This window comes from Carex rostrata, chromosome 6, assembly GCF_964058835.1.
Source record: "Carex rostrata chromosome 6, lpCarRost1.2, whole genome shotgun sequence".
Lineage (NCBI taxonomy): Eukaryota > Viridiplantae > Streptophyta > Magnoliopsida > Poales > Cyperaceae > Carex > Carex rostrata.
In genome coordinates this window covers 5,865,731-5,930,884 of record NC_135923.1, presented here as the reverse complement: position 1 = coordinate 5,930,884, position 65,154 = coordinate 5,865,731, and the positions used below count along the sequence as shown (strand labels likewise).

The window sequence follows — 65,154 nt, the reverse complement described above, 5'->3', positions numbered from 1 at the left end:
ACTGTAAAATTTGGTCTCCAAGTAGATTATAATATAGATTAAACATCTAATGGTTTAGATTTGTCATTTGAACATCAAAAAATAGAAAAAACAGTGGCAGCACCGCCGGCAGAAATGCTGCCGGCAGCAAATTAGCCACAGCCTTATATGTATATGTATATGTATATGTATATGTATATGTATATGTATATGTATATGTATATGTATATGTATATGTATATGTATATGTATATGTATATGTATATGTATATGTATATGTATATGTATATGTATATGTATATGTATATGTATATGTATATGTATATGTATATGTATATGTATATGTATATGTATATGTATATGTATATGTATATGTATATGTATATGTATATGTATATGTATATGTATATGTATATGTATATGTATATGTATATGTATATGTATATGTATATGTATATGTATATGTATATGTATATGTAATTTTAAATTTCAGATTTGATTTACAAATTGTTTTTGTGTAAATTTGATAAATCTAAATACGAATTTTATTTTATATGTATATGTATATATATGTATATGTGTATGTATATGTATATGTATATTTACTGTGCAAAACTCCCACTGAAAATTATACATTTAATATATAATTTTAACAAATAAAAAAAAATTATAAAACAGATTTTAAAAAAAAATCCATACAACTCATAATTAAAATTTCAGTGGCGCTAATATATATAATATATATAGTGTATATAGATTATATAGAATATTAATAAATAAAATATTCGGACAGAATATATATAGAATGAGGAGGGTTCAAATGCCTCCATGTTTTTGTGCCTCCATCATGCCTCCATCTGTCTCCATCATTTTCAAAGTTCAAACAGTCGATCCGAACCGCTCAACCTAACCTCCATACTAAAATATGTTTGGAGACCAAATTTTATATTTTTAGGAATTTTTTTACTATTTTTTTAGATAGTTACAAAAATACTGTTTTTAGATGGTTCAGATTCACTGATTTTGTACCTATCTAAAAAAATAGTAAAAAAATTCCTAAAAATATAAAATTTGGTCTCCAAACATATTTTAGTATGGAGGTTAGGTTGAGCGATTCGGATCGACTGTTTGAACTTTGAAAATGATGGAGAGAGATGGAGGCACAAAAACATGGAGGCATTTGAACCCTCCTCATATAGAATATATATAGTGTACATTCAAAAAAAAATTATTCACTATACAATAAACATTGAAACTATATAGACTAGAAAATTTATACAAGTCGTATATATAATATACAAGAATCAAGATGGTAACAAAAAAAGTTATTCTAGTATAGTGGTTAGGGTACTTGGCTCTCACCCAAGAGACATGGGTTCAAGCCGTAGTGGGAGCAAAAAAATTTCTCTTTTTTCGGGGTTCATGAGGAAGAAATGGACCAAGTTCATTTAACTTGAATCGGTGCGATAGACCTCTCCATTTCCTACAGCGTGTCCATTGCCGCTGTTTGAACTATAAATGGATTATGTACAATTCAGAAGTATAAAAATTGTTTATATGTCGATTAAGTACGGAATATAAGTATTGACCTTATTATTAAACTATATATGTAAAATTTCAAAATGAAATATAGACCGCTGCTATATGGTAATAAATTGTTATAAGTAAACTGTTTATTTTCAAGAAACATGAAGATTGGGGGTCAAAACTGACTAGTCATTAGTTTTGATTTCTGATCTTAAATAATGCAAGGCATATTCTTTTCTCTTTGACTAAACTTGATAATTATGATATTGGTTGTATGATGCTTAAAGAGAATTTTTATTTATGAAACTTGATTTAAGTTTATCTGGAATAATGTACAAGTAGAGGATGCTAAATGAAAGTTTTACTAATCAAGTAAGCATATAAGAGTAGCGCAGCGGAAGCGTAGTGAATTTATACACTTAATTAAATTGGTTAAACAATGCATCTTAATTTTTGGTCTAACTATTTTAGATGAAGGAAGATACTATTTTCTATTACGATTTTTAATTTCGAGGACGAAATCTATTTTAAGGGGGGAAGAATGTTACATTTTGAAATTTGAAAACTTGATTAAATTGATAAATCGATCAATTGACTTAAATAAGTAGTTTAATTAACTTAACGATCGTTCAGAAATTTTCTGACCGACTAAAACGAAACTAAAATTTCGTAATATAAATAATGTATGAAATTATGCATAACAAAATTTAGAGATTAGAAATAAAATAAAATATAGCACTAGGAATAAAATTATAATTATTCGGTAAATTAGAAACTTAGAAAATCCATTACAATTCTTTTTAAGTTTTAGGAAATAAGAAATTGAAATAAATTGAATTCGTGTAAATAAATAAGTAATTGAATCCCAAATAAGAGTATAATTATATGAAATTATTCGTACGAGATAAACTATATAAAAGTTACCAATTTCGTTTATTTGAGAATTTTAAGGATTTGATTTGATATCTATATATATAGACATAGATACTATCCGATATCGATTTATTCGAATTCAAAAAAATTGAATATATATAATTATATAAAAGAGAGATCAAATTATCCGAATCTTAAATTGAGAGATAAATACACAATTTATATGTACAAATATAGTTACAAAAATATTATGAACTTTCGATTTGAATTTATGAAAGAAACGGAATTTAAACCAATTAAAATGACCTTATTGAAATTCTGGATTTGTTTGGACTTTTGGATTTAATCTATCACGGATCTTAAAAGCTATAATGTAAATTTTGGAATTATCACAAACACTCATCTCAGCTAGCACGAATCTTGAAGCACCCCATTAAACCTCTCCCCACTCTCCTTCCTCTCTTTCCCTCTCTGTTGGCGAACCCCCACAACAGACCCCCCCCCCCACCGCCTTTCCTCTCTTCTACGCCAAGGAAAAGCCAAGGGCTCCGCCCCCTCCCCCCCTCTCCCGTCGCCACCCCCACTCTCTCCTCTTTCTCTCACCGTGAGCCCCACCAGCACCGCCCCCCCCTCTCTCTCTTTTCCCGCCTCTCTTCCCCACCCGTCAAAACCCTAACCAACGCCCTTGCTCACTGACCCGCGGCCCCACCAGAAAACCCTTCCTTTCTTCTCTCTCTAAACCATGGACCTCCTCTCTTGATTGATCCCTCTCTGTTTTTGACCTTTTGCCGCTGATTTGGTAAGGATCCGAAAACCTAGAATTTGGAGGTTTTCGTTGTTGCTTGCGGGTGCTAATCGGGTGTCTCTTGGTGCTAATGTGGTGTTTGGAGACGCTAAATCTGTGGTAGTTGATTCAATTGTGGTGGCCACAAGGCACGGCGAAACCCTCGGAACATGCCACTTTCTTTCGACATTTTCTCTTGCGGTTAATTTCTAAAATTCGTGAATTGTGTGTATTGATGAATCGATTAATGTCGTAGAACTTGAATTGGCAATTATCGAGTTTGGTTGTTGATTTTCCCGACTCGATCGAATTGCTTGAATTATTTTCTTTGAGACCCCTCTGTCGTAGGTTGTGGCAAATTTTAATAATATTGAGGGGGTATTGATTAAAGTAAGTAAATGTGACTAGGATCGAATTGCAAATGTTTAAAGAAAAATGGATATGGGACTTGGGTCAAATGAAATTATAATTAGAACATGCCAAAACTCTTGACTATAGAAACGAGATATAATAATTTATTTAAAGTGAATATTAACCTTTTATTTATGAGCTGATAATCTGTAAAAATAGATATTTAGTTTAAAAATCTGATTTGAGTTTTAGTTGTAATACTAATTTTAATTAAACGAAGGTTGTAAATAAAATGTGCCTGTTCTGATCTGACCTGGTGCTGATTTTGTGTGTGTACCAGCCCTTGACTTGACAGGGACCAAAAATGTAAATAAATTAAATTGAGGGATGTTTTGTGCAAAATACAAGCCTTGGGAATTTTTATAAAAATAAGGCCTATGTGAGATTGGATAAATGTTAAGTAATAAAGAGGAATAAAAAGGGTTGAATTGCAAAGTAGACACCAATGTGTGAAATTAGATTAATTGAGGACCAATATGAAAAAGATGTGAATTTATATGAATGATAGCCGTGACTTTGCGATTGGGATATACTTGAATCGAATTGAAATGAATAGGACATGATGTGTATATGTAAATTTGGAATTGGACTTGAATTAAAATGATTATAAATGAGCCGAAAGGTATAAAAGAATTGACGAATTGAAAGACGGCTTTTGAAATTTAAGTTTTGAGAATGTAACCGAACTAAACCAAGTAATCGTATAATATAGGTGTAGGCTCAGTCGAGCCAGATTTCGCGAGGCAATTCGAGACGCCTGATCTTTAAATTAAGCGGTACGCTCGTCATAATAAGGTGCGGTGTCACACCCCGCGGCCACGGGTCGTAACAGTCCCCCGCCGTAAGCATACAACGCCGTGTATGCTTACAAGGCTACTCACATTTCAAACCAAACAACAAGCAATTCAAACAAGTTTCTAATATATATATCAGAGTACACAGTCTGGTCAGCATATAATACAACAAAAGTATCTCATCCGGATACCAACCACGAGGCCTACCCTAAATCTATACAACAAAAGATATCTAGGGTCATATACTGGTAAGCTACTAAGGCCTACTACTCTCGTGCCTCTCCGGAATCAGTCACACCAATACCTGTAAAATAACGGGGAAGGTGGGGGTGAGAATAAATTCTCAGTGCGAATTTGCCACATTTGAATTATTGGACTTGCAATCAAACTCTATATTCAATAATGAAACCCAAACAACAACAATGCAAACAGTTATATAAGAAAACATAAATAACAGAATGCCACTACTTGACAACAGTTAATCAACCTGAAACACAGTTTACGGAATTTCCAAGATGAATCTCAAACACAACATATATTTTGGCTTAACTCGATTCCTAACTCAGTTCAGTAGGGCTTGTAGCAATTACAGATGTTCTTTCGAGCTGAACCTTTATCAAACCCACATCTGTAGGGTTACTGACACCTACAGATGGCCAACCGCTGGACCCTTTATCTGACACCCATCTGCAACCGCTTGGCTTAACAGTTTATTAAGGTCTGGTTCAAATCATGTAAAGAAAATCCACTTTAGAATCGTTTCCAATATTCATCATATTCAATCGACCGTTCAAATGCATTAACACGTAGGAAAATGCTACCGAGCCATAGACGTTACACAAGTCAACCACGATTTCCAATCACACATCTCATAACATAATCACCCTCCCTCGTCCCAACCGGTACTGGGAATATCGAGGGCCGTTCACCTAAGGCCATTTAGGATCCTGGGAATCCAAGTCAGCATACAGCCCGACTTGGCAAATTAATTGGATCCAAGTGCTTAACTTCGTAAATCCATTCACACACATATCAATTCCACTCGTGGTGACTTTAAATCAAAATCAGATCACAATAGATCGACATAACCTATAACCATACCAGTATGCAAATCATTCAATTCAGATCAATTCGAGTTTAATTTGATTGGGCTATGCAAATGCTCTACGCAATTCAGTGATGCAATCAATGATATTCAACATGACAAACGAAAACACAGTTTAATTCCTGAAAATAAAGTATCAAACAAGTCCAAGAATCCCGCACCTTAGTATGACGAGCGTACCGCTTAATTTAAGGATCGGACGTCTCGTATTGTCTCGTAAGTTCTTGCTCGACCGAGCCTACACCTATATTATACGTATACTTGGTTTAATTTGGATTCAGTGGTCCATACGTTTACTTAGGGTTTGTACAGTCCTAAATCAATTCTTATGTTTTGGTATCGATTCTTTTCGGTTCTTTCTTTCTTACCAAAATCTCACATAACGGTACACAATTCCATCTAGGCCCTCTAGCCTTATACTATTTCACTTTGGTAACCATCAATCACCGTTTCACTACTTTGGTTCTCGGATCAATTCGATTCACCGTTTGGTTAACCCTAATTTGGTCAAAACCTCAAATCAGCCGTTAAATGTTCTAAAAATTCACGATCAGGAGGCAACCCTACCGATTACAAGTCTAATTGGTCGGGTTAAACAAATCAAATCACGATTATGCCAACTTTCAATTTTGGCACGAAACCCTAGAAATCAGATTTCACAAATCGGAAGAAATCGGAAAAAAGATTGACAAACAAACTAGTAAGAAGTGTAGAGGAACTAGTCCTCGAGAAATTCGAACACAAATCTCGGGTTTAAAACGAGAATCTGAGAAATCGAGAAAATTCGAGGTTTCGAAAGCAAAAAGGAGAGAAAGAAATACCAAATAGAAGGGTTCGGAGAGATCCTCGGCTGCTTTCTCGGTTCCAGACTCGATTTCTCGCAACAATCGGGAGTCTGAAAGAAACGGAAACTCACGGGCTCTTTTCCTTCTCTCTTGGACGAAAATAACTTAAAAATGGGGAAATGATGGAAGAGAGAGAGAGAGAAGCTTTGATTTGAGTTTTAGGGCAAAAATTACCCTGAATGCGGATGCCCCCATCCGCACTGCGGGTGGCTTGATCCGCACTCGATACTTAGAAAGTTTTCAGACCAATTTCAAGAAAAATCCGAGCCTAGTGCGGATGGACCCTTACCCGCACTGCGGATGGACCCTTACCCGCACTGCGGATGGACCCCATCCGCACTCACTACTTAGCCGATTTTTGGACCAACACAGAATTTTAATGAGTGCGGATGCACCCCACCCGCACTGCGGATGGACCCTTACCCGCACTGCGGATGGACTCTTACCCGCACTGCGGATGGACCCCATCCGCACTGAGCCTATAAAGTTCCGAAATCTCAAAATTTCGACGCGATTTCAATTCACAATTAACTTACTTATTTAGGGAAACCTTAATTAAGGTTTAAACTTCCATTTTATTAACACAATTAACTTGATTCTTTCTTTTAAATCATTTTAATTTAATTGTAAAAATTCCGTAACGTAACATTTCTCCCCCCCTTAGAATAAAGTTCAGTCCTCTGAACTAAATTGCGTACCTGATTCGTTTAATAATTCCGGGTACTTCTCACGAATGGTTTCCTCATGTTCCCATGTTGCTTCCTTAGTCGAATGGCGTCCCCATTTGACCAGGACAAGCTTAATCGTCTTGCTCCGTAGTTGCTGTTCTTTTCGGTCCAATATCTGCATTGGCTCTTCTTGATAGGACAAGTCACCTTGGACATGCAGGTCCGAGTGATTAATGCAATGAGATGGATCTCGTACGTATCGGCGCAATTGTGACACATGAAACACCGGATGAACCCGGTCCAATGCTGGTGGCAATGCAAGCTCATATGCCACCGGTCCCATTCGCCTCAAAATCTGAAACGGTCCAATGTATCTAGGACTCAACTTGCCTGATACGCCAAATCGGTGTACACCCCTGACGGGTGAAACTCGAAGCCACACGTGATCCCCTTCTTGAAACTCCAACGGTCTTCTATGCACATCTGCATATTTCTTTTGTCGCTCTTGGGCCGACTTAAGCCGACTCAAAACGACTTTCGTCTTTTCGGCAATCTCTTCCAGCATCTGAGGCCCGGTAGGTGAATACGTACCTGCGGGTCCCCACCACAGCGGTGTGCGACACTGCTGTCCCGTAAGTGCCTCTTGTGGTGACATTCCAATGCTCGAATGGTAGCTATTGTTGTACGCAAACTCTACCAAGTACAAATGGTTGATCCAAGATTCTCGGAAACTCAAAGCACAGGATCGAAGCATGTCCTCCAATGTTTGTATGGTTCGTTCGGATTGACCGTCGGTTTGCGGATGATGGGCTGTACTGAATCTCAGTTTCGTGCCCATGGCTTCTTGAAAGCTTCCCCAAAAGTGAGATGTAAATCGAGTGTCTCGGTCGGAGACAATGTGTCGCGAACATCCGTGGTATTTAAACTGGTATTGCAGGAACAAATCGGCTAGCTCTCTTCCGGATGTCTCGATCCGGAGTGGAATGAAGTGTGCAATCTTCGTCAACCGATCCACTATCACCCATATGGCATCATATCGTCCAACGGTTCTCGGAAATCCAGTCACGAAGTCCATAGTGATAGACTCGAATTTCCGCATGGGTATCTCCAAAGGTCTTAGTAAGCCCGCCCTCTTCCGTCTATCTGCCTTAACTTGCTGACAGACCTGACATTTCTCCACATAGTTTTGCACGTTCCTTTTCATCTTTGGCCACCAGAAATATCGCTTTAGATCTTGATACATCTTGACTTCACCAGGGTGAATGGTATACCCCGAGTCATGTGCTTCTGACAAAATCAGATTCTTCAGTTCTGAGACATTCGGACGCATATGCGGTCATGGAACCGCAGGATACCATCTTCGTGGAGTTGAAATGGCGAGTCTGCATTTGACTCGAAATGTTGTCGGAATTTCTGGCACTTTGGGTCCTCTTGTTGTGCTGCTCGAATCTGTTCGTGTAACTCTGGTCGAACCTCGACCGCGGCCAAGATAATCGAGGCAACTGTAGCTGTACCTGCACTATTGCTATCTCCAATCAATCGAGATGAGGTTTCCAATGCAAACTCATGGGATGCACCCACGTGCAGATTCATTCTTCTCATTTCTTCGAGAAGGTGTGTCTCGCTGGTGATAATCGATGCCAGATTGATCTGACTCTTCCTGCTTAGCGCATCTGCTACCACGTTTGCCTTTCCGACATGATACTGGATATCCAGATCGTAGTCCTTCATCAGCTCCAACCATCTCCTCTGCCTCAAATTCAACTCCCTTTGAGTGAAGATATACTTCAAGCTTTGGTGATCCGTGAAGATACGGCACTTCACTCCATACAGGTAATGCCGCCAAATCTTTAAAGCGAAGATCACTGCAGCTAGCTCCAGATCATGGGTCGGATAATTCTGTTCGTGTGATCGTAACTGCCGAGAAGCATATGCTATAACATGGTCCTTCTGCATCAATACACATCCCAAACCAGATCCGGATGCGTCGGTGTAGACGGTATACTCCTCGTCGGTGATGGGCATGGCAAGAACCGGTGCAGTTACCAACCGACTCTTCAACTCCTCAAAACTTTGATCTTGAGTGGCACCCCACTCGAACTTCACACCTTTATGCAAAAGCTTCGTAAGGGGAGCAGCTAACTGTGAGAATCCAAGTACGAACCTTCTATAATATCCGGCTAGCCCCAGAAAACTGCGAATCTCCGTAACTGTTTCTGGCCTCTTCCAATCGGTCACCGCCCGAATCTTTTCTGAATCCACGGCCAACCCTTCACCTGATATCACGTGCCCAAGGAAGGCCACTTTCTCAAGCCAGAACTCACACTTCGAAAACTTTGCGAATAGTTGATGATCCCTCAATCTCTGTAACACTATCCGCAGATGTACCTCATGCTCCTCACGTGACCTTGAATATATCAGGATGTCATCGATGAACACCACCACAGTTGAATCCAATAGGTCGTGAAACACTCGCTGCATCATGTCCATAAATGCAGCCGGAGCGTTCGTTAGCCCGAACGGCATCACCATATATTCGTAATGCCCATAGCTCGTTCGGAAGGCTGTCTTTTCCACATCAGTCGGACGTATTCTCAGCTGGTGGTACCCCGTTCTCAAGTCTATCTTGGAGTAGATCGAAGATCCTTGCAGCTGATCAAACAAGTCATCGATTCGGGGTAACGGGTATCTATTCTTGACGGTCACCTTGTTCAATTCACGGTAGTCGATACATAACCGCAAGGTACCATCCTTCTTCTTCACAAACAGCACCGGAGCACCCCATGGAGATGTGCTCGGTCTAATAAACCCGCTTTCCAGCATCTCTTCTAATTGGGCCTTGAGTTCCTTCAATTCTGCAGGAGCCATACGATACGGACTCTTTGAAATTGGTGTCGTACCTGGTACCACTTCTATGCCAAACTCCACTTCTCGTTCCGGTGGTAATCCGACTATTTCTTCTGGAAACACATCCACGAACTCCGACACCACTGGAATCGTATTCATCTCAGGAACTTCCGTATCAGTGTACACTATTGCTGCCAGATATGCAGTGCACCCTGAATCGATCAGGTGCCTAACTTCCACAGCCGAGATGCACGGTATCAACCCTCCAACCTTCCTACAGTTCAGCATGCACGACATACCACCTTTTGCGGTCACAAAACAAATCCTGCGGTGCGGACAGTCGATCGTTGCGGCATGTCTTGTTAACCAATCCATCCCCAATAGAACGTCGTAACCCGTGATCTCCATAACCAACAGGTCTATCTCGAGATCCCTTCCATCAACTCTGACTTTTCGGTTTCGGCATATGGTTATTTTTCGGTCAGTCGAACCGAAAGGGGTTTGGACACTCAGGACTTGGTTATTGGTTTCAGTTGACCAGTTATACTTTTCTACCCAAGCCTTCGATACAATGGAATGGCTACACCCAGTATCTATCAAACAATAGGCACTCTCATCCGAGATAGAAAGTATACCTGTCATCACATCAGCTCGAGAATCAGATGGTTGCGAGCCTTCACCTTCCTCCAGAGCCCTCGTTGCGTCATATGCAACATCTGCTATGCCGAGTGCGTGGGCAGCCACTCGACCTCCAATCCTGCCTCCGCTGGTCTGTGACGCACCTCGACCACGGAATGGTGGTCTACCAGATCCACGTCCCATGGGCCCTCTGCCACCGCCGTTCCTCTGGAACCCTAGTGCCGCATTCGGGCACTCTCTTGCCCAATGCTCCATGCTGCCGCAGGTGTAACACGCTTGGTTGCGGCGTCTGCAATCGATCTCAGAGTGTGCTTGGTTGCATGAACGGCACCACACAGAAACGAAGCCCGGCCGAAGTACCGGTGCTGCTATCTGCCTCGGAGGGGGTCTAGGTGCCATAAACTGTCTCGGAGGTGGTCTAGCTGTCGACGGTCCTCCCCTTGACCTAAACCGTCGATTTTGGTCCTCCCTCTGCTTGACATTCCTCTCTGTCATCTCCGACCTCCTTCTCTTGCTGTGCAACTCCACTTGCTCAGCGTGATCCATCATGGCCTGCAACTCAGTAGCCATAGGGGTATCCACAATCATCGATATCCCTCCATCCAGTCCATCCAGGTACTGCCTATGGTATCTCACCACATCAGTCTGCACATCAATCGCGTACCTGGACAAGGCAAGGAACTCATTGTTATACTCCGCCACTGCTCGCCCACTCTGCTTTAAGTCTAGGAACTTCCTCCGCAGCGCCTCTCGCTGGATGTTACTCAAAAACCGTCGAGTGAACTGCAGTTCAAACCACTCCCACGGAATCTTGGCCTCCTCCCCGACATAACTACGCCGGGCTCCATCCCACCAGAACCTCGCACCCTCCTCTAACTGCTGCTCTGCCAGCTCCACCATATCTTGTTCTGGTGCTCTACATAGAACTAGCTTCGCACTCACGCTCGCGAGCCATTCTTCAGCAGCGGCATACTCACTAGTGCCATTAAACCGAGGTGGATTAAGGCGCATAAAGGAGTCGTATAACCTCCTAAAATCTTCCGGACCTCCTCGGGGAGCCTCCGGTGCCACCTCACGTCTTTCTGCTTGGCGACCTCTCTCGTAAGCCGCGATCAACCTATCGTCTAGATCTCGGTCCCGGTTCTGCGCACCTCCAGGTCCAAGATCAACTCTCTGGACCTCAGGCCCTGCAGATCCGGCCTCGCTCGCATTAATGATCGGTTCGTTCAGTGGGTTCCTGGTTCTAGGTCGTCCCCTACCTCGACGTCCTTCCATAATTCTTAAATAAGAAGAAAATAGTCATTAGATTTGCATATACTTATCTCATAGAACGAACAAGTCGTTAGCCGTGACGACCCGAAGTATAACGTACCCCACTCACGTATCCTATCAGTCTGGTTAGGGTTTAAACCTTGAGCTCTGATACCACCGAAGAGAGCTGTCACACCCCGCGGCCACGGGTCGTAACAGTCCCCCGCCGTAAGCATACAACGCCGTGTATGCTTACAAGGCTACTCACATTTCAAACCAAACAACAAGCAATTCAAACAAGTTTCTAATATATATATCAGAGTACACAGTCTGGTCAGCATATAATACAACAAAAGTATCTCATCCGGATACCAACCACGAGGCCTACCCTAAATCTATACAACAAAAGATATCTAGGGTCATATACTGGTAAGCTACTAAGGCCTACTACTCTCGTGCCTCTCCGGAATCAGTCACACCAATACCTGTAAAATAACGGGGAAGGTGGGGGTGAGAATAAATTCTCAGTGCGAATTTGCCACATTTGAATTATTGGACTTGCAATCAAACTCTATATTCAATAATGAAACCCAAACAACAACAATGCAAACAGTTATATAAGAAAACATAAATAACAGAATGCCACTACTTGACAACAGTTAATCAACCTGAAACACAGTTTACGGAATTTCCAAGATGAATCTCAAACACAACATATATTTTGGCTTAACTCGATTCCTAACTCAGTTCAGTAGGGCTTGTAGCAATTACAGATGTTCTTTCGAGCTGAACCTTTATCAAACCCACATCTGTAGGGTTACTGACACCTACAGATGGCCAACCGCTGGACCCTTTATCTGACACCCATCTGCAACCGCTTGGCTTAACAGTTTATTAAGGTCTGGTTCAAATCATGTAAAGAAAATCCACTTTAGAATCGTTTCCAATATTCGTCATATTCAATCGACCGTTCAAATGCATTAACACGTAGGAAAATGCTACCGAGCCATAGACGTTACACAAGTCAACCACGATTTCCAATCACACATCTCATAACATAATCACCCTCCCTCGTCCCAACCGGTACTGGGAATATCGAGGGCCGTTCACCTAAGGCCATTTAGGATCCTGGGAATCCAAGTCAGCATACAGCCCGACTTGGCAAATTAATTGGATCCAAGTGCTTAACTTCGTAAATCCATTCACACACATATCAATTCCACTCGTGGTGACTTTAAATCAAAATCAGATCACAATAGATCGACATAACCTATAACCATACCAGTATGCAAATCATTCAATTCAGATCAATTCGAGTTTAATTTGATTGGGCTATGCAAATGCTCTACGCAATTCAGTGATGCAATCAATGATATTCAACATGACAAACGAAAACACAGTTTAATTCCTGAAAATAAAGTATCAAACAAGTCCAAGAATCCCGCACCTTAGTATGACGAGCGTACCGCTTAATTTAAGGATCGGACGTCTCGTATTGTCTCGCAAGTTCTTGCTCGACCGAGCCTACACCTATATTATACGTATACTTGGTTTAATTTGGATTCAGTGGTCCATACGTTTACTTAGGGTTTGTACAGTCCTAAATCAATTCTTATGTTTTGGTATCGATTCTTTTCGGTTCTTTCTTTCTTACCAAAATCTCACATAACGGTACACAATTCCATCTAGGCCCTCTAGCCTTATACTATTTCACTTTGGTAACCATCAATCACCGTTTCACTACTTTGGTTCTCGGATCAATTCGATTCACCGTTTGGTTAACCCTAATTTGGTCAAAACCTCAAATCAGCCGTTAAATGTTCTAAAAATTCACGATCAGGAGGCAACCCTACCGATTACAAGTCTAATTGGTCGGGTTAAACAAATCAAATCACGATTATGCCAACTTTCAATTTTGGCACGAAACCCTAGAAATCAGATTTCACAAATCGGAAGAAATCGGGAAAAAGATTGACAAACAAACTAGTAAGAAGTGTAGAGGAACTAGTCCTCGAGAAATTCGAACACAAATCTCGGGTTTAAAACGAGAATCTGAGAAATCGTGAAAATTCGAGGTTTCGAAAGCAAAAATGAGAGAAAGAAATACCAAATAGAAGGGTTCGGAGAGATCCTCGGCTGCTTTCTCGGTTCCAGACTCGATTTCTCGCAACAATCGGGAGTCTGAAAGAAACGGAAACTCACGGGCTCTTTTCCTTCTCTCTTGGACGAAAATAACTTAAAAATGGGGAAATGATGGAAGAGAGAGAGAGAGAAGCTTTGATTTGAGTTTTAGGGCAAAAATTACCCTGAATGCGGATGCCCCCATCCGCACTGCGGGTGGCTTGATCCGCACTCGATACTTAGAAAGTTTTCAGACCAATTTCAAGAAAAATCCGAGCCTAGTGCGGATGAACCCCATCCGCACTGCGGATGGACCCTTACCCGCACTGCGGATGGACCCTTACCCGCACTGCGGATGGACCCCATCCGCACTCACTACTTAGCCGATTTTTGGACCAACACAGAATTTTAATGAGTGCGGATGCACCCCACCCGCACTGCGGATGGACCCTTACCCCACTGCGGATGGACTCTTACCCGCACTGCGGATGGACCCCATCCGCACTGAGCCTATAAAGTTCCGAAATCTCGAAATTTCGACGCGATTTCAATTCACAATTAACTTACTTATTTAGGAAAACCTTAATTAAGGTTTAAACTTCCATTTTATTAACACAATTAACTTGATTCTTTCTTTTAAATCATTTTAATTTAATTGTAAAAATTCCGTAACGTAACATGCGGGATTCTTGGACTTGTTTGATACTTTATTTTCAGGAATTAAACTGTTATTCGTTTGTCATGTTGAATCTCATTGATTGCATCATTGAATTGTGTAAAGCATTTGCATAGCCCAATCAAATTAAACTCGAATTGATGTGACTTGAGTGATTTGCATGCTGGTATGGTTGTAGGTTGTGTCGATCTATTATGATCTGATTTGATTGAAAGTCACCACGATTTGATTTGATATGTATGTGAATGTATGTGAATGGATTTACGAAGTTAAGCACTTGGATCCAATGAATTTGCCAAGTCGGGCTGTATGCTGACTTGGATTCCCAGGATCCTAAATGGCCTTAGGTGAACGGCCCTCGATATTCCCAGTACCGGTTGGGACGAGGGAGGGTGATTATGTGATGATATGAGATATGTTATGAGATGTGATTTGAGGTCGTGGGTGACTTGTGTAACGTCTATGGCTCGGTGGCATTTTCCTACGTGTTAATGCATTTGGAAAGGTCAATTGAATATTACGACTATTGGAATGATTCCAAAGTGGATTTTCTTTATATGATTCGAACCAGACCTTAATGAACTATTAAGCCAAGCGATTGCAGATGGGTGTCAGATAAAGGGGTCCAGCGGTTGGCCATCTGTAGGTGTCAGTAACCCTACAGATGTGGGTTTGATAAGGTTCAGCTCGAAAGAACATCTGTAATTGCTACAAGCCCTAATGAACTGAGTTATGAATCGAGTTAAGCCAAAATATATGTTGTGTTTGAAATTCATCTTGGAAATTCCGTAAACTGTGTTGCAGGTTGAATTAACTGTTGTCGTGCATTGGCATTCTGTTATTTATGATTATATGTATCTGTTTGCATTGTTTATTGTTTGGGTTTCATTTTTGAATATAGAGTTTGATTGCAAGTCCAATAGTCTGAACTGTGGCAAATTCGCACTGAGAATTTATTCTCACCCCCACCCTCTCGATTATTTTCAGGTTTCTTTATCGGATGCAGCAAACGAGGATATTGGTAATGCATATAAAAGATCCACTGCCTCGCGTGTATATGTGACGCTTGATTTATACACGCGGCAGGCTGTCAGACCCGCGGGATTTGGGGTGTGACAACCAAACCGCCCCCCCCACGGGCGGTCTCCTTTTTTTTCTTTTTTCTTTTTTTTTTTTTTTTTTTAAAGAGATCTGAGTATTTTTATTTAAATAATTTTGTGAAGAAAAAGTTTTATTGTTTAGAGTGTAAAATTGTATATATGTATATGTGCATATGTATATGTGTATATGTGGATGTGTATATGTGGATATGTATATGTGTATGTGTATATGTGTATGTGTGTGTATATGTGTATATGTATATGACGGCATTTCAATGTTGTTTTGGTTGTCATCAAGAACTTATAAAAAATGTACTAATGTGGATAATTTCTAAACGTTGATTTTTTTTATTTATATCCAAAAAAATATATAAATTTAAAAAACTAACCAAGCCTCTTGATTATTTCCAAAACTATCCAAACTGGAAAAAAAATTTCCGGTTTCCATACCAATTTCCGAAAAAAAAATTTCCGGAAATTGGTTCCTAAATCCGGAATAAATAAAAAAATCGGTGGATAGTTTCTAGACGTTGATTTTTTAACTTATTGATTCACATAAAAACAAAATTAAAATGTATATCAATATTTTAGAAAAAAAATATGCATACTTTTTTTTGCAAGTAAATTCCATCGGAAGCAATATATCAATAACAACTATAATATATTATAATATTATTATAATAATAATTTACTATATTAAGAATATTAATTATTAATAATAAGATACTAATTATATAATATTAATATATTAATAACAACTGTAATATATTGTAATATTATTATAATAATTATTTAATATATTAACAATATAACATATTAATAATAATTATGAATAAGAAAATATTAATTATACAATATTAATATGTTATAATATTATTATAATTATTATTTAATATATTAACAATATAGGGTATTAATTATATAATTATATATTAATAATAATTATTAATAATAAGATACTAATTATATAATATTAATATATTAATAATAACTATAAAATATTATAATATTATTATAATAATTATTTAATATATTAATAATATAACATATTAATTATATAGTTATATATCGTTAATAAGATACTAATTACACAATATTAATATATTAACAACATAATATAATAATATAATAATTATTAATAAAAGGATATTAATTATATAATATTATTACAACCAAAACAACAATGAAATGCCGTCATATATTAAAATGTATCCACATTATTTTTAAAATTAACTTTTTATTTTGAGATATTAATAAAAATGGTCGTCATATACATATACACATACACATATACACATATACATACACATACACATATACACATATACATATGCACATATACACATACATATACACATATACACATATACATACACATACACATATACATATATACATATACACATATACACATACACATATACATATATACATATCCACATATACACATACACATATACACATATACATATATACATATGCACATATACATATATACAATTTTTTTTGGCATATACACTCTAAACAATAAAACTTTTTCTTCACAAAATTATTTAAATCAAAATACTCAGATCTCTTAAAAAAAAAAAAAAAAAAAAAAAAGGAGACCGTCCGTGGGGGGGGCGGTTTGGTCTCCGAGGAGACCGCCCGTGTGCCGGGCGGTTTGATCATTTTTGAAAAAAAATAGGATGCGGGATTATTTTTAAAATTCACTTTTTATTTTGGGTTATTAATAAAAATGGCCGCAAAAAATAAAAAAACATTTGAACCCTCCTCATATATTTATATCCGTAAAAAAAAATCATATTCGTATTTGCCAAATATTTGAATCCGTATTCATATTCGATAAATATCAATCTGAATATGAATAAATAATATTCCATCCGTTTATATTCTAAATTAACGATAGTAGGTCCCCACAAATTAAGGAAAATAATAATTGGGAAGAAATTGTCCTCTGTTTTAGATGGCAACACACGTGAACAGAAGGTCTGGTGAATGATATTATTAGGTGTGAAAAACGGGTGAGACTCGTTCGGAGTCGGGTTGCAATTTGACCTTACTTACTGCTTAAGAAGTCATTAAATAAATTTTAATTTAAGTTATCTCTCATCATTTTGCTTCCAGGAGATAATTACAGTTTGACAAATTGACAGGCTCCAGTCTGTCAAAGCATGAGACGTGCAGGGTTTATCTCATCTCATTAATTTGTCTCTTGACTCTTGTCTTTTCCATTTTATTATCCATAAAAAATGTTACTTGATCTTTTGATTTTAAGAGTAAAAAATGAATGAAATTTTATACTAACATCTACGCAATCCAGATATGTGTGTTCGGGTTGAAAACAGAGCGGACAGTGTAAAATCATATCCATACTTCTTTTTGTATTTTTTGGATACGCGAACGGAGCGGATATCATACATATATCATACAAATACGGATACGGATCTGAATTAGATTGAATATTTATTAAAATAATATTAAAAATATTAAAGTTCATAATATTTATCTAATTATAATTATAATAGTGAATAATATAAATTTTTCATAGTATATATTAAAATAGAGTCCGGCTAAATTGCTGCTGGCAACAGTTCTGCCCAAGTGCTGTCAGGGCTATATTTAGCCGTGTGATGTCCAAACAACAAATCCAAACCGTTAGATGTTTAATCTATATTATAATCTACTTGGAGACCAAATTTTACATTTTTTGGAATTTTTTTACTATTTATTAGGCTGATTTGAAAACCGCTGATTTCAATGCTGCAGAAATTTACTGAAATCAGCAGTTTTCAAACCAGCTTAATAAATAGTAAAAAAATTCCAAAAAATGTAAAATTTGGTCTCCAAGTAGATTATAATATAGATTAAACATCTAACGGTTTGGATTTTTTGTTTGGATATCACACGGCTAAATATAGCCCCGGCAGCACCTCTGCCGAAATTTCAGTAAAATTTCTGCAGCAATTTAGCCGTTAGATTTCAATGCCAGCAGCAATTTAGCCGGACTCATTAAAATATATAATATTTATCTACTATTATTTACACGGATATTCGAATATCGGATATTGACATCTAAATTTTCAAATATAGATCAAATACGGATCGGATATTATCCATACCGTTTTCACCCCTGGTGGGATATATGTAGATATTTTTAAGCTGACGTGTGATATGATGTTAATTTCAGTGTCATCAATATCACCATCTCGATCTTACTTGAAAACATCCATATCGTTTGTTTTTTTTTTTTAATTTTAATATCATGGACCACAATATTAGTGCATAGACGTCAAATGATATAGATTTTTATTCATTTAATTAGTTTGATACTAAAAACATAAACCAATTTGGTATAGGCATGAAAATTTGTAAACTAAGACAATAGAAACCAAAATTACAAAACATAATGAATGGTAATTTTTACCAAAAGAACATCCGCATTAATGAAATTAATATAAATTAACTTAGAACATCTTCATACAACTTAATTGATAGTCTCTAATTAATTAGAATTTGTCTTAAAAAATAAAACTGAAAATTCATTGAGCAATTAACAACCAGAAATGAGAATTCACAAAGAAAATGATCATTCGCTCTCTCCACATGTGTCGCTATCTGAGCAGATTTATCCTGAATCATTTTCTTTTTATATTTATCAGATACGAGATTCAGATACATACGGATACGATTATGGCTCTAGCAGACTTCGTTCCAGATCCAATGCTGCTAACCAATCAAAATGTAACAGATTCGGGGTTCTTCAAATATATTCCAAGAATTTAAAAATCGTGATTCAATATAATACGGGTATAATGTTGGATCTTAATCCAACGTTGAGCATATATGTGATATAATTATGAATTGTTTACTGTCATATATATAATTGTCACAATTAAAGTGATCTAATATGGATTTAAGATATTAGACAATCAATGTATTCAATAGGATGTAGTCCATAAATGTGTAGAACAATTTGGGCAAATATCAAATCATTGATGGACTGATTCTGAACTTTGCAATTAAGAAAATTGTCTTTTTTGAGCCCAGTGCGGGTGGTCCACCCGCACTGGATCTGAGTGCACCCGCACTCAGAACTTAGCCAAATTCTGGGAGCCTTTTGGGAGCCCAGTGCGGGTGAGTCCACCCGCACTCAGGACTTAGCCAATTTTTGGAGGCTTCTAGGAGCCCAGTGCGGGTGAGCCCGCCCGCACTCAGTACTTAGCCAATTTTTAGGAACTTCAGAACAACGCAGGAAAAAAGTCCGAGCGTACTGCGGACGCAGTGAGCTCCAGTGCGGGTGGGGTACACCTGCATTGAGGACTTAGTCAATTTTCTGAAAGTTCTGTTTTGAGTCCAGTGCGGGTGGCTCACCCGCACTGAACCAGAGTGCGGACGCACTGCTATTTTCGGGGCTAAGTAAGGCGGTTATCAAGACGCTCCTTTCGACCCAGTGCGGGTGGGTCACCCGCATTGGACCTGAGTGCGGACGCACTCGTGTTGCCAGAAGTGTAAAACTATATATAGATGGGTCCCCAAGGCACAAGATAACCAACTCAACTGAGAATTCTTAAAATAGGTTATTCTTAGACAGAATTTTGAGAGCATTCTTCCTTCTTCCACCATCAAAGAATTGAGAGGAGAAATCCATTAGAAATTTAGAAAGGATTTCTCAAGGGCGATCTTGTTGCTTTGGAAGACCTAATCTAAGATCCAACCAAAAGGGCGTGAAAGGAAAAGTTTGCAAGAGTCTTGTCTCGCGCTCACGGAGACGGTTGCTTCTCCAACTTAGGGTTTGATATTCCATGGCAAACGACATGGAATCAGGTATTGTATTCCGCACTAAAGATTATGTTTTTGGGTCTCTTTGGCATAGGATGGTCTTAGGTTAAGGTGGGGATTGTTTCTTCTTTCCCGGGGTGTAAGTGTTTGACCCCTAGATGAGATGTAATTGTTTGATCTCTAGATAAGGCGTAATTGTTTGGCCTTTATGATTCCCAACATATAAATCAAAAGTAATTATTTTATTCTCATTAATGATGGATATATAAATCATCTAATATCCGATAAACTACTAAAAACTATGGAAATAGTATAGAAATTAAGAGTAGGGTTAAAATGCACAATTGGTTTTGTGCCCCAATCATACCTCACGTCTCTATCTCTGTTTACAAAGTTCAAACAGTCAATCCGAACTGTTAATCTTGTTCTACATATTAAAATGTGCTTATAGACCAAATTTTATATTGTAACACCGTGAAAAAAAAAAAAAAAAAAAAAAAAAAAAAAAAAAATTTCCTAAAACGTTATGTAACGTTTTTCGCTGTAAAACTTGATGAAAAACGACGATTTTATGAAGGCTGGATTCAATTAAAACGTCATAACATTTTCAGAAAACGTTATAACGTTTTATACATTAAATTATGCGTTTTATACACTATTTCCTGCGTTTTTCACTAGCTGAATCGTTATAACGATTTAACAAAACGTCATAACGTTTTATCCGATAAAGTGAGGGTTTATTTAGCAAAAATTCCTGTTCTCTCTCCTTCTTTCTCTTCCTCCTTTCCCCTTTTTCTCTTTGGCCGCCCCAACAGAGAGACACGAGAGAGAGATAGAGAGTGAGAGAGAGAGTCTGATTTCCCGCGGAATTGACCGAAACTTGAGAAAATCGTAGAGGAGCTCAAATCTCGCCCCTTCCTCCACTTGGTTTGGTAATCCCTCTTCTCGTTTGCTCTATTTTCTCGTCCCTTGATTTCTAGGGTTTCGGTGAAACCCGACCAAATTGAACCAAACTCGAGAATCAATGTCTTTGTTGCTTCTTGAGCGTTATTTGATTGATTTCATGTCTCAATTCCAACTAAAACCCGAATGGTGAGATTATCCCAAATTGATTAGGGTTTTGAACCAACTTTCGAATGAATTGAATTGTAAATGACCGTGATTACGAGTTTGAGTGAATTGAGACTTCCGTATTGCTATCTATTCGATATAAACCCCAATTGAGAAGAAATGTGACTTAAACCCTAAAAAAAAGGGTGAATTGCAAGGGTAAGATGGTAAAACGTCCGAATTTGTTGAATTGACCGTTTACGAGTATTAGAATGCGATTGGGTATAGGAATTATGAAATATATTGAAATTGACTTGCTATGCCATGTAATTTAGGCCTAGACCCGATTGACCGAGGATTAGCGGATTAGACGAGGTCGTCGAGTTTAGCGATACCGGATCCTACCCAAGTGCCCTACTTGATCAGGTGCGGGGGTTCACGGGATCTGTTTTGGATTCTATTACTTAGAATTAAATAACGGTACATGTATATATATATATATATGTGCTTATATATATATATACCGATTGAATTGTTAATTGACTTATTGTGCATGACCTCATGTTGGATCTCTATTGTTAGCATTATTTGCAGCATTGCATGAAAATAAGTAATGATATAATTGAATTGATATGATATTGTTGATCTAGCATGTTGGTATTGTTATTCGATTGATTGTTCTATCGTCTTGATAATTGAATGGAACCCCAGTACTGAAATGTGAAGAGGGCAGAGGATAAGTTAATTGTGAATGAAATGAGTGAATTGTAGGGACAATGTCTAGCTAGCTACTAGACTTTGTCTCAGGGCCCATATGCGCATACGGTGAATAACCCTAATTGTGGAGGGTATCGGTAACCAAGGAGAAAGGCAGAGCTAGGTTAACTGATACCAAAAAGGTAGAGTATAGCAGGAGGATTGAAACTGTGGATAATTGATTGTTATTGGTCTCTCTTTGGAAGAGTGACAACCCGTTGCATGATCGAGAGATATGCAATCCTAAATTGGAAATTGACGAATTGATATGGATGTTTGACTATAAACCAGACCAGAGAAATGTTAAGCCAAATGAGATGGATAGTCGATATCTATCAATTGTAACCGGACTTAGCAATTGTATCTGTTATACCAAACCATTCTATGAATTCTTCGATTTCATTTTATTGTGATATGAGTTAGATTTCAATTGCTTCTATATATGTTGCATATGCATTTCTTTTATCGAATTGTTGAATTGAAACTCGTTGCGGGTTTATTTAGTTCCGGTAATGGATTTCTTACAAATCCAGTAGCCCTGACTAAATTCCGCACTGAGAAAACGGTTGACAAGTTTTCTCACCCCCTATCCCCTCGGGGAACTTTATTCTTTCGTATGTGTTTGCAGGTAAACGCGAATAGAAGGGATTCGAGTGCTCGACCAGTGAGGTTTAAGCCGCATAGCGATAGGGTATGCCTCACATTGAGTCCATTTTGATGTCGATAGGGTTTTGGTATGGTATTTGTGTATAACCTTGTTATCGGACCGTGTCGAGTGATTTTGTAAACCTAATTGTATATTAAACGTTTACTGTGATTTAATATGAATTTTCTTTTATGTTTTAAACTGTGTATAAAATGTTAATGGGAATGGTTTATATTGATTTGGAAATATGGGGATCGATCGAGTTGAAATCGGGGAAGAGAAATGGTATAAAATGGGAATTGATTTGGGATTGTTTAATCTTTCGATTATATAGTTATTGCACGAATTTATACATATACTATTGAGTATAGTTTGATAATCTATAAATGTATTTGTATAAACATGATTTTAAATCGGATTAAATGATAAGTGGTGATGTTGTAAACCGATATTATGTTAGGTTTACACCGTAATTGCCTTGTGAATGTATAGTCATTTATATATTCACGGCGTAACTGCACGACCCCTAGTTCCGGGGTGTGACATATATTTTTTGAAATTTTTTTACTATTTTTTTAGATAGGCATATTGTAAAGCAGCATGTATACTTGCAAACAAAAGATTTAATTTTTACATGAAAATATACTTGCAAACAAAAGATTTAATTTGTCCATTTGCATTATAGTTACTTGGAGAATCAGTAGATAAGTTCTCAAATGACGGTTTAGTATAAATGTAATATGTTAAACAATAGTGATTCAATTTCTTTCCAATTTCAAATTCTATTATTTCTGCGTGATAATTTTACTGCAATTTCAGACATGTATGATAATTTTATAAATAGAAAGATTTCATTTAATGAAATTGCTTTGAAAATCATGTTCATATAAACTAATGCATGAGTGCAGTGTTTTTTTAAAAAAATGTAGAATTAGTTATCTCCATCAAAGTTTTTATCTCCATTCAAAATTGTGAAAGTTGTTTTTATCTCCATTCAAAATTGTAGAATTAGTTATTTCTCCATCAAAGTTTTCATATCACCATCCAAACCATATTATTTTGTAAGTATTCCTCATTTTAAACTTAAGCAATTTAAAGTTCAGATTAATATTAAATAAAAGAGAGATTGACTGACTTGCTCTTCTCTTTAAATGATAAAAACGAAAAAACAGAAGAAATCCGATCTGCTCAACATGTTTGCTCTATCTTTTTTATAAACAAATAAAATAGAACACAAAGGATGGACCTAATAGAAATAACGGATGCATGAGATTAATTTTTCTTCTCTTTTTTTTTCCCCTCTAATAATTACAAAGGGAAGAAATTGCAACTTTACAAGGAACATGGGGGTAGCATAAAGTGAATACAAGGAAAGAAAAGAAAAAAGTTTTTAAGAAAATTTTGTTTAAAATTTTGAGGAAAAAAACAATTTGTTTCAAAATTTTCAAAGAAAGGGCAAAATGTAAAATTTCTCTCGCTCAAGCAAGTTATTAGCACGCTTACAAAATCGATAAAGTGAACAAAGCAAAAAAAAAAAAAAAAATCATGAACGCACAAGAAAGTGAACATTCATATCGTAATCATGGACAGAGCAAAAGAAAGTGATTATAAATAAGTAAATAACAATCAAATTTTTCATATTCTAATTCACAATAATATGCAAAATGTTCAATAATCTTTTCCTTTCTAAATAACGATATGAATGTTCCAGTTGAAGTCTTTGTCGAACAGATAAAAACACAACTTTCAAACTTCTATTTCTAATAATGTAAGATGTAAATACTTTTCTTTTTACAAAAAAAAAATATATATATCTACAAAAATTTGAGGTGCAAGGAGTGTAGGTAAAATATACAGTTTTCTTGTGGAAAAATAAGGGCCAAGCCCTCATTTGATTAAGATAAATTATAGTATTATACAGTTCGCAATGTAAATTTTAAAGGAGAAAGTAAATTTCAATTACAGGACAACTTGAGTATCTTTGTACAAGGAAGATTGAAACACAATCTTTGATTTTCATATCTATATATATTTAATCCAACTATACTACTACAGTAGACCGATAAAAAAAACCCCTCTTTATATAAAAAATGAAAGTTGCTAGATTACTCAAGTTTAAATTTAAACCATAGGATTATGTTAAGATGCGGATTGATGATGTGTTGGTACTAGCCTGAGCCTCACATGGTACCCCGCTCCAACGAGTCCCACAAGAAAGGACCTTTAATGTACCTCACAACCGGAAGTGTCTTCAGTATTATGCCAACACACACACAAACAGCCGCTATGCTCACCAGAGTCAAGATCGCCGGTCTATGCACCAAGAACCCACTCATGGCGGGCCTATGGGCCACCTGTTTCTGTTGCATGTGGCAGTTGCAATGTGGGTAGCCCTTTTCTATGTCAAGGTGTCCTCCCAAGTAGATGCTTATGTCGCCAGCATCTGCTTGAGCTTTCTTGGAAATCAAGTCGATTTTGTTCTGGACCAGTTGTGTGTATGATGTGTGGGCCCTTTCTCGCGCCCACTCTGCTGGGGTTTGATTTCGTGCGTCGCCACCCCGCGATGTCATCCATGATTTCAACCCGATCTGGTATCAGTACAACATTAAAAACACTTCAGAATAATAAAAAGAGAACATTCAGAATAATATCAAACAAAGCCAAGTTATTATATTGCTTTTTGGTGCATACTTGGGAATTCCTGGTTTCTTGTTTTTTAATAGCAACAATTTGCTCAACTACTAGTACAGTTCAAGAGGATACACACAGTATTAAATAGTTCAAGAGGATGTTAAAATAAAAAAAATAGTTTGGACTATGACAGATGTACCTTGCCAGGATCGTCAGTCAGAGCATCCAAAACACTCTCTGCACCATCCATAGTGGCCACCAGATGGAGAGGCGTAATGAACAGCACATTATCTGTACAGGGCCCCACCATGTCAGGCGTGAACAGATATCTCTCTTGGCAATCTCTACTGCGTGCCTTGTACCTCAACAGAAACGCAACCAAAGGCTTAGATTTCATTCTGACGGCCTCGAATAAGAGGCTCTCCTGCAATACAAACTCCTCTGCGGAACAGCCTTCCAAATGGATGTCTCCATCGAATAAGATGTCCAGAAGCTTCTTCAATACAGAGCACCATTCACGGCCCATGGCGAAAGACATGAGAAGTCTATACCGCAACACGGAGAAGACTGTAGGATAGGTAGCCACATCAGATCGGCGGTGTGCTCGTCTAAGGAGCCAGCCCATCTCTTGCAAGAACTCCATTGCTACAATTTGTTGGCCAGAAATGAGATCTATCTCAGATTCAAGTTCACGAATCTCAACGCACATCGCTTCATCTGCGACTATGAATGGAAAGAACAAGCCTCTATGGTCATACTCCTCAATCTGGAAAAGAAAATAAAAAAACAATTTGAAAATTAAGAGTACTAACTTGATCATCATATTTGTTAATCATACAATAGGAATAGATTTGAAATTCAACAACCATTCAGCAATAAATTATCCTTCAGAGTTCAACAAAAACTTAATAGGATGCATTGTACAGCTCAGCACAGAACTGAAGTGATTAGCTTTCACGATATTTTTTGTCTTATTCTTTGAAGAGGACCAAAAGAGCAATGAACTCCTGAATGAATTGTTAGACCAACCCGAATTGTGCCAGAATGGCTATAACAATACATAATTAAAATAGTATTACAGTATTTGTTTCAAGAAGGTTTGATAACCTCTCATAACCAGTTCAGTCTTTCACTAAGAACGATTTGCACTGTACCGGGTTCGTGCTGAAAGAGGAAAGAAGATCAAAGAAATTCTAAAAACAATTCTAGAAGCAAATAGAAAAATACATGCACGAGCATGCATAGACTTATTATTAGGAAAATGACCATTACCTCTATGAATCCTCTTCCATTGGAGGCAGGTATCGTGCACGAGAAGCTGACGCACTGTGCCTCGGGTATGCCTGGTACAGCGTTACCAGTCTTCTCTGTAAAATCTTGTAATGCACCTTGCACCAAGTACTCCCCATCATATGCAACAAAGAACCTAAGATGCATCATAATTCTTCATTATTTTTTAAATAAAAAAAACCAAGAACAGCCTTGGCAATTGCCCTTTTGTGTCATACACATACACTATTTGGCTAAACAATTATCTGTAGTATTTACAATTCTTCTAATAGCTGAATGCTAAGGCCTTACTCAGGCCAAATTCTAGCCACCACTCCCCCATCCCAAACAGTGTGTGTGCACGCACAAATGTGAGAGAGAGTGAGGACGACAAAGCTAAGAGAAGCATATAATACCTTGCACTGGATTGAGATAGGCCATAACCTTTCAAATAGAAGGTTACATTAGATGTTGAAGAGACTGCTATTGGTGAGATGTTCAAAATTTCAAATTGATATGGATGTTCTGAGATTAGAGGGCCTTCTAAAACTAATCTACCTGAAAATACAAAAATAATATTAATTAGTATCAGATTTACAAGGTCTACCAGACCAGCTGGTGTGCACACTGTCAGCAATAATAATACTAATTTTAGTTAGTTTTTCCATTCAATTTAATTTATCGGCTATTAAACTTCATGTATTAAGGTCTCATTTCAATCATGGAGCTCTAAACAGACAAATGTACAGATTGAATAATAATTAATACAAGAATCTAACAAGATAGATGACTCATCATAAGATGATAGTTTTCAAAATTTCATGAACTAAAGATGCAGCAAATTGATGCTTTGGATGGAACGGATCTTAATGAAACTGACCATTGTATATAAACACCATTTGATCTTGCAATGTCACATACACCCATCCAGTGCACCAAAAGTCGTGATCGGTGATGAGAATCAGCCTCTCAATCCAATATGCCAGATTATGTGAAAGCTTTACAGAGAAAATGGAAACTTATTCCTTTTTTTTGTTTCTTCTTATTGAAAAATTAAGCACCACTAGTGGTCCTTTTGTACAATTTTTTTAGTGCAAACTGAGGATAAATATGGAGGAAACAAGCCACAGCTTTGCTACCATGATGCAAAAGAGGTAGTACAGATACATTTCAAGCACCAAATTTACGCTTTTTTGCTGTTCATGCTGTAACTCATGTTGGAGTAGAGAATATTTTCTTATACCGGTCAGGCTTACTACCAGACTGCCAATCGGTACTTACTAGCCAAAATTCAATCCAAAGTTGCAGTCTTAAAATAGCTCTATTTAGAGCGATAATCAGCTACCCCGATCCCAATATTCAAAAATGATAAACAGTAAATAACTTTGGAATAAAGTACCTCATGCCATGCTGAATCAGCTAAAGAAAGATAAAGGGTTAAAATGATGCATCCCGGCTTCATGTAGCTTTCCATTTCAATTGGGCAATGTGACAGCCATGTCAAAATCTGCATTGAGTTGTATAATTCAGTTGAGGAAGTAATAATTAATGGTTGTAGCAATAGCAAAGCAAAGCCAAAAATATTTCACCAAATTATCATTAAGAAAATTAAAACAACAGTATATAAAAGGCAAGCACTAAGCAGCCTAGTAAATTTATAACAACCTCGGGGTGTAAATTGGGAGGGGAGTCCGCAGGATTCTTTCCAAAGAGTTTGAACACCACTTTACCAGTTTGGCCCTGAAAATGAACAAATACTTCTGATACACAAACATAATAAATATTTCAGACAATAAAGAAAAAAAAAAGCAGGCACCCACGGAGATAGAAGAAGTCAAGAAGAGCAACAACACGATGAGAAGATTAAACATTTCTAGCTCATGACTCATATTACGTACCTGAGCATTACCACTAGAAGCATGAGAAGGTACCGACGAAGAGTCTGAGTCGTTGCTACTAGGTTGTGACAAATTGTGGAAGGTGTTTCCGAAATCTCCCATGTCAGTTTCGTGTTCATAATCAGGTTCAGGCTCATTTTCATTTTCATCTTGATAAATGGGATCATTCAGGTCGAAGTCCCTAATCCGGCCATCTGTCGTATCGACAGAGGAAGGAAGAGCAGCAGTATTCAAATCCAAAGGCGGTATGGAGGAGGAACCAGGGTTACTTTCAGGAGGTGCCGATCTTTGCAAGAGCTCAGAGATATCCACAGATAGAGATGAGGTGGCAAGGCTTGCGAGGAAGCGATGAAGGAACTCTTGGTCCCTTGCAGGGTCGGGTCTAGCCACTACGCAACCCATTAAAACAAAATAAATGGGCTTCACTAATTAAAATATAATGTAAATGCAGCTTAATGCCTAGAACCAAGTGTATGTCATTTTTGTTATGTGTTCAGAAACCTTGACTGGACATATAAGCAGATGATAATAACAAGACAGTAAAACTAAAACTAAAATCAAAGTAAAGACTATTGAGATAGCGACCGCAAGCTACCAATATCGAAGCACACAAAACATTGTGATGAAGTATGTTCTTTCTGTTATATGATAAGCAATCCAACTTTGACCAAATTTTAAGCAAGTCGTGTGATGTAGAATCAAGCATCAATTATACTGAACTTACCAATTAGACCTGAATTAATTAACACTAAATTCCACAAATGAACACCACTGGACCAACTCTTCAGCCTCAATTATGTACCAGAAGAGACTATTCTCTTTACTGGAAGAGTGATTAGGGTGTTGTTGGATGCCATGTGGGAGAAAACCAGGGCAATCTCAAACTATTCCTTACCGGGTAGAACGGTTAACTGGGCACATAGCTGATAGGTGGGGCAAGCTATGCTAACAAAGACTGAGTAAGAGAAGGAACAGAAGCTCACACTCAAAGGTGGAGATGATATGCAGTAGAGCTGCAATAATACCCCTGGCCTGATCAGGGCCAAAGCCGGTCAAGGAGAAGGGGCCTGTTGCAGCGGCAGCGTTGTGGCGGTTGCTCATTCTGCGGCGGTTGTTGTGGCGGTGGAGGCGCCTCCTGCAGCTGCGCTTGTCCTGGTCGAATTCGTGCAGAGCATGGAATTTGCTGCACTGCTGGCAGAAGCGGTGGAGGGTGTTGGAGCCACTAGTGCCGGACCCACGTAGGATGACGGAGGGTGCTCGGGCATGAGCGGGGCACACATGGTGCCGGCGGTGGTACTCCTTCAGCTGGGTCCCCCCACTGCCGTCCTCTGAGCACCCCTCCACCTGGCACATCCACCTTGCACGTTTTCCGTCTCCACCTCCGCCCTTGCTAGAATTTTTCTCTGCCCATGGTATGCTTGACCTCTTCCCGGATGGAGGAGGAGGATAAAGTTCGGAGGGTTGGGATCTAGATTCCCGGCCCATCTGATCATGATTCGCATTCTGATTTTGACCCAAAAAATCCAAAGCCCTCTTGTGCGATTGTGATGCAGAGGGAGAGGGAGAGGGATGCTCGTTCAAATCATAAACAACATGAAGCGGACTCACGCTCTCCATCTCCGCCTCTTCTAAGACTTCAAATTAAAACTAAGCTAACAATTTTGTTTCTTAATTTTGCATGAACATTGATTTGATCGATTGAATGAACAAACGAACAAACGAATGAATGATGAGTTTTTTTTTTTTTGCTTTCAATGAATGAATGATGAGTTTTTTTTAATCTTAACTGGGGAAGGAGGACCTAGGGGAGACTCACTCGGACTCTGTGACTGTTTTTTATTTCTTTCTCAATATAAACGGTCAAGCCGCCACGGTGACAATTTTGAATTCTCTCCTCTTTAGGCCATCATCTGGGCCCCACTCTCAATCCATCAATCAAAAAAAAAAAAAATTGCGAATTGGTTTGAGCAGTTCAGCTGGGCTGGGCCCGACATTGACTTACCTAACTATGAATGCATGCATTGCTTTTTTGCTATGTTACCCTGACACTCCTACAAACTCATCGTACCCGTGTCCGACACCGACACGCCTCCGATACGAGCCCGATACGTATCAGTCAGGTGAGCTGGCGTGTCCCAACCATCTTGATACGGTCTCCGATACGGGTTGACTCGCTGGGATACGCCTCTGACACGAATGGATACGTCTGGGATACGCTTGGTTCACGGTGAACCGCGCATACAACCCTCACAGCGCATGGTCCACCATGCACCGCGCCAAACCAAAATTTTTTTTGTGGTTGAGGCGAATCGAACCCAGGATCCATCACAGCATACCAACAGCACATTACCACTACGCCACTTTGTGTTTGTGTTAAATTACAGTACATATTATATTTAATGTATAGTAAGCTGTATTTTAATATGTAATTTATATAAAAAGAATTAATAATATAATTAAAATAATAAATATATATATATATATATAATAGGCGTGTCGTATCTTTGGTTTTTGAAAATTGCCGTATCGCCGTACCCGTGTCGTGTCCGACACGATACCCGTACCCGTATCCATACAACATAGCTTTTTTGAGATAGACGGGAGACGGGGAGAGACACTCTTCTTTGCTACTAGATTAAAAAAAGAGTAGGGTTAAAATGCCCCAATTGTTTTTTGTTCCAACCATGTCCCATCTCTATATCTTCGTTTATAAAGTTCAAATAGTCAATCCGAACCGTTCATCTTGTTCTACATATTAAAATGTGCCGAACCGTTCATCTTGTTCTACATATTAAAATGTGCTTAGAGACCAAATTTTATAATTTTTGGAAATTTTTTACTATTTTTTTAGATAGGTACAAAATCACCGTTTTTGGATGGTCCAGATGTAGTGATTTTGTACCTATCTAAAAAAACAGTAAAAAAATTCCAAAAAATATAAAATTTGGTCTCTAAGCACATTTTAATATGTAGAATAAGATGAACGGTTCGGATCGACTATTTGAACTTTGTAAACGAAGATATAGAGATGGAGCATGATTGGGGCAAAAAACAATGGAGCATTTTAACCCTACTCTTAAAAAAATATTGCTATAATAATAGTGTTATGTTTTTATTATAATGTTATTGTAATAGTTTATTGAGTAATATGTTATGAGTTTGATATGTATAAATAAATATCATTTCCTCCCGTATCCTCCCTCCATTTTACTTTTCTCTTTACTTGCTTAATTGATTATAATATTTTATCAAAAATTGGATGAACAGAAGCAAGCTCTCAGGTCGGGACGATGAATGTGTGATTAGATTCATAACTGGAACCGGAACCTGAGAAATAGAGACTAACTAATCACGAGTCACGACATGATCGGATACATTATGACACGGTACGTGTGTCGGTTTCGTGCTGTAATTCGCGTGTTCCGTGTTGTGATAATTCACGTGACGTGATTATTTTTTTAAAACTTAGCACGGTACGGCACACGAAAAATCTAGACACATGGCACGTGATCACACGAGTCACATTTAATTAAAACTATTAAATCTTGATCAAACAATAAATCTTGAATAAACTATGTTAAATTATAAAAAAAAAAAGTTCAATGTAATTAAATTAATGTAACAAATATGACCAGTTACATTTGACACTTCACGTATTGTCACATCATAACTATCCTTTCAAATTTGAGCAATCACAAAGGCCTTTCAACTAAAATCCGGAGCCTATCTAAAAGTCCTTGATAAGATTATTGTATTTAGTAGTGAACCGTGTCTAAACTAATTGCCCACAACGGGTCGAAGTTATGCGTTATGCATCCATTGGCTGCCTCAGATATTGTTGTGAGACCCATTTGCTGCACGTGTTGCCAATTAAGCATCTTTGTTTAGCGACAAAGACACATAATTTTTCAAAGATGGCAAAAACACATAATTTTTATGTGAAAGATTATGAATTTGAATCCGGATGAAAAAAATCATTTATTATGTTACAAAAGTATTAAATAATTGAATAGTTTGACCTCTAACATTTACTTAAAAAAAGTTATCCAGTCTCATAATCCATCGCAAATAATTTTTTTTTGTTAATTTTCTATTGTTAGATCTGATGTCATGCGGTGCATGCCCTCCGTCTTAAAGATATCCCATCTTGCTTTTGGCACAAATAAAAATCCGGTACTACATAAATTGCAGAGTGAATGAATAGAAAAACAAACAAAATTACTATTTATAGCCACTGTCAAACCACACTGCCACGACGCTTAGAGCATCTACATTCCTAAAACTCAAAAGGATTTTTAAATAACTGTTAACTACTTTTTAGAAATTATGGTCTTTAAAGTTTTTAACTCTCACATCCCTAAAACTCATTTTAGAGTTTCTAACTTTCTATTAAACCACGTCAGCAGCAAATTAAAAAGGAAAAACAATTTGAGTCAATCATTTGGTTAACATAGAGTTTATAAACAATTTCTTAATAAGAAACTTTCATGCATAGTTTCTAAATAAGAAACTCTCCCACATTCCTGAAACTGGATTAGAAACTGTCACGTTAAATTAGAAACTCTAAGGAGGCGTTTGGTTCAGGGATGTAATCCAATCCATGTCATAAAACTAGTGCTTGTATACCGATGATATGAATTAACTGTCCATCCATTTGACTACGCAGCCTATTAAATATTAATTATAGGCATTAGAGGTGCTATCGGATCGGGTCGGATCCAGACACTATTATATTTGGACATGTACCCTAAACCTGTACCTCTAATAGGCATGGAAATTCAGGACAGTGGGAATCCGAATTGGAGTGGAGTACTGAGCAAAACTAAACCTGAAGCTGAAGGGGCTCTCACGGCCCGGCCCATAGATCTTAATTAATGTTTAATATCATCAGTAAATATTCAATAGGGGCAATTTACGGTAGAGGGCCGAAAAAGCCCTTCAACAGGTACAAGTGGCGGCTAAATTTGCAAATATATGGCCCCTAAAATGGGAACCGCGAGCTGCCTGCCCAGTACGTTATCCTCTGAGAAATCTCATATTTTGCGTGACTAACGTGTCCGCGTGTGCTTAACCGGTGCCTAGTAAAGTAGTAACCGAGAAAAGGACGGGTGATTTTGTACCTGGCCCCTCCGGTGTTTAATCCGAAGTCCGAACAAAGACTCTCGGTTGACCCGCTTCATGTTTTACGCACCTTTTCTTCTCATCTGATCGTACGAACCGTTGTTGTGTGAGCTTTGATATTGGATAGGATAATATACACAAGTGAATAAGTGATGACTATATTTATTGATGGGGAGGGATTAATTTAAATGATTTTTGAATTTTTTTTAAATTAAAATTAAAACTATAGTGAATGATTCACCAATGACCCTAATTTTCTGTCGTTGAAATTTCAAATCACTTATATATGATGTAATCCTAAATAGCGCGATATAGCGACGTAATAGCGGCGCTATAGCGTTTTCGGACCTTAAACGTTAAGTTATGAAATAAAAGTGCGTTATTTCAGTTATGACCGCTATAGCAGTAATAGCGGTCCGCTATTTGTGCTACGCACTATAGCGCACACTGCTACATGGACTTTTATATAAAGACACAACTAAAAAATAATTTTAAAGATCAATTTGTTTAATATCCATATTGATTTTGTTTTTAATTAGAAAAAGATAGATAGTTTATTTCATGGTGCTTAGTTTTTTTTTCAATAGAAAAAAATATATAGTTTATACCATGCTTGGGTTATTTTGAATGGAGAAGATAGATAGTTTATGATATTATTAGAGATATTTTGAATGACAATTTGGACTTTTTACTGGTTTTATATGAATATTTTAATTCCTTAATCAATTTTGCATTACTTATTGCTCCATTAGATTTTAGATAATGTCGATAATTAGTAGAAATATAAAATATAATTTTTTAAACAAAAAACGTTATGTATAATAACTTTTGCTACATATACGTTATTCGCGATAGCTTTTTTTTAGCATTTCCGTTATGACGTGATAATCGCTATTTAATACCTTGGATGTTACACGTATCAAATCTAATCATTTATTGTAGACATGATACGTGGATAATATAGATCTTGATTTTAATATTTTATTTCAAATTTAAACTTCATTTGTTAAGGCTGTCAAAATTGTCAAGTGCTCTCCCACTTTATTTATTTCGTGACTGTCAAATTAGAAAATTAAATTACTAATAAGTTTTCAATAATTTAGATAGGTCATAATTCCAGTTCAATATAATTAAAATTTATTTAGTTATATATTAAGATGTTGATAAAATGAACTTCAATTTTTTTAAAACGGTTTATAGACAACCAACATGATCTTAATTTATATACTGATGGAGTGATATTTATTTTCAAACTTTTTTATCAACCTTTTAAAAGGAAAAAAAATAAATTGCTAAATATCCGTTATGTTATATAATAAAGTGTCAATTATGTAGTATCTTAGACTCTTAGTGCATTTAATAAACGCAAATTATAAGTTGGCGATCAACAAACTAATTATTAGTATTTATCATAAAATTTTATTTTTGTACAATGAACAATCTATCTCGATCTCGGAGCAAGCCGCGTCATCGCCAATAGACTACTAGATTACAGATTACTAGATCTCAAATCAATCTTTAATTTAATTTTTTTTTTTAATTCAACAGCACGTACTGCAAAGGTCGGAAATTCCTCGTTCCATCCGGTTCAATCAAATGCAGTTTTTTTTTTTTTTTTTTTTTTTTTTTTTGTCTCAAAGGACCCGTAGGTCAAATTCCATTAAACAGAGTGCGGTTACACATAACTGATAAATCTGATACATTCAACACACAGCTATCCAAAACAACCAGAATTCTAAAACCGATTAAACAAAGGGAATGTGTATCCAGTCACATCCCAGCCTTGAGACCTTCCTAATTTAGACAAACCGTCAGCTAGGGGTGTAAACGGTTGGATACGGATCGGATAGTGGTCTTACCGTATCCGTATCCGTTATAATTTTTCGGATACGGATACGGATACGGATCGGATATTAAATGTTACGGATACGGATCGGATATCGGACGGATACAGATATTTTTCATAATTAGCTTGTTAGTTACAAAACATCTATTATATTATTAAAATATTAGTCACTAATTATGTCATAGTGTTATATTGTTCATCAAAATATATATCTATATGCAATTTAATAAATTATTTGTACAATATGCAATTTAATAAAACAATTTAAAAACATATATCACATTTGTTGTGGTTTAAAGTATAAACGGTCGGATACGGATAGTAAAATGTCTTATCGTATCCGTATCCGTTATAATTTTTCGGATACGGATGCGGATACGGATAGTCTCGGATACGGATACGAATTGGATAATTTAAGTACTTTTCCGGATTCGGATTCGGACGAAATCGGATATTATCCGATCCGTTTACACCCCTACCGGCAGCAGTTTGGTTGAGCTCTCTTGCAATATAAACACATGAGAATGCATGCTCTTCTCGCAGCACCTCCCAGATACTCATAATTTCCTCAAAAGCTCTCCAGTCAGAGTTTATTGGGGGAGAGGCAGTGGAGACATCTTGTACCAGTTGCTTACAGTCAGAGAAGAAGCAACAATTCACAATGCCTCTCTCCCTTACCAGTTCAATTGCACTCTTTAACGCCATGGCTTCAGACTGAATTGGGCAGCATCCAAAAACCTAGCATAGGTGTAGGTTTTTGGTTCGTACCATAGATGTTCAATCAAATGCAGCTAGCAGCTACAAACATAGCACATCTATGGTACGAACCAAAAACCTACACCTATCCCACACCTGCAGCGGCCAAGCGAGACGAGTCATGGAAGTTGAACAGGTCAATGCAAAACTGCAAACAGCAAAGCGACGCGTCACGTAGTGGATTAATTCCAGTTGTGCGCTAACGGTTAGCCGAACGCCGTCCGTGTGGTGTGGGAAGAAGAAAGAAGAGAGAAACAGACAAACGCTCGAAAACAAACAGAGTTAAATAAGCGGGGCATCAGGGGCTGGGTCCGTGGATCAGTCACTAAACGACGATACAATGGACTCATGCGATCGTGTGCTTTTGTCTATTTTCTCAAAATTTCATCTCACCTTCTCTAATCGGGATTCTGTGCGGCGGATTTTTTTTTTTTTTTTTTTTTTAGTTTTTTTCATGTTTTTGCAACAGCTAAAAAGAAGAAAAATTTTATTTACTCTTTAGAAATGAATGATATTACAGTTTTTGATCCATTAGTACTTAAACAACATGTTACTTCATATTATAAGGACTTACTAGGTATTTGCTCTTCTAGATTTCTTTCTTTACAATCAAATTTATGGTATGTTTCTAAACAACTCACCTCTGCTCAATCATCTTCTTTAGAATTACCTTTCACATTGGAGAAAATTAAACATACGGTTTTTTCTTGCAATCCCAATAAAGCTTCTAGACCTGATGCTCTTTCTTTTCTTTTTTTTATCAATCTTTTTGGGATTTACTATTTGATATTTTTAAACTAGAGAAATATTTTGGTACCTCAAGCCATCATATCCGAATGCGTCTCCCAAGTAGTTTAACAGAAAAAACTTCCAATGTTATTTAACTTGACAGAGTGTTTCGCTTTAATGGAATACAGTATAGGGATACAGCGTGTTGAAATAACCTTTAAATGGGTTTAAAGCTATGTTGAAATAGGGTTTAGGGTTTACGGAAACAGTATAGGGATACAGCGTGTTGAAATAACCTTTAAATGAGTTTAAAGCTATGTTACCCTGACACTTCTAGAAACCCATCGTACCCGTATCCGACACCGACACGGCCACGATAGATCCATAGCTGCTCCATGTGCACCGCACCCAGCCTGCTATGAAGCGCGTCAAAAATTGATTTTTTCTTGCAAAGAGGAGGATTCGAACTCGGGTTGTTGCTGAAACTGCCAAAGTCACTAACCACTGGAATACTTTACCTTTGATGTTATAATTTACTAGTGTTTATATTTAATGTATATTTAGAACTTTTGATATTTAAATTAATTATATAATATAATAGGCGTGTTGTGTCCTTAATTTTTGAGAATTGCCGTATCGCCATACCCGTGTCGTATCCGACACGATACCCGTACCGTATCCATGCAACATAAGTTTAAAGCTACCCGGGAATAGAAACTTCATTTATTTCTGGTGCAGAAGATCTTCCCTCCCAGTGTGACATCGGGACATGGGCTGGCCCTGGGTTGTTTTTCATTTTATGTGTTGTAAATTGTACAGCCTGCTATGTCTCTGTGGCAGGTTGGGTTAAAATGCAAAGAGATTGGAGAAGTGTACCAAGAAGATAATGCAACAGAAAATGTTGACAAATTCTTGCTAAATTGTTCTAATGCGTCTTATCTTGTCTTCAAATTCTAGAACAAAATAAAAATGTTCCACTTGATTGTAAATGACAAAAAACATTCCGGTTGTAATTCAATATTCATGATATAACAATAATAAAACCCTTGTACTCATATATATATGCGTGTGTGTGTATATATTCTTGATTTACATTATGGCACGACACTGAAAAAAGATATGCTGAGTTGCTGACCATATATTGTAAAAAGGAACTTTTGTACATCTTTCTATTTCCAGTTAGGATATTAGAAAAAACATCGATGTATAATTGTATATTTTATATATATATATTCTTCACTCGTTGCGTATTATTTTCTTTACATGTTTCTTCATAGGAAAGAATGCATTAAGCAACTATGTAAAAATGTAATTATCTAAATCTATTTTTATGGGTGGACAGTAATTGTAATTAAAAGTTATTTTAATGATAACCGATAAGACAAACGGATCCTTAGCGAAATACGGATTAAAACCTTGATATATTTTAAGTTTTAAGTTAAGAACTGATACAGGAGTTGACATTCAGTTGAATAATCTCTAGAGGTAGCAACTTGCATTAACAAATATGTTTTATCTTTCTTTTTTATTTCTAAATTATGTTGCTTGTGGATATTAGATTATTTACCAGATGAAACAAATGTGAAATGTGACCGTTGTAACAAGAGAGAAGCTTAATTAGTATGTTTTGCCTTTGGTGTACGTAAATCCGTAATAACTAAGCCGGTTAGTTTGGTTGCGTGATGCTTTTGTTACTTTGCCACTTGTTAATAAGGGGGACGGTTCGATTGATATCGGATCAAATCTCCATTCTTATATTAGATACGTAGATGTTTTAATTTGCCAACAAGTTTGATTAAAAGATAAATTTCGAATAGAATATCAATATGTATCTTTTTAATGTGGAAAAATTTGACGTGTACTCCTCAGAAATTTCAAAATTATGTATTTCTCCCTCAAAAATTTGAAATTATATATGTATTCCCCCCTCTAAACTACAAAAAAATCACGAATTACCCATTTTGTTGTCTTTTATGTTAAAATTCATTCTAAATTTATAAAGTATTCATTTTACCATTCATTAAAGACATAAACACCCCCATTGAACTCAAATTTGAATCACAAGGGTTCATCCATCATCCGATCGGCGCTCATCACATTAAGATAGGTGTGTGTCACTTCAATATTCATGCATGTTCGTTTCAAGATTCGTGCTGATGTAGTGCGCACAAATCTTAAAACAATTATGATACGCTCACATCACATTAAGATCTGTGCATGTTGCTTTAATATCCGTGTGTGTTCGCTCAAAGATTCTTGTTGATCTAGCACGCACAGATCTTTAAACAGTTTGGACGGTAGAGGAATCCTTCATACTCAAATTTGAGTCAGATGGGTTTCTCTATGCTTTTAATAAAGGGTAAAATGGGTATTTTATAAATTTAAAAAGAGTTTTAATATAAAAGACAATAAAACGGATAAATTTGTGAGCTTTTTAAGTTAAGAGGGGGGGATATGTAATTTTAAATTTTCGATGGGGGAATTCGTAATTTTGAAATTTTTGAGGGGTATACGTGAAATCCCCCTTTTTATGTTGGCTTACGTGCAGAATTCTAAATTTTATTTAGATACATATTTGTCACATGTACTCACTACATGCAAATTGTATCATCTTCTAATAGATATTGATTTCTTTCAATTTTTTAAATGTCATTTAAGAAATTTTTGATTTGATTGATAATTAAGTGCTCGTGTCTTTCGTATCTTTTTATTTTTTTATTTATTTAATGAATATTATTTGTCATTTAATATGTTATTTGTATGAAATTCATTTATGAAAATATGTCAAAGAGATTAAAAACATATATGTTATTTAATATATCATTTAGATAAAAAAAATAATTTATAAAAATATGTTATTTTATATGTTAATTTTTTTATTCTCTTATAATATGCCTTCGTTGTAAAGCACAGATACATTACTAATTTGATAGGATGTTCGATCAAAACTATTTGATATATGTTAAAATTTGTGCACATTTGATATGCATAAATCTTGAAAGTTGTACGTGCGAATTTATATGCAGATCTATACCTCTGGTACATTAGTATGTCGAGCAAGCGTATCATTATTAGTTTAGAGTACTCAATCCACTTTCAAAAGTCTGATAGTTTTAAATTCCATGATTTTTTTTTTCTTTTTTCTTCCCTAATGTTCACGATACTTATTATTTCAAAAGCATCATCTTCTTCTAGACCTCTACTTATCCTCCAAAAAAACATCATCTTCTGTTGACAAAGCAGAGCATGGAGATTTCTAATTTAATGGAATTTCATCCAACGGTCATACCATGCTTTAGTCTCGCCATACGGCGCAAGAATTATTGTAAGATGAACCGTACACGGAGCTCTATATCAGTTATAAAGGAATTAGAGGGATGGACAACATAAAAAGGCAAAAATAAAACCATAGAAACCTGAAAAAGAGGCTATGTGGAAATTTCCAGCATATAAGAATAAAATTCATTACCATATTGTTGCCATGTTAGTAATTATTTTATTTAGTGAAAAATATATATATATATATTTTTTTTTTTTGGTATCAAGCGAGTTGATAATGATTAAGCATCGTAGTACAATCAATCGAACTATTTTTTTAATATTATCTCAAGCATTAAAATGCAAAATAATTAATATTTATTATATATTTCCTATATTATGTTCACTTGCTTAGTTCGAACGAGCTGATTTAACTATACATTAAAAGATATGCACATCATGAGGGAAATAAATATGTTGTTATTCTAATAAATAACATGTAACCTGTTATTATGATTCCAACCGTTCAAAAAAATTTATGCGCGAATCTCAATGAAAATATTTTTACATACACAACTCAACGAAAATCAATAATTCAGATCATAATTGTTAACATGATAATTGCAAGAACACACAACAAACGAATGAGATCAATCCTCCAAGTATCACAATTCATTTTATAAAGAGAGCACTGCAGCAGAACTTTCACTGACGACAACAAAGAAATCCAAACACTGACACAATTTTTTTTGGGATAAGTGGGTCCACACTCCCCAACATTATAGACACAACAAATTAACTAAATACAACATCTCTAGCTTTCTATTTCATTTTTAATATTTTATGTTATTTTTATCCATCTTACTTTTCAAAGCTCATCAAAATGAGCCTAAATTGTATCTTTAAACACTAGTTGACGCCACCTGTAACAGGGTTGGTTCTGAAGATTTTAGAACTCAAGATATAGGAGAAAAGTTTACTTTGTATATATACAAATTTTTGTTTAATATGTCAAATGTGCCAATAAATTATATATATTTATAGAAAATTTTGAGCTCTTTTTTATATAAAAATTTTGGGTGATAATTTTTATTTATTTTTAATATATACAAATTATTTTTTATTTAATATGTACAAACTAATTTTTTTAGGAGGGTTCAAATGCCTCTATTTTTAAAAATTTCAATAACTCAAAATTTAAATTATAAATATCAAAATAAAACCATTAGATGTGATCTATGTTATTTTCTCTATATGTTCATAAAATATTATCACATTTCAATTTTATTTTTATGTGAATTAATAAGTTGAAAAATCAACGTCTAGAAATTATCTGCATGACTGCATTTTTTTACAATCTCTTGATGACAATCAAAACAAAGTTGAAATATTGTAATATTTTACATGTGTATAGATAAAAATGACGTAGATCATATTCAACGGTTTTATTTTGACTTTTAAGTTTTAAATTTTGAGTTATTAATGTTTTAAAAAATGAAGACATGATGGAGACACAAAAAATATATACATTAGTTTTTCCTCAAAAGTCTATAACTGTATCAATACAACAAACTGATGCTTTAGACATTAGTTTTTCCTCAAAAGAATTGTTAACATGCAATTTAGCTCCGTATTATCAGATAACTTATTTTTAACATGCAATGCCGTTCCGTTCTGATGATATCGAACTTCAAATCACTTGAATATTTCAAATTACTTTACACATAGCATCTGAATTAATTTTAATACCGATTTTGTCCAAATAGATGACTTCATTCAACTAATTCGGAGTAATGTTTGCTAACACGTAAGATTTGAAAACCATCTAAAAATCTTTCTGACGCGTCAAAATTAATTCTTAACAATTTCTGACGTCACATCGAGTTTTTCTTTTTCGGATACAGATAATCCATCAAAATATTTATATCAAAATTCTGACATAAACAACAATGGTACATTTTATACCATCAGTGCATCACTTCTTAAATCGGTCAAATGAACTCAGAAAATTTTGAAAATCCGGATTTATTAGGACCGGACCTGTGCATGTCATGTCAACTCCAATTTATCAATCACAACCGTTGATTTTTAGCGTTCTGCATATTTTCATTTCCAAGATGGGAGACTGCCGTACAAGTACAACTGAGAGACAGAAAAATGAAGCCCTGTTACGCAAAGTGTAGATCTCGTATTGAGCATAGGATCTACTAGCAACATGATTACTTCACTGTGTGTTAAGCTAGTACCAGTGTAAATAGAACTCGGACTACTATGTAGTTGTACACAGTAGACATGACCGGATAATTAATGGCTTTGGTTGTGCACAGGAACTGCAGCTGGATCTGCTCTGAATTAACACACCCTTCGAGTTTAGATCTGAACCGTTGATTATACACTTGTACGAATTTTAAAGTTTCAAGTGCATTACAGGGTCTGGTTCCCTAAAGTAACTCAAATTTTGAGTTTGAATCCGGACCGTCCGATCAAAAATACTATGTATATTTGTAGAGAACTTTTACAATACTACGTATAGCTAGGGGTGAAAACAGTATGGATAATATCTGATTCATATTTGATCCGTATTTGAAAACTTAGATGTAGATATCCGGTATCTGAATATCCATGTGGATAAAGATACTAATATGGTTTTACGTTTCAATTATACGTAGTATCAGAATAGTAGATATATACCATGCATTTATATATATATTATAAAAGATTTATATTATTCACCATTATAATTAGATAAATATTACGAGCTTTAATATTTTTAAAATATTTTAATAAATATCTGTTATGATTCGGATCTGTATCCGTTTAATATCCACTCTGAATTTGTAACCAAAAAATGAAAAAAAGGGGATATGAATATGGTTTTACCACTATCCGCTCCGTTTTCACCCCTTAGTAGTATAGCTCATGTGTTTATATTTATATATTATTATATATATTTGTATTGAGAACTTTTACAATATATTAATTAATAATTATCAAAAATATATATTATTCTGTATATTCGAATTACAATTTTTTTATTAATAAATTACTAAAGATTTATCAAAATATTAATGAAAAAATAATGAGCAAAAGATAAATAATTGAGAATAATGATTTTTTTTGCTTCCTGGGCGACGTGAACAGAAAGCTAGCCAATCCATTCTTATCACTGTTGTAATATTTTTTATTCTGTTTGTTATTAATTTTTATTCGTATTTTTTTTAAAAAGGGCCAAATCCCCGCTATATTTTTCTTCGTATTATTTATTATTATTCTTGTTATTACTAACATTTTTTCTTTGTTAATGAGTTCCGGTGACCACAACATTTTTTAGATGCTATTCTCGAGAATTGAAATTGTATCTGTATGTTTCGATGTGTCAAAAATAGAGGCTATTCTATAATAGCGACTATTCGGAATAGCAATGTGCATCCAAACAACATTTTTGTTATTCGGAATATTCAGAACAACTGCTATTCTCTATTCCTTGTAAATGTTGGAATAACTACTATTCGAAAATGTGAAGTGAGAGGAAAAAAATGATTCTTTCTTGGATTTTGATCAACACACACTTCTGAAATGACAAAATTGAACTACTTTATGTTATCATCAGTTATAACTATTCACTATTCTAAATGTACAATTAATCTAAACAACATTTTTACTATTCCGAATAACACCATTTTCACACTAACCTAAAAATTACTATTTTTTTCTCTATTCTTATTTATTATTCTCAAATTTCGCTATTCTAGTTATTCTAGCTCTCATCCAAATATACAAAAAAAAAAAGAGAGAGAGAAGAGCTAGCTAGTGTTAATAAATCACACTAACGTTATTGCATCAAGTCCGTGGTTCAAGTTATTACTAACATTATTTTGAGATATCAAACCATTTTAATAAATCACATATACTCTCAGGCGGCAAACGCAAAATATGCAGATAATCATGAAACATATACTTGTGCAAATTAACTCAATTTAGTTAATACAACTAATTAACTCAAACTAACATTTACCTTAAATTATGTAATTAACCTTATAAAAAATAACATTCAACATAACTTCCAGAATTAACTTAAAAGGATGATTTTTTTTTTTTTGAAATATAGATTATCAGTATAAACGGAAAAAACGAAAACAACTACAACAATGAAATTAAAGAAACAACTAAGTCAACAATTAATTTTGAAGCCATAAACTCACAGCTCGATTTGCAGCTCTTTCTGGATCAGCTATGCATCCTTTGAATATCTTGCTGTTGTGTTCCCTCCACAGAATCCAGACGGCTGAGAAGAAATAAACTCCCCAGGTCTGTCTGGACACCTGCCGTTTGCATGCTTGCCAAGATCTGAGAACAATCTCTTGCACCGATGATCCCCTGTGTGAGATTTGATACCCCAGCCTCATGCTTAGAGTCCACCAAAACACCCTTGCATAACTGCTAAAAGGATGATTTTTCACATAGATTTGTATTGTTCACCTTAATTGAACTACAACTAACCTAAATTCAACTACAATTAGCCTAAATTTATTAATTAATTAACCTTTAAATAAATACAATTAATGGTCTGCTTTGGCAGATGATAAAGAAACCACATCAGTGGCACAGTTTCTTAAAATTTCTATGCAAATCTCAAGCTTTAAAATTAGAGGTAACTACAAAATGGGAGTAACTTTTATGCATATTTCACTTATCTCGTATTTTATAGAAAATAAAGGCAGCAGTGATAGTGATGGTGTAGTATCTTCAATTCTTTTCAATCAGAATAGTGCACCTGTTCTAATTCTATTTGAAATCTCAAATCTATTTGACAACAGTTTTCAAACACAACAATACACCATGAGCAATAAATAAAGGGAGTGGGGTCTAATGCTGAATTGGAACTGTTCGATCTGCATTAAAATTTATATACAGTTGATCTACATAAAAGTTAAAGTTAAAGCTGTATGCGCAACTTTTGATACTGATCCAACGGCTCTGAACCAAAATAAATTACTCGGCCTATCACTGTGGCAATTTTCTTGCATACGAACCTTCATCTCGAGCCCAATCAACCAAAAGTGCCCATCAGCCCATCAACCCAATCAGGTCCAAAATGACATTATAGTAATTTTACTATAGTCAATACACGTCACGTTATTCGCAGGAGCAAGCATCTTTGGCCTCTTCTGTATAAATACCAAACGCCTTTCTCCATCTCACCTTGCACTCACACTCTCTCCTGGTTCTCCGTGGGTTTCTTTCTCTCTCCATTTCTTTTCGCCGCCCGATTACCCGCAAAGCTGTTTTCCTATTTCGCCTTTTCCTTTCCATCTCTTTTATTTCCCCTTTGACCACCTCACTTCTCAGTCTCACTTATCCCTTCTCTCTTTATATATAACTCACCAGTTCAAAACCATCGATTCTCTAATACAAACAAACGAACTGTGATGTCTCCAACGAATAACCTGATGTCTTACTGCTTACCTCCTATCGAGTCCCTCTTGGCGCATCCTTATCAGTATCAGTTCATCCCGGAGCCGTTAGATCATTATCCCTACATCCAATCTCTGACAGACGGCCGAGATCTCTCCGTTCAGATGCACCCCTTGTTCCTCACGGCTGATGTTGAAGATTCTCTATCTGTCACTCCAGGTGGCGATAGCAGTAAGATCACCAGGGGATCGCCTGACTCCAGAAATGATATTACTGTGGCGATTGAGCCGTCACCTCCCGTGAGGCAGCAAGTGGTGGGTGAAAAACGGGCGGGGATGAGTGTTGCGGGATCCTCTCTCAGGACCTCGATTTATCGAGGGGTTACGAGGTCTGTTCTTTTTTATTTAGTTTTTGTTTTTATTTGATTTCGTTTCGGTTCATGGTTCATGCGAGTGATACCGTTTCTTTTTTCTTTCTTTCAACTTTTGTTTTTCTGTTCGCATCGTGTGAGTTTTTGTTTTTTTCGTCTTGTTGTATATAAAATGGATGGGCCTAGACGATTACGCGTTGGCAGCATGCATTTGATCTTAGTGGTGAATTTCAGTTACTTTTTTTTGCACTGACGGAAGTAGGCTAGCTGTAATTAATAGAGTTTATTCATATGTTATAAATATATTTTGACCATAACAGTTTTTTTTGCGGTTACATAATTTAATCTGTAAAATATCTCGGGTAGTCGGTTTGTAATTAATCATTATAATTTACCATATGATTTTGAGTTTTGCGTTGGTTAAATTGTCTTGAGGTTTAGACAGACAGGAATCAGATCAGAGTTGCTATACTCCAAACTTTTATTTCCAATTGACTGACCTAATTCCTTAATACTTGATGGAAGCAAAATGTTTTATTTGTACTAGCTGGTGGGTATGATTTAATTTTCATTATAACCATAATAAACATGCTAGCATTACATTTATAAATGTGTTCCATTAGTAGGACTAATACTACTAAATTTCCGCAAATTTAAAAAAGCGTGAACGAAACTATAAATCGGATGTCACGTGATGCCTGACACGTGGTCGTTTTATATTGCAGGCACAGGTGGACCGGGAGGTACGAGGCGCACCTCTGGGACAACACGTGCAAACGGGAGGGGCAAAAGAGGAAAGGCAGACAAGGTACGCACGTGCTTAACCCCCGAATGCAAATTAATTAATTGCTTTGTTAGTACAATTTACTATTTCCCACTCTTGATTTGTACTGATGTGCGGGGCCCACATGGGCATCATGAGTATGTTGGGGCGGGGGACTTGATTGATGGTATATTTTGCGTGTACTTCTTGGTACAAATATTTTGTCCCGCGAGATGCCGCCGTTCTTTGGATAATGAATGGATGGAAAAGATAATATGAGTGAGACATTTGACCAGTGTCGCTTTCAAATGGTGAGCAGCACCTGTGGTTCAATGAAAATTCCTTTATCTTGCTGCAAAACTTGCTAAAAAAAAGAGAGAATATTCGGTTTAAAAAAATAAAGAGTATTTTAATGGTGTGAATTATTTTTTTTAAATGTACGTATAGCTTTAACGTATGGTTTCCTACTGATAGGCGGGGCCAACCTGCATGCTTTATTGCTTTGGCTCCATGACCCTCTCAATCAATTTCTATTTGTTGGGCTTGGATCATTTATATGGAGTCTCATTCAGTTAGAAGGAAATTATAAATTCATTTTGGAGTCATTAGTTTTTTTCTTGCTAGAATTGCGTGTAGCGGTATATCGAGTCAAATAATTCGTCAGTAGTTTCTGTTTCATTGTAACTGAACATTTCGTCGTTATTCGTATCTGGCATTTATTTGACGGAAATTTAGGACTTCATTTTGGCATACGACACTTTAATTGAATTTTTTTCTTTGACCTATTTTGTACTCTGAAATAACATTAACTAGCAATACCATTAATGTAGTGGAAATTGGTTTGGTACATACTTTAATGTCGATTCAAATGAAATGCTTTTTAGTTTTAAAATTTCTCCTGCAAAATAAATTTTGCACATCTTATATTGGTAAAATATGCGAGTCTGTATCAGATGCCTATATATTGACCCCATTCTTACACATGCATATGTGCACATAATTTGCAGAAATATATTGACCCCATTCATGCACATGCAGGTGTGCACATAATTTGCAGAAATTCTAAAAAAAGTAGTTCTACAAACAGTAGTAAAAAAATAAATTTGCAAAAGAATTAATTCAATATTGGGTTGTTGCATCTTTTAAAATAATGGCATGTAACAAGTGGGCCCAAGGCCCTAAATCAATCAAGGTGCAAACTTTATCAAGAACAAAAAAATAACAAACTATGTTCACTTTGAGCTCCAGAGGTGCGGCCACAGCTAAGATTGAAATAAGGGAAAAATTGAAGAAATTGGTTGATTGAGACAACATGATTTGACGATACATACACAGTGACAACCGTAGGCCTCCTAGTCAGAAGCTTAATAGCCTTTTTTTTGGTTTTCTCTTCGCCTTTTCTTTTACAAGGTCTGTTCTGTGTGCTTGTCTTACAGTAGCTCTGGGGGCTCGTCGAGAAAGTACACCTGATGCCCCACATGAGTATCTTTGACCACGCAGTCCATTTGAGAGAAGTTGGTTTGGGAGAGTGGGGTTTTTCAGAGAGGGAGGACCCATTAATGCTTACTGATCTGATTGATTGTTCTCTACACATCTCTCACTGATTTAATGCAGCTATCAGATACAAATAAAAAAATAATGTAGATGTATTAATGTGACTTGTAAATGACATAACTTTAATGGAAGGGCATTCAGCCTATTTTTTTTTTTAAATGACATAACTTTAAACAGAAGGTTTTGCAGTTATAATTTTCTTTCTTTAAATCAGGCTAGATAGGCTTACAAATTTATGTATGAATATAAACAGAAACGTTTATAGGCTACTTTTAATTTTTTCTTACATTTATGCATATTTTTTTCACCATGTGACCTCTTATTTTTTTATTATTTAATTAATCCTGAATGTTTTTTTTTCCTTTTTCCAAATGTGGGAATGTTGATCCTGTTTTCTGCTTGTTCTCCAGTTTATCTAGGTATGCATTTTTTTTTTTCATTTGTACTATATATATAAGATCAATACCTAGAAATGGCATCAAACTTGAAACATTATTGATGATAAACAGGTGGCTACGACAAAGAAGAGAAAGCAGCAAGGGCCTATGATTTGGCAGCTATCAAATATTGGGGCATTCACGCTGTTACAAACTTCCCTGTAATCCATCTCTCTCTCTCTCTCTCTCTCTCTCCATATAACCATGGTTTATCTATCTAAATGAGAAACTTACTGCCTGCATTGTAGATTGAAAACTATGCAAGGGAGACGGAGGAAATGCAGACCATGACCAAACAAGAATTTATAGCCTCAATTAGAAGGTACAACAATTTTGCTTTTTCAGTTGGTAGTAAACTATTTTCTCTTAGAGTTTTTACGGATAATTATCTCACCACCAGTATCTTCTGATTTGTAGGAAAAGCAGTGGTTTTGCAAGAGGAGCCTCTATCTACAGGGGTGTCACAAGGTAACATTTAAAAAATTTAAACACTTTTTTTTCTGTTACTATTATGAGGAAAGAAAACAAAGCGCATGTGCCGTCGTCGGCTCGTCCATGAGCTCAATTATTAGCCCAACATGAAGCTGAACCGTACTGTTTTTCCAACATTGTCATCAGACAAAAATATTTTATACAAAATATTAAGTTCATTTCTTACATGAGTCCGCTATCACTTTCCTTCCACAATCGCACATATGGAACATGTTACAAGGGCTCTGTTGTTGCTCTAATTGCTCAACATCATTTATCTGGATATTAATCTGAAATTCATGTTAGATTATGTGCTCTCTTGATGATCCTTCATTTAATATTTATATTGAAATTGCAATAACATATGGAAATTTATTCATTCGTAGGCACCACCAGCATGGCCGATGGCAAGCAAGAATAGGTCGTGTTGCTGGCAACAAGGACCTCTACCTTGGAACCTTCCGTAAGCTTGAATTTATTTCGAGCACCGTCACTATATTCTAATCCAGTAAGCTGGTATTTCATTTTTCTGTTTTTAACCTTTCTTAATTTTCTCTAGCATCTGAAGAGGAAGCAGCTGAGGCATATGACGTGGCTGCAATCAAATTCAGAGGTACCAATGCAGTTACCAATTTTGAGCTAAGCCGATATGATTTGGATGCCATAGCTTCAAGTGACTTGCCAATTGGTGCATCGGGACGGAAAACAAGGCTGGCAACTCCGGCCCCTACCAACAACAGCACTCAAATCTCATTTGATTGCAGCCCTCTTGCTACTACACAAAACCCTAATGCTGTGCCACCTTTCTTCTTCCGTAACTTTCTCCAGCTGAGTGCCTCTGAACTGATGGTTTCCTTCCCACCTTTGCTTAGTTTTGGTGATACTGGTGGTGTACCAGTAAGTCAGGGTTTCTATAGCATTCCTGACGGGTATGAACAGAAGGCGCATCAACAAAATACAATGCCCATGGGAACTGGAGTTCTCCAGTTTGCTAATGCCTCTGTCTCTATCTCTCGTTAAGGGGTGTGTTTATCTGGGACATGTTGCTTGTTTAGATGGCTAGAAACTAATCCATTCTGTTATTTTGTTGGTAGTGCTGACAGTATAGTGGGACTGGTATAGCAAGTCGCCCTTTTGTTTTTGGTATCCGTCAGGTAAAACAGCAACTAGATCTTATATGATCTTTGTGATAGAAAGAACATTCTAGTAAACAGATAATGTTTGCTTGTATTATCCTTAATTATATTTTTGGCAAAAATGGCGAGTGATTAGTTTGTTTCATATTTTGCAATTTGTTGACTCCTTTTTTGTGTACTTCAATTATCAGTTTTTACAACAAAAAAAATTACCAACTAAAGAGAGTTTATAGTCTATTAGCCGTGAAAAATGTTTTACTTTTGATTGATGGTTTGTCCATGAAATTTAGATACAGTGCAATACCGCACCGAGTAGAGTTTGATGTGAGTTGTTCATTTTAATCCAGCACGAATTTTAAAACGGACCTGATATTCTAAATAGTCACCGATATGACTTTGGTCCGGCTGGGAGTATTATACACGGTCTGGTAGCGTTATGGGTATTATATTTGCATAGATGGTCTGGATTTATGGAAATAAATTTGCTACGATCCTAAGGAATTGTAGGGTCCTACGATTCCAAATCTTTTTTTAAGTATTACAAATCTCCATGAAAGTTGTTTTTATGCACGAATCTCAAAACAAATAAAACTTTGGATTTGGAATTGTAGGACCCTACAATTCCTTTTAGGATCGTAGCAGATTTATTTCCCTGGATTTATAGCGCCTAAGAAAAATATACCTTCTCTCGGAGTTATAATCACATGAATAGTTCCTCCATGTAGGGGTGCAAAGTGCAAACTGATCGGATAGTGGTAAAATCATATCCGTATCTACTTTTATTTTCCGGATACATTTAGACGGATACGGATATAGATCGGATATTAAATGAATACGTATATAGATATCCGTTTTTTATAATAGTGAATTATAAAAAAATTCATAATATATATTAAACTAGAGGAGGGATCGGATTACACTCTTTTTTGGTGACATCGGATGACACTGTTCATTTTCAAAGTCCAAACAGTCAATTCAAACCGTTCAACTTGATGGATATGTTAAAATGTGCTTGCAGATCAAATTTTACATTTTTTTGAATTTTTTACTATTTATTAAGGTGGGTACAAAAATTCAACGGTTTGAATATAGTGATTTTGTTAAATACTTAATAAATAGTAAAAAAATTCAGAAAAATGTAAAATTTGATCTGCAAGCACATTTTAACATATCCATCAAGTTGAATGGTTTGGATCGACTGTTTAGACTTTGAAAACTTTAAAAATGCACGATGTCACCAAAAAAGGGTGTCATCTGATCCCTCCTCATTAAACTATATGATATATATTTAATATTCACATACATATAGTTAAAATTTAAAACCATATCCGTATCTAATTATAGTCAGATAATATCAGATCCATTTGCACCCTACCTCTAGGTATGCAAGGGAAATGAGCTTACTGGCTGAGAGATGGTGCTTCCTTCGAATGCGTATCCTCTGCATTAACTTAAAAAGGAATCTTTTGAGTTAATCAATCTCAACTGTCTGATTTTAAATAGAACTAATTCGGTATCTGCTTATGATATAGGGGGCCTTTTAATATTAGTGCGGATCTAGTCTCTACGAATCTTAAAACAGATCGGATGATCAGGATTCATTAACTCAAAAGATTCCCTTTTGAGTTAATGCAGAGGATACGAATTCGCTTCGTTTATGCAAAACCAAGATAGTTTTTGCTTTTCACTCAAAAAAAAGAAGATAGTTTTTGCTGATACGACACGGAGTAAACTAGAGTCATCCTTGTACTCATTATCACATTGTACCTTAGACCTTAGTACTGCTGTCTGGCCACATGCTATTCAGTACGGCCTAAGGTTGTTTTGGGACAATGGAAGTATTAATTGCATGGCATCATGTTTTGTGTACTACCGAGTACCGATTGCCATGTACAGAACATCTCATCCTTTCACATCTGTTCTGGGATGGCACACTAGCAGTGATGCATCTCTAATAGGCATATTCCTAAATAGTTGCAGAGGAATCCACAATAAAAATGAATTTATAAGGTTCTCAGCAGATTTTCGTTTATTTTGGATCGAACAGTATGATCATAATTGAGGTCTCCTGGGCCGCTGGGCGTTAGATTTTTAGAGGTAATATTTAAGCAGAAGCCCATAACACTTGATCACAAGGACAACCAAAGCCATAGTCCTACTTGGAGTTCAGATCCAGTGCAATACCTCACGGAGTAGAATGAGATCTGAGTAGTTCATTTAAATCCGGCACAAATCTCAACATGGATGTGGATTCCTAATTTGCTCCGTACAGAAAAAGGCAACGAAAAATGCTTTAATGGGCGAACAATAAAGGGATACAGAAAAAGACTCAAAGTCATGTCATGATGTAAATGTATTTTTAACATATTAGCGCAGCAACGAAAAATGCATAAACAAAAAAAAAACTCTGGCCTGTTAACCATGAAATGCTCTTTAACATATAAAGCACATTTTATAAAGAAAAAGCCACACCTCAAAAGCAAAAAGAAAAAAAAAAGTCTTTGTCAAGTACCGACATGCAATTATTCCCTGCCTAAACATAACCTGATCATATTGACCGGTCAAACCATCATTACAAAAAAAGAGTTGAAAATAATCTATTGTACTGGATTAAGACTTCAACTGAGGGGCCGGCTCAGTTTTCTCGTCTTCTATGGCTGGTTTTGATTTCACTGCCTCCAATGTCTTGTGAAACTCCTCAGGCAACTTAACCGGTTTGTGACGTGGCACATGCTTAGGGATTGGCGTGTCATCTGTTATAACCTCACACTCATAATCATCAGGCACACCCCATGGGTCCCACTCTGCAGTTTCATAATTAACAAGAGGTCAGTAGTAAAAGATATTTAGAAAATTGTTTGCTAAACCAAGAAAAAAAGGGAAAAAAGAAAATAGGATCATGCTTAAGTAGCATACCCACTGAGATACCATTACTAGTCTTCTTCTTTTTTTCTTTTTATTGCATGCCTCTTTTTTGTCTGTTTGATTGGGTTTTTGTGCACAGAACAAAAAAATTCATCTAAAAACAGAAAAAAAAAATAACAGTAACTTCGACAAATATTTATTCTGTCCAGTGAGATAGCTAGCAGAGGCAAACATGGCAAAGGTCATTGATAGAAAGCACAAATAAGGCACCGTCAGCAAATACAAATAATATAAGATAGGCAGAAATTAAATGTTCAAAACCCGTTTCATGTAAATGCTGAACTGGAAGAAAAAAGTGATATATGGAACTCACTCAAAGCATTGCAGGACTTGTTACTGTTAGGAAGTCTGAATCAGTACTTTTAAGTACTAAATGTTCAATTGGTGAGGAAAATTATTGCTGATCAAATCTGCATGGTTGATTCCATGTCTCAACTCTAGTGTAGGTTTAGTTGGGTCAAATAATTTTAGGCCAAAATTGACATTGAATTTGATAAAATTCTGACCAGATTGGTTATATTTTCCTTTAATTTTATTGTGTTTGATTCAGAATTTGTAAATTTAGGTAGTTTCGCTAATTATTTTTAAGTTTATTCAGCGAGTCCAATGTTGCCTGTAAGAAAAATGATGATGAATTAAAGAGAATTATTTCTCTTTATAAATTCCCTGTGACCTCTCCCTCTCTCTCTTTCTCGCAAAACTCTAAGCTAGCCACCCTGTAAAACTAATTTAATATCAGAAATAATTGCTTCATGAGCTATTCCGCAATAGGAACAAACAAGGCAATTCCTAAAGCATACCAGGAGATCCACATCAAATATTGACTAGAAGATCCTGAGATGGATTCAAGTGAAGATCAACTTGTATAATGAATAGCAAGATCATTCAAAACATATATTTTGGATGTAAAACATTCAAAATTTGGACAATTTTTTTGACAATATAAATGGTCTAAGGAATGTCATCCTTCCAATTTCAATCTTTAGTCCAGAGCTAAAAAATTGAAGAAGGTACAACTATGTAATGAGGAACCCTGCATGCATACTGTAGCTCCTTTTTAACATTTTCAGAACTAAGCCATAAACTTAGCATACCTTTTCTACAAAGGTTCTAACTTGAATTGCAAACATTTTGACTGCTATACGGTCATCCAAAAGCGCACTATCAAAGAGTTTTGAAGAAACAACCACCCTCTACTGAATCCCTCCTTGAAATTAGAAGAAATGACCCATTCTAGAGAAACCAAATGCACTTAATAAAACTTTTAACAAAGAAAAAACGTGATCCTTATCTAATGGGTAAATTTCGTCGGCGGTCACTCAACTTTGCTCTTTGTCACAAATTAGTCACTCAAGTTTGATTTGTCCCCCGAAAGCCATTGAACTTTTGATTTGTTCCAATTAAGTCACTCCACTTTTTCCATCCAAAAAGTTAACGGAATGACACATAGACGTCCAACTCATCATTTTTTAAAATTATTAAATCCTTTGATTCATTTGGGTAAGATCTGGGGACACCATTCTATTCTCACTCTTTCCCTCTTCCTTTTTTCTTTTCTTTTTTCTCTTCTTCTTTCTCTTCCAGACTCTTGGTTTTCATTCCCTCCATTTTCTTCTTACTTTGTCCATCAATAATTTGATCGGCTTACCCATTTCCTACATTATCATCAATAACCTTCTCAAATTAAACGCTGGAGCAAAGTTCAGTGACACATCTCTCCATTTTTATCTTATCACTCCTCTTAACTCCCTTTAATTTCTATTAAAGCACACCCAAGTGCGTTTGGTATTATTTTGAATACATTTTCTTTCGGTTGAATTGTGTTTCGGTGGTCCTTAGACCTCAAATATTGGATTCATTTTTGCTAGTATTTGTGGTAAAACACTTCATAGATGTCAGCTAATGCATTGGTATGAAGAGCAAAAACGAAGTCTGGAAGAAAGAAGTAGAGGAAAGGAAAAAAAAGAAGATAAATAGAGACTTGACCAAGAAGAAGAGGGAAAACGAAGCTGGGAGAAATTACAACATCGAATTTCATTCTCAAACAAGGACTCGACCAAGAATTTTTCACAAGTCCTATAGCTAGTTCTTAGGTCCTTGAAATTAGCAGCAGTTCTTATAAGATAGTTATTGAAATCAACTGCTGTATAATTGTAGTTGCTGGTTTGTATTTGTAAACTTAAAAAAAAAAAAAATTGGAGGAAAAGAGTGGGAATAGAATGGTGTCCCCAGATCTAACCCAAATGAATCAAAGGATTTAATAATTTAAAAAAATGATGAGTTGGATGTCTATGTGTCAATCCGTTAACTTTTTGGATGGAAAAAGTGATGGAGTGACTTAATTGGAATAAATTAAAAATTCAATGGCTTTCGGGGGACAAATCAAACTTGAGTGACCAATTTGTGAGAAAGAGCAAAGTTGAGTGACCTCCGACGAAATTTACCCTTTATCTAATCCTTTGTAAACCTTAGAAGACAATGTAAATAAAATAATGACAAATTAAAATGAAACCAGAAATAATCTAACTGGTAAAATAGTCAGCCCCCACCATACTGGATAGATTACCATCAAACTTCAATTGACACAATGTCCATACAGAGGGTTAGAGAGAGAGATGTACCGACGAGCTTGGAAATGAGCCTGAGTTCGTCCTCGGCCTCCTCGATGAGCTCCTCGACCTGGCCGCAGCCGATCTTTTTCTCGATCTGCTCCCAGTCTTGCTCCTCCTGACAGACCTGGAGGCGGTGCTTGGTGAAGGTCTCCACGGCCTTGCGGTAGTTCTCGTCCGCCGGCACCGCCTCAACCTCCTTGAGCGTCTTGCTGTACAGATCGATCAGCACCTCTCTCGCGTTTGGCACCACCTCCAGCCCCACGATCCCCGTCGTCGACTTCACCTTCCCCGCCGCCATCAGCATCGCCCCCGTCCCAGTGCCTCCCCGTAGAATGCTCCGCAGAAACATCTTGCTTGCTTCTCTCACGATCTCTCTTTTTTTTTTTCTGGTTTTAGATTTTTGGAAGATCGAAATCGATTGATGGGGGATGATTTGGTAGGACGGAGCCGAGGAGACTGGAGTGGGAGTGGTAAGGGTGTCAAGTCACCAAAACAGGCCTGGTTCGATTTTGGATTTAATGGGCTTTGACATGCATCAGATAAAATTGGGCCGATTGGTTTATTGGAAACTTTGGTTTAAGCAGCCCATAGAAGAACTAGGTTAATAGAGCGCCTGTGCATGGTGCGGCCATTTTACGAGTACGGAACCCCTGCATTACCTCACAGTTTGATTTTAAGACCGAATCGTCCGATCAAAATCCAGACTAATCCGGACGTCAAATATACGGGCACGGCTCCTCTAAGATTCATCTGACATATAATCAACGTGCCGGATTCAAACTCAAATGATGAGGTACCCTAGGTAATATGAATTCACCAGCAACTTCTTCGAATTTACTGTAAAACTTAACACAGAAGGCCGTTCCGTAAGGTGCAGCATCCTTACCCATCTGATATTAATCTGGCATTCTACTGTTTCTTCTAGGATCTAGCCGACAAATTTTTTTTTCCTTTTGTTGAGCTGTTGTAAATGAGCACAAGGATATTGACCTACACAGACCCTAGGCGCGTCTGCATGCTGCAATTACAACAAATTATTCGCAGATTTACCATTCATTGACTCGATATGTTTTCACCGAGCAAATTTGATGTGAATCACGATAGGATGAATAAATCACAGCATTCCATTACATTGACATCCAACCCCAGACTCGCAATTGGATATTTTTAAATTTAAGTTTGCACAAAAACATCCAAGCAAGCCAAACATACACTGAAACAAACCCATCCCAAAATTTACTCAGCTCTTCACATAGAAATTAAGCAGAACCACCTAACATCTATCCACAAGACCATCACTTAATAATCTAGAACATGTAACAATCTCCCAACATTTCAACATGCTACCTGCAATGAATTAAAATAGTGAATACATCGTCAGCAATGACAAAAAATTCATCAGTATTGCTCCAGATTCCAGAATTATGGGGTAAAGATTTTAACAGAGCAGTTTTTGCTTCATACAGTGCACGGCCTATAGAATCAATACCGCTGCATATGGTTCATGCGCTGCATGAAGCCAAAATTGCTCTGCTAAAATCTTTACCCGAATTATGAAGTACAAAGCAACTAACAACCAAGGGGTCATCTCAGGTTTCAGTGACATATTAAGCAGCATGGGATTCAGATATGAAACTGACATGCTACTTTACTGCAATATTTTAATCTCTAAAAGCCCCTTTTTTTGTTATCCCAATTAATCTTCTTATTCTTTTATGTAGTGCATGTTTTTAAGTTTTCTGGTGAACAAGCACCTAATGCATGGCAACACCATGTAAGTCTTCTGTAAATACCTTATATGCTGGAACTGCAACTGTTACTACTACTACTACTACTGCAACAGAAGCTATTATAGCAAATTATACCTCACAAGTCAAACCGAAACTCTTCTTCATTTTCACCATCTTCATAATCATCTTCGTCATCTGAAAAAACTACATTCTCTACTTCTTCTTCCTCTTCTTCCTCCTCTCCATCCACCTCCGTCATGCCTCCAGAAGCTTCTCCAATCATGGTTCCAGGGGCTCTTTTGTCCTTTAAGCCCGTGCTTAGCACCACCGTCCCCCCTTTCGACTTCTCCATGTCTTTCTTCAACCTCTCCATGTTCTCCCTCTGGCGCTCTGCTTCTAGCCGTTCCTTCTCGGCCTTTCTCTTATCCAGCTCAGCCCTGCAAGAGTGCTAGGCATAATTGGAAAAGCCAATCGTACATTTCCTTCTATAAAGGGCTGAATATATTCAACCAAAAAATTCAAATCTACACGTATGCAGATGAAACTTCTCTACCAAGAATCATGCCTGGTGCAGAAATTTTCTACTTAAAAATAAATAAAAACATTGAGGCATTTATAAACTACAGCCAATAGATTATCCTTTTTGCAATTAAAGGGCAATATCTTTCTTTTCAGCTAACATACCAAATTTGTGGTTATTTGAAAGTGCCATCCCGTGTTCAAACCACCAACACCTAATAAAAAAAAAATCCCTACCTTTTCCTTGTCAACTGAACAAAGGAACCAAATTTCTGACCCTTCAACATTTACATGGAACAAACCTTATCCAAGTTAGTATAACTCCACCGTCATATGCAAATATCTCTAAAACAAATGTACGGTGCAAGCTGGTATGATATTTGTTTGGTCCATGTTGCAAATACTTTGAAATAAGGGGGAAATTGGTAGGTTAGTATTATATTTCAAAGCAGAATATTTGACAAAAAAAAGAGGAGCAAAACAACAATGTCACTAGGAAGAAAATGGTATACCTGTAGGTTTCCATGTACTCTTTTGCACTGGCTTCAATGGCTTCGAAAAAGGAATCCATCCCTGCACCTGAAACAGCTGAGACCCCAACTGAACGAAGATTTTTATAAAACTCGTCGAGAGCCAGGGAGAGGCTTCTTGCGAGTGTTGACGAGTATGATGAATCAGCCTCTATTGCTGTTTGAAAAGCCTCAAAATCGTGCATCCACTGAACAAAAAAGTATTCAACATATTGTATTATTTTACTTACAAGAGCCCTGATTTAAACAACTCAAGAGCTTTCTGTTAGTCAATTTTGATTTCAATATGATCAGTTACTGTGTGATGATACACATATATCTATCCACAAATTTTGAACAAAGACGCCCCAAGTAGGGCATGATCTTGGCATGAATTAAACAAATACTGATTTTTTTTTATTCAATCATTTCAAGGCACCTAACTATACAGCATTGCAGATATATAGGCAGATAAATTCTCAAGCACTCACGCACCAGCAAGCTGGTAATAGTGACAAACCGACCTTCACAAGAAAAAAGAATATTGAAAGGGGGTACAGCCTTCACAGATTGGATGACAACTAAAAGGGTAAATACTAATCAGGTCCTAAGAAAAATCAAAATTTGATATATATCACGAGAAGGTCTCCCTATGCAATGTATACCTCCTTTTACAGGGGCATACATAACATTTTCCCATGTTAAAACACTTTCCATTGTGAGGAACATAGAAGGTATCTCTTCTTATACAGGCCATACATAACATTTGACATTTAAGAGGGGCACGATATGAAATTGGCCTAAAAAAAAAAGAGGACCGGAGAAGTACCTCGAGTGCAAACTCATGCTTGGCCACATCAACCTTGTTAAAGGTGAGAACCATAGGGAGTCGAGTCTTGTAAAGTATACTGCAAGCATAGAGCATATTACTCATGAAAGTAATTGGGTTAGCAGATCGGGGTGTGTCTACCACATAGGCAACGACAGTAGGAAATGTAGATGCGAATGCCTCGGTAATTATAGCACCAGAGGCGGACCATGTAAAAATCTCAATCTGGCCAGGTGTGTCGACCAATACATAGTCTAACTGATCAGCACGCCTTTCAATGACTGATATGACCTGCATCCGTCATAAATAATTCCTGATGAAGTACTGAACAACTGTTGTACATGTGAAAATGGTATTTTTTAAGCCTTAGTAAACTTTGGTCCATAACATAAACCAAACATCACAATACTGGGTTTCATTACAACTGCTACCTTCTTTGCAGGTAAGTTGCAAGCAGATATTCATCTTTAAATGATTCAAAATTATTTTTTTTCGCTGCATAAGGCCATGTTTTATAGCAATGAATGTTTCAGTTCCCGGATTAAATGTTAATCAATCCCAACTTAATCAAATTTCTGCATATATTTTGGTCATTTCCCTAAACGGGGCTTAGTGTAATTTCTTTCATTATATATCAAATAAGGGATAGAAAGTAACCTACATCAGCTCAGTTGACGCTGAAACATCAGTGTTATATAAATTTATACAAAGACAAGTACCTCATCAAACTTGGTTGCGAAGAGATTAAGAGAAGTGAGAATTCCACCGTTGGGTCCCAGATTATACTCTTTCATGACATCCTTGTAATGAACTGTATCTCTTATGTCTATATTCGCCCCAAATGGAAGGTTCAAAACAGCCGGGTCTAAGTTTATAACATAACCACGTGAGTTTGAGGCTTGTGTGTGGCACACCAACCTATGAAGAAAAGTCGTCTTCCCTGTCCCTGTACCACAAGTCAATACCAGTTCTAGTTCAGACAATGCTCTTATTTTAGCTTTCTGCATAGATAACTGACCTGGTCTATAACATTACAAAAACAAAAGAGTACTCTGCCCTTAGTCCCTTGCTAATCTTAATATCTCATAATATATAAGATGAGAAATAGATGGTATATAGTACCTGCCATGCCCACAACGATTATAATAACAGGTTTCCTCTTGAAGATGCTGCCAGAGCTACCTTCAATGTTTAGATTCTTTATTGACTCTGAGATATCAGCTTTCTCCCCGGCCTTCAAATTCCATTAGTGCCAATAAACATGGATACAAGAAAATAATTAGTAAAAGTTCCAGCTGTTATAAGAATAGCTGAAACTCTTTCCACAAATTCACGAAATGAAAATCAGGGAAAATCTATTTATCGATTGCGTCAGTTTGAGCAGTGATGAATTGACTTAAAAATAATTGATAAATTCTAAAAGAGGGAATGAATTTCAACAAGAACATACCGTACTACTCGCTGCGTTCGGCTCCGTCTCCATCGGAGCCGAGTTGGCCGAGCCCGAACCGACCGGCTCTGGGTCAATATCCATTGCCCCTTCTATAGAGAGAGAGGGAAGGAGAGGGTGTGTGCGTGTGCGTGTGCGTGTTATATGGGAGGGGTTAGGGTTTTAGGTCGAAGAGAAGGAAATGGAACCAGAGCCTTTGTCGGAAACGAACAGTGGTAATAAAGAATCAGGGCACTCTTAAGAGTCACATTTCTAGAGAATGGTTCAATGCACCAGGTGTAGCCACGGGTAAGTTGATACACTACGCTTTCTTCTGGAATCAACTCCTCTCCAATAGTACCAATACTGAGGGCCTCACTTTATGTTTGAGATTAAATCTCATTGCTTTGAGATTCGAGCTAGCGCGGGGGCAGTATTATTGGACTTTGTAATTCGTTCTAAGTTAAAAAGAACGGTCCAGATCTATTACTTATAAAAGATTCACACAAGTATTGGAGACGAGAGGATGTGAATTCCTTTCTTCTTGGAGTGCAACGGCTGCTGAGTAAACCAGGTCCACTGTTCAGACTACAAGACAGTTATAGGAGGAGTTACATTATTTTAGGCTGAGATTAGGCCCATGAATCTCTCTCTCTCTGCTCCAGATTTCAGCCCATTAACTTTTCCTTTTTTTTTCTTGTTTTTAAGGTATCAGAAACTTTTACGATTTTCACTTTTATCTAGGCCTTCTCAGCTAAATCACCTAGTCTACCCCTTTGGGACTTTACGAAGGCCTTTTATTTTTGTCCGGGTTTGAATTTTGTACGGCGGGCTTTAATCCAGTGGGCTATTCTTACCTAGTATCAATCTCCATCTAGAATAAAAGAAAAGGAGATTTTAAGCATGCTTAAATATTTTACTTGAGAAGTGGCATCACCAATGAGAACACGTGCTAGGTTAATTAGAAAATTTTTACTTAATATTTAATTTATTAGTATCAAAAACTTTCCATTGAATCGTGTTTGGTTGATAAAATTATATTGGAGGTGAAAGGTTTAATCTTCTATCATTATAATTAATAGAATCGGTTTCCCTCTCAAATTGGAGTGTAACGGATGGAAAGAAATTTTGTTACAAATATTTTTAGAAAAAAATGATACAAATGCCAACCATATATCTTATATATATAATTCTCATATATTTTTTCCTCAAACCTACAACAGTCACTGAATTTTTCATTAACCTTCTAAATTTTAATCAACCAAACAAGAAATAAGACGAAAAGGAAAGTTAAATTTATTTTTTCTCATTAATCATCTAAACACGAAGAAATTAAATATGTTAATCTTCCTTTCTGTTCCATTCCATTCCTTCTATGAATGTGCGTGGTTTGACATTAATCATTCCATTCCATTACTTTCTTGTTCCGTTCGGGAGAAACCAAGGTGTTTGACATGTAGACGTTTTGTTTTGTGTTAGATAAGAAAAAAAAATTTCTTCATCTTCTATGAATGTGCGTGGGGAGAAATGCTATCTTTTTACAATAAAGGCTACTTTCAAAATCGTTATATATTTATTATCTAGATGTCACTTTGTAAAAATTTAATCTGTATATTTTTCATAGAAAAATGACATCTTGCTATTTGTATTAAACATGAGAATTTAAGAATTAAATGTGACTTAATTTGTCTAGCCTTGAGACAAGTGAATTACATGATTTCGACATTATTTTAACTATAACTATCTATGCAGTGTTTTTTTTTATTTAAATTGAATTAAGCCGTAACTTATTAGATTATTTCAAAAAGGTGAAATTTTATTGAGCTGGGTCAAAATTATCAAAAGGATGCACCTTACCATTGCATTCTTATACTTGTTCAAATTTTAATTATCCACAACTGATATTTTTGCAAAAGTAAATATACTGCGAGGATGTATTGCATGCTATATATTATAGGATTTCAGAAAGCATTTATTGGATGCGTTTTTGAAATTAAGGGTGCAAAATAAATTCGATCTCTTGTTGTCAGAAAAGCTATACAAAACATAACAATTAAAAAATAAGCAGTTGCACAAGCACGAAATCTAATTCAAAGCAGATTTCATAAAATTTCTTGTCAGGGTATAATTTTGCTGCTTCCATAATTTAATGAGTATACGATTGTGAATATTACATGCTCCTCGCGAGGGTACGTGATAGGCTGGGAGCTATTCCATTGTAAAATGGTAGATCCGGTATAAATATCGATTTTATCCATATATTGCTTATGTAAAATTATATATGAACAAGCTTTAAATTTAAAAAAAATTGGTAATTGAACTCTTAGCTGGATTCAAAACCGAAAGATTCACAAATCGATCAGAATGATGCAAGGCACAGTCTCCTCCTAGTGATCATGGGCCAAATAAGATAGTAGATAAGACGAAACATCGTAGAACCGTATATATCACATGCAGCGATATCTACTGATATACACGATAAAAGACATGGAGCGTGATGCATAGCAGCGGACAGGTGATGGGAAACAGGCCGGAAGTGTCGTCCCGTCAAGCATGCATGCATGCATGCATGGGGAAACTGCTAGCTAGGGAGAATGTTTGACCAAATCTGAAAATTTCACAGTTGCATTAACATGCACTTAATTGGACCGTACATATTCAACCAATATATAAAAATGCGATTCTTAAAGTAAATTAACAATATGTATACATAAAAATATTACACAATGCATGAGATATATGCGGTACGCATACGGTAAGATATATATATATCCCTGTCTTTGATTTAATAACAAAGACATCCTTTGTATGGAAAGTCGAAGGATTGAAATTCAGAAAGAGAATTTTTTTTATAAATATTAAATAGTTGAGAGTGCCTTGACTTATAATCTTTAGATATACACATAGATGGGGCTAGAATTCTAAAAGCTTGAAATTAGAGGACTGGATAATATAATATATTATAATGTAGAGTAATTTTATTTTATAAAAGAACTCAGGACTGGAGTATTAATAAATGTAAAAATTATATAATTTAACATATAAAATTCTGAAATTTTATTTATAGGAGGAACTTAGTCCTCCTTTCTTCTTACTAACCTCCGCCGCCCCAAAATATGCATACGTATATCTATGAATATATTCAAAACTTATGAAATAAATAAAATTGTTTAAAGCATTCCCCTAAAAAAAATAAGAAAATACGTTAATGTCTCTTAAATTACAGCAAGTCAGATATGCAAGTCTCTTCAGTGCTGCAGAAATTTACTGAAATCAGCAGTTTTTCAAACCAGCTTAATAAATAGTAAAAAAATTCCAAAAAATGTAAAATTTGCTCTCCAAGTAGATTATAATATAGATTAAACATCTAACGGTTTGGATTTGTTGTTTGGACATCACACAGCTAAATATAGCCCCGGCAGCACTTGGGCAGAACTGCTGCCAGCAGCAATTTAGCGGGACTATATATATATATATATATATATATATAGTAAGGCTTGGGTGCTATGGATAGCATAGAGGCCTCTATGCTACGGCTCAATATTCGATTTTTGAAAATCCAAACGGTCGATCCGAACCGTTCATCTTATTCTCCATATTAATATCTGCTTGGAGACCAAATTTTATAATTTTCTGAATTTTTTTACCATTTATTAAGCCACTTTGAAAATCGCTAATCCAACGGTTTTACTGTTTTGTGCAGCCACCGTTGGATCAACAATTTTGTAAAATACTTAATAAATAGTAAAAAAATTCAGAAAAATGTAAAATTTGGTTTCCAAGCAGATATTAATATGGAGAATAAGATGAACGGTTCGGATCGACCGTTTGGATTTTGAAAACTCGAATATTGAGCCGTAGCATAGAGGCCTCTATGCTATCCATAGCACCCAAGCCTTACTCTATATATATATAAGAAAAAAATGAAAAAAATAATACTTGATATTAAATATATATGTACAGTATATTTATTTGGATATTATTAATTTTCTATGTAAAAATAAGCAGACCGCGTAAACAGGGGCGGAACTAAGAAATAGAGACTGAGGGGGGATGAAAAATCAAATATAGTGCAATTTCATTTTATAAGGGG

The 65,154-nt window shown here is 36.2% G+C and overlaps 4 protein-coding genes across 5 annotated transcripts; 1 reads left to right on the top strand and 3 right to left on the bottom strand.

The window, feature by feature from the left end:
• Positions 1-24,788: 24,788 nt before the first annotated feature.
• On the bottom strand, positions 24,789-30,484 carry LOC144555284 (squamosa promoter-binding-like protein 1). Its single transcript, XM_078303566.1, has 9 exons — positions 29,636-30,484; positions 28,653-29,041; positions 28,420-28,494; positions 28,154-28,261; positions 27,635-27,752; positions 27,171-27,312; positions 26,758-26,911; positions 25,685-26,251; positions 24,789-25,442 (listed from the first exon to the last, which is right to left on the bottom strand). Exons 1-9 carry the CDS (start codon positions 30,267-30,269, stop codon positions 25,035-25,037), a joined length of 2,595 nt encoding a protein of 864 aa, XP_078159692.1. The 5' UTR covers positions 30,270-30,484; the 3' UTR covers positions 24,789-25,034.
• An 18,337-nt stretch (positions 30,485-48,821) lies between these two features.
• LOC144555339 (AP2-like ethylene-responsive transcription factor AIL7) lies at positions 48,822-50,660 on the top strand. The gene is made up of 6 exons (XM_078303635.1): positions 48,822-48,883; positions 48,974-49,062; positions 49,150-49,223; positions 49,319-49,369; positions 49,759-49,835; positions 49,932-50,660. Exons 1-6 carry the CDS (start codon positions 48,844-48,846, stop codon positions 50,390-50,392), a joined length of 792 nt encoding a protein of 263 aa, XP_078159761.1. The 5' UTR covers positions 48,822-48,843; the 3' UTR covers positions 50,393-50,660.
• Positions 50,661-52,899: 2,239 nt separating this feature from the next.
• On the bottom strand, positions 52,900-56,628 carry LOC144555338 (NADH-ubiquinone oxidoreductase-like protein). Its single transcript, XM_078303634.1, has 2 exons — positions 56,055-56,628; positions 52,900-53,312 (listed from the first exon to the last, which is right to left on the bottom strand). The coding sequence occupies exons 1-2, from the start codon at positions 56,392-56,394 to the stop codon at positions 53,119-53,121; spliced, it is 534 nt and encodes a 177-aa protein (XP_078159760.1). The 5' UTR covers positions 56,395-56,628; the 3' UTR covers positions 52,900-53,118.
• Positions 56,629-57,208: 580 nt separating this feature from the next.
• Positions 57,209-61,320, bottom strand: QQT2 (P-loop containing nucleoside triphosphate hydrolases superfamily protein). 2 transcript variants are annotated; one of them, XR_013512063.1, is made up of 8 exons: positions 61,083-61,315; positions 60,755-60,866; positions 60,352-60,578; positions 59,633-59,923; positions 58,807-59,012; positions 57,911-58,212; positions 57,333-57,392; positions 57,209-57,277 (listed from the first exon to the last, which is right to left on the bottom strand). XR_013512063.1 is itself a non-coding variant. In XM_078303964.1 (7 exons), exons 1-6 carry the CDS (start codon positions 61,164-61,166, stop codon positions 57,912-57,914), a joined length of 1,221 nt encoding a protein of 406 aa, XP_078160090.1. In that variant the 5' UTR covers positions 61,167-61,320; the 3' UTR covers positions 57,209-57,392; position 57,911. The 2 variants fall into 2 exon arrangements, 1 of the variants encoding a protein (XP_078160090.1); XM_078303964.1 differs by having other exon boundaries at positions 57,209-57,392; positions 61,083-61,320.
• Positions 61,321-65,154: the final 3,834 nt, after the last annotated feature.

Excerpts from the sequence above, each read along its gene's own strand:
- QQT2 (XM_078303964.1), bottom strand. The coding sequence starts at position 61,166 with ATGGATATTGACCCAGAGCCGGTCGGTTCGGGCTCGGCCAACTCGGCT. Across the intron at positions 59,924-60,351 it reads TCGCAACCAAGTTTGATGAG|GTCATATCAGTCATTGAAAG; the intron begins GTACTTGTCTTT and ends TGACGGATGCAG. Across the intron at positions 59,013-59,632 it reads AGCATGAGTTTGCACTCGAG|TGGATGCACGATTTTGAGGC; the intron begins GTACTTCTCCGG and ends TTTTTTGTTCAG.
- LOC144555284 (XM_078303566.1), bottom strand. The coding sequence starts at position 30,269 with ATGGAGAGCGTGAGTCCGCTTCATGTTGTTTATGATTTGAACGAGCAT. Across the intron at positions 28,262-28,419 it reads CTCCCAATTTACACCCCGAG|ATTTTGACATGGCTGTCACA; the intron begins GTTGTTATAAAT and ends AACTCAATGCAG. Across the intron at positions 27,753-28,153 it reads CTGATTCAGCATGGCATGAG|CTTTCACATAATCTGGCATA; the intron begins GTACTTTATTCC and ends TTCTCTGTAAAG.
- LOC144555338 (XM_078303634.1), bottom strand. The coding sequence starts at position 56,394 with ATGTTTCTGCGGAGCATTCTACGGGGAGGCACTGGGACGGGGGCGATG. Across the intron at positions 53,313-56,054 it reads GCTCATTTCCAAGCTCGTCG|AGTGGGACCCATGGGGTGTG; the intron begins GTACATCTCTCT and ends ATGAAACTGCAG.
- LOC144555339 (XM_078303635.1), top strand. The coding sequence starts at position 48,844 with ATGTTGATCCTGTTTTCTGCTTGTTCTCCAGTTTATCTAG. Across the intron at positions 48,884-48,973 it reads TTGTTCTCCAGTTTATCTAG|GTGGCTACGACAAAGAAGAG; the intron begins GTATGCATTTTT and ends GATGATAAACAG. Across the intron at positions 49,370-49,758 it reads ATCTACAGGGGTGTCACAAG|GCACCACCAGCATGGCCGAT; the intron begins GTAACATTTAAA and ends ATTCATTCGTAG.